Genomic DNA, 65,485 nt, shown 5'->3' with positions numbered 1-65,485 from the left:
ACATAAATGCCCTTGGAAGGTCCTTGAAATATGACAGAAAAGGAGGGGTATTTACGCACAAAAAGATAAAAGGAGAGTTAAAAATAGCGTGAATCTGAAGTAGAGAATCAACCAACGGCTGAGATTGAAGGAGGTGGTTGCGGGCCAGTTGTAGTGGGCTGAAGTTTGGGCTTAAAGCGGCAACGAAGTGAAGTTTGATGTGCAATAGAATCCAACGACAAAGTAACACAATGTTTAAAAGGGACCCACTTAATCTCCGTAATTATCGGTTCATTATACTGCGACGAGACCATGCAAAAAGAAAACCACTATTGGCTCATTTTATTTATTTATTTTTTTTATTTAATTTTTGTTTTTGGTAGACAGCTATTGGATTGGTTATTTCTTTTTATGTCTTTTACTAGTTTTCCCGCTCAATTTACTTGTCTCGAGCTACACACCCTTCTTTGACATGTAGTTTTACCTATCTACTAGTTTCCCGCTCAATAATCTTATTTGTTTGAAACTTTTATAACTAGTAAATGATTGCAAATTTGCAACAAAGATTATGATTATATACTACTTTGATAAAAACTACTACTTGTATTATTTTAGAGGTGTATTTCAACTATACTAAATGATAGCCGAATGACTTCTAAGATTAATGGAATAATGGTATACAATTTGAAACACATTGAATGCCTATATGAAGGATGATTTGAACATTATCTACGTCTAATTCCACCTCTTTGTTGTGGTGTTGTTTGAGGTCTATCGACAATTCGACATTATCTATGTGAATATGATGGTTGGTTACAAGCAAATGACTGCTACTAATTTATCATGTGACATCTAATTACCGATTACGTATTCATATAATGATATAATGAGGTTCCACCTCAAAACCATATGGCAATGAGGGGAGTAGCCCCTTAGCCTTATATTGTGGTGGTAACTATTGAATTCTTTTAATGTGGGATTTCATTACCACTACACTCCCCTTTTTAGTGTTTAGTGTTTTTTAGCGTGGGACAAGAGAATGCTCACATGTGGGTTGTTCATGGGCTCAACAAAATTCTTCTAACAACCCTAAGGTGATAGAAGCCCTTTCCAAACAAATTTAATATCGTGAAATTGCAATATGGTTTAAGAATAATACTAATTGGTGTAAATGTGGTATTTTGTATGTCACAAATGTTGTAAGTGATGTTTTTGAATATATATATTCCATTAACTTAAATAATATTGCCTAGAAAACTCGTCATCCCTTACAAAAACATTGATAAGACTTAACACAATCAAATTAAATGATAAGGTTGGCTTGAAGAAAATTCTCAATCAATCAACGCCATATATACCCTCCACTCTAAGATAGATAACTTTTAGAATACATGTAACTATGTAGCTAATTTAACCTAATAGGTAAATTTCAGGATATAGAGTAAATTACATGATCCAATAGGTAGCATTATATTACAATTTTACCATGCATCTTGTTTAAAAATTAATTATTAATCACAAATTATTTGAAAGATTTCACCATTATTAATTAGGTCATCCAATCTTTATTTTATTTTATTTTTCTTTCTTGTTAATTTTCAGGTTGTTGGGGGGTGGAAGGATTATGTTTGATTATATGCGTGCTTCATGCTTCAATCTATTGTCTGGTTGTTTTAGAATAATGGTTATAATGATATTGTTGGGAGTTACCTTTACTCTTTGCGTCTAAAAGAGATTATGCATGCAATTTGCTATCTCTAACCACAAAAGTTGCTAAATTAGTGGAAGTTTAATTATACAGTTATACTATAATGATCCATGATTTATGATGAGTACTTTTTGAACGAGATTATAATATTCACATCTCAAGTTACCTACTTAATTATACTATTCCGTACCTCTATATATTTTACTCTTTGTCCAAATACCTCAATAATTTTTACTAAGATCATGGATGATCATTGGCTCATTTAGGACTAACTAGTAATGACTTATGCATGCTTTTTTTTTTTTTTTTTTTTTTTTTTTTTTTTTTTTTTGTAAGTCCATGGTGGCATCTAACGTGTCACGTGTTTAGACTTTATTTGGACTTCGACTTTCTCCAGTTAAAGTGTAATAGGTGTGCTCGGTTATGGGTTATGGCTAGTATTTTATTTGTCAATCTTGCTCTTGATATCATGTTAGAGGGCCATTTCAACCAAAGGTTAAGCTGATAGTTGAGACCTATGAATATGTTTTATAATATATCAGAAATTACATATACATTCGAGATTGAGGGATAGAGGGAGTCTATGCATTGCAAAAATTCATCACATTGATATGACTTCTATTTATTAGAGCTCCTATAAATTTATGATTTCAGAAAAAAGTATTACTTTGATTTTTTTTTTTCCTAAAGTAGCTCATTTGACCTTTTTACTCATCTTTCATGAACTAAACTTATTTGAATATTTTAGAACTTATCTTAATTAGTACTTAGTTGTCAATTGAATTTAGGTATCTCTCATATTTTATACAAAACTTGTATTATTGTTATCTTATTTTACTGAATTTTTGAAAATAGATTAATAAATAATTCTCAATACACTCTTACACACCGACCTGATTTTATTTAATTAAGGTCACGTTTACCATTACAAAACCTTCTCCATTTGAGTATTTGTGAAGATTGTAGTTTCATTTTCAAGAGAGGGTTTAGAGAAGGAAACTCACTACAATTAGTAAAATCAAAAGTATCGGATATGGTGGATTTCAAGAGTGGTTGACGCAATGGTGGGGAGAGGGGAACTAACAACAACCACAAGTGGTGGCGATGTTGATAGTTAAACTTTAAAGACCATGTAACAAAGTCAAAACGTAAACAACAAAAGAAGTGTATGGACTATTGTCAATCAACTTATCAAAGAGCAAGAGATGGCTTAAGTGGTTAGAGCTTCCCTCCTGATATCTTTGGTAGATCAATTCATCCATATTGTTATTCAAGATATATCCGATTCGGATACGGTCATATCCATGTGGGTTATTCGGGTCGGGCAGAAGTACAAGTCCGAATGACAAAAGATTGGAAATGGGTGTGGAATTAGAATGGGCCGAGGTAGGGTAAAAAAGGTAAAGTAGTCCCATCCAAATTAAATTAATTGTAATTTTAGAAACCCCACCCATGTTTAAGTTATCCCTACCCATGTGATCTCCACCAGGTGAGTGGGTCCCACTGAACTTTGACCTAAACCAGTGGAATTCTTCCACGTGCACCCTCCATTCACGTCCTCACTCCAGCTTCCCATGTGCTCGCTTGCACCTAGTCCAAACCCTCCTTCCTTAATTCACATTTTCATCACTACTAAAATACTAACAAACTAAAATAACATCACTAAAATTAAAGTTTTCTAATTATTTCATGATGTTTCTTGTTTTAATTTTTGTGGTTTTACTTGTGTTGTGAAATTTGGAGATTAAATTCAAGAGTAAGAGAGGTATTGAACTAGCTATGGGTTAATCATTTTACTTGTGAAATTGCAAGTATAAACCATTTTATCAAAATCATAGGATAACATTTCATCAATCTTAAATCTATATAGCTTTAAGCAGAATGTTTGTTGTTACACTTTCTCCAACTTTATAGATACTTATTTTTTTTTTCTAAGACTGTCACAGTTCAAACAATAAAACATCTATAGAGGTTAAAGTTCTTAAATTATTTTAATTTTTTTTTAAATTTATCACAATGCATGAATAAATCAAAACTTACTTTAATTTTTTATTTTACAAGAAGGTACTCATATAAGAATTTCTAGATTAATGTAGTTGTGAGTTGAAATTTTTGAACTTGTTCTTGTTTCAACTTATTTACCACAAATTCACAATTCCATAACTACAAACATGTGAGTGCTAATTTTCTTTCCTTTAATAAATGCGAAAACTTAAAGTCAAGTTCAGTTTGTTACATAAAAACAAACTTTGTAATAGTTTAATCTAGTTCTATTGAATATAACTCCATTTGTTGCAAAATTTTAATTACGAGTACATATTCTCAAGGTTGGGGGAAGGCAGGCAGTACGAGTGCACCTGTGCACGAAAATGCATTGGTAAATGGTTTTAATTTGATAATTTTAAAGTCAAAGCTTTCTACTAAAATAACACCATGATTTCGTAAACAATAAAAAGTCAAAGTGAATTTTCTTGTAATAACCTAAATTTCTTACATTAAACTCAAAAACTTTGCTAATTGTATTTATCAAGAAAACTCATCAATTGCATTTCTTCTTCTATTTTCATAAATAAAGGGGAAAAAAAGATACGGAGTAGCACTTTAAATTAATTCAATTATTATACTAATATAGCGTTGTTATTAGCACTTTCCCCCAAATTGGATTTAAGTACTTGGCTCGCTAGTACAAATGGCCTGTTCTTATTGACGGAAGTCAGATGAAGTGAACTGAACTAAGGCCCTATTTGGTTTGATGTAAAAGGTTTTCATGAAAAATGAATTTTTCATTTTTTTCCCATTTTCCTTTGTTTGGTTTGTTAAGGAGTGGAAAACAATTTTTCAAGGGTGGAAAATTCCATCCTTAATGATAGAAAACATTTTCCTTCCAAAAACAAGGGAAGCCACATTTTCCTCTCTCCTCCTTATCTCTTTTTTTTACTTCCCTCTCAGTCATCCTTACATTTTCACTCTTATTTTTTATTTTTCTTGGACTTTTCTTGTATGCAACCAAACAAAGGAAAACTAATTTGCAATTGTGTTTTTCCTTGAAAATATGTTTTCCATGAAAACTAATTTTCCATTGAAAATGTTTTACATTAAACCAAACGGGGCCTAAACTGAATATTTTATAAGAGAAGGAAATAGGAGCTAAACTGAACTGAATATCCACGTATGAAAACAAGCCCTAAACCAAATAAATCATGATAGTTAATGACTAATCAAGGATCTTCTCCTTAACATTTTTGTTTTTTTTGTAAATAAATAAAAAAAAAAAAGATCTAATGAGCTCTTGTAGTCCGATCCTGTACTAGTAATTGATTGTCAACTCAAATAAGCATTACAAAAAATCGGAATGTCACATGTTAAATTTGGGCTAAAATTATAATAAATTAGGTCTTTTAAAGGTGTGATTATAGGCCAAATTAAAGGACCGATATTCATCCCCAAACATCGTTAGTGAGATTTTTTTTAAATAAAAAAAAGACGATATTATAGCAATTATGATAGTAATAGTTCATACATTACAGATTTATATAGGCATAGACATAAGTTTGAAGAAATGGAAAAGTATCACAACTTCCACATGAAGTTGCCTGGACTAATCCATATGCTTGCTCATGTGACTCCTCGACTCCAATGTTTCCAAATTTCACGTATTTTGTTACACTTTCATTTTCTTCAAAATTAATAATCTATGCTATTCATCTGTCTACATTTCGATCCATTTTCAAACAAAATTTATGTCACCATCTCTTTCTTACCCTTAGCTTCTCTTAGTGGCTTTGTCTCTATAATTTGTCTCTTTATTGCTCTCCTGTTACATCACTTTTTGTTTTTTTCCACTTGGAGAGAATTATTAGATTTAGAACCTTAGCAAAAAAAAAAAAAAGTTTCTCTTTTTTAGGTATTACCCTCATTTTATAATTTTATCAATACCTCTTTATGATAAAATTTGACACTATTTGTAATTGTTAAGTCTTCGATAATGTAGACATAAGGTACATACATTGGTACTACACTATCATAGGCCTTGAGGCGTTGACATTCCATCATTTACTATAGCCTTTTCCTATTGGTGCTTTTATAGTAAGTAATAATCAACGCTTAATGCAAATCACTATAACAATTTGATTAAATTATCTTCTAATATTTTAATGGTCGTTGAAAGAGTTAAGTGATCATATATTACAAATGTAGCATTTTTATTTTTTACGGTAGATAACATATCAAATTTTTACAATACTAAATCCTTAGGAGACGTTTGCATAGTTTCACAAGAATTGACTTTGTTATTAATAATGAATTTCAAATGCGCTATGGTTGAAAAACTTAATTGTTAATACAATATGTTAAGTTTTGTTTCGAAACATTTTTTGTATATGATACCCTAAAGCTAAGTTTGGTATAAGATATATCCATTTCTATTCATTCGGAATTCTAAGCTCTATATATACATTATGAGTTTGAATTAAGGTATGATTGAGTATTTGATGAGTTCGTATTATCGATTTTAAACACATACCTTATACTTTATTTGATATTATATGTTAATTAGGCTTGCAATCGCTGGTAAATCAGTAAATAGAGCACACACCTTATGCTAAATTTAATCTATTCAGGGGGTGCATACTCTGGTTTTTGGTTCGTTGCTGCAAGGTTAGGTTAATGAATGATGAATAAATAATTTGAAAAAAGAATAATACGGTACGTACAAAATTGTTAATTAAGATATACTGCAAGTCTGCCACAACTAACATTAAAGGAATGTCAAAGTCTAAGATACCATGTGCAAGTTGAGAAGAAAATTAAATACTCCTATTATATCACATCATTTATTCTCCTTTGACTCCAAGTAATACCAACGATTTGATAATAATATCTTTCATACCGAATGCAATTATATTTTGACTGATCTGTATTAATCATATATAGTATAAATGTTGAACATGTATAGATATCAATTATTTTAGTTGTTTAATTAGTTGATTAAAGTCTTATTTGATTAATAGTACTTGTAGATAATATCACATTATTACAGAGTAATTACTAATATTAGATATATGATTGTGTGATAATTTAATGTACATCGTGTTCTTGACTTCTTATAGTATTCAAAAACAATAACTTACGTATTATAATTTCAAACATTAGCTAGCACGCATAAAGGACGAACAAAGTACGATTTTGGGATAAAATTTAAGCTAGCTAGCATATAGTAATTCGATGGATTATTTGATTATTTAAAATTTGAGGTCAAGAGGAAATTAATACGATGTACTTTGTACATCCGTATATGATACTCCATATAATACAAGTGGTTGCTGTTGAGCTTTAAAAAAGGAGTTTTTTTTTTAATTAATTATTTTTATTTAAGGCGAATTAGGAGGCGAAGAAATTGCTGAAAACAAGTTAAATTACACGTAAATTTATATAAACCTCCGTATAATGGCCGTACCAAATCCAAATAATGGTACTACCATACGTAGATGTACATATCACTGCATGTGATTGAAAGACCTAGTTCACATGGAAAATTTGTTAATGTGGCATTAATTACGGAATATACATGAAATTATTATGAATTGTAGTTTTATTTTTATTTTTTTATGAGCTAGAAAGCATATTATAAATTGTTAAAAGATAATTAAGCATGTTGTTTACGTTATCAATGATGTCGCAGGTGATTAATTTTTTTAATAAAGCTAATCATAAGTTGATTCCTAATTAAGTCTAAAGTATTCTTATACAAGTTGACAATTCTTTTTAGTTTGACTTTAGACTCTAATTAAAGTAATTATATTCTTTAAGTGACGGCTAATCAATAATTTAAAGTATATTATACGTAGATAATGTAAGCTTTGTCAGATTAGTCTTGTTAACAATGTCCTTTAGGATGTACTTTGTAGATTATTAGTTGGATTGGAAAATTTGGTGCTTAATTATATGCTTGATTAGCGGCAATCTTGTAATTAGGTTTTAATTGATTCACCACTACTGTATTCTTGTTGAAAGCATGCATGCAAGTTGTACATAATGTGCAACGATGCTTTTGACAAATTTTACATGATGCACCAACATATCTTTATTACACGATCAACGTAAATTAAGTTATAGAGTTAGAGTTGTGCAACCTGACTAGTGTATGTATGGATTTACAAATTAGCAAGTAAGATATACCGTAATTGTTTGAAATTTCATCTCCGATGAAACATGTATTGCTTACTATGAACATATTAATTATTATATCCAATTTCGTGCAATGGAATTAACAATTTCATTCATTGAAAAATAGTTCCCGTTATTCTCCACTTCTTCGCAAACAACTTAGTTATGAGTTATTATTCTTAAGGCACACTCGTCGTACGTACTCTTGAATTCTTGATCACTAATTAAGCATATGTTCATATGACAGATGAAACATAATTATTCAATAATTTTAGAGCAATATAATTGATTCACGTATGTGAATGCGTCATTATCAACATAATAATAGTGGGAAAAACATTTGGTACGCTCTTAAGGTGAAAGGTCCCCCTTCACATGACCAACGTCTCATTAGTCACATACACTTAAACGGTTTAGATGGCGGAAGAGATAAAGACGTGCGTAAGAGTTTTATTTAGGAATATTAATAAATGGAACTTGGAATATTTTTTATTTTTTTATTATTATTTGAAGAAATTTCCAAAACTTTTAGAAAAGTGCTGACCTCAACTAGTAAAATCTTATCTCAACTCTTTGATCGATCTTCTCATAAAATACTTTGGTTGTTTTCTCGAATTTTTAATGACCTTTAACTAGTAATCTTATCTTTTGTTTCTCATCTCTTTTTCTAGATGTGCACATAAAATGGTAAAATTTTGTGACCATGAATTGTGGGAACAAATTCTGCTATAAGCTAGCCCATTACTTAATTGGACTAATCATCTCGGTATAATAATAATTAAAGTGAAATGCTGGTGAAATTTGAGAAATGATTTTGGTACATCAAAATTTATTTTGGCACACTCTTATATGAGAGTACTATTATCTATGCTAATCTTATATAGGGGTTTGTCTAAATCAATTTATGGTGTGCCAAAATTACTTTCCCGATATTCAGTGAAAGTTTTGGGATTAGGCACAGAAAGTGTCGCAGAATATATACTTTCTAAAATGGCAAAAGATAAGCCTAAACATCACAAACAAACAATTTTAAAACTCAAATATCGCCAATTTTTTTTTTTTTTTTTTTTTTTTTTATTATAAATGGTTATAGTGTGAAAAGTCAAAATATTCGTCGGTGGAGGAAGAAGCAAGGAAATAATTAGATGAATAGAAACATGAAGGCATTATATTGAATGTGTAAATCAGGAGTACAAATACTGTCAGAGGAGAAAATCAATTAAGTAGGTTGCCATAATATTGCTGAGTGTCTAACTAAAAAGAGGGAACCAAATATGACATGATCTTTTGAATAGTCTGCCTGGGCTGGCAACAAGGTTCTTAAAGGGGGGAAATTTCGGTTCAAATGACCTAATATGGGTTTTGGGCCCTCTTAATTATTGTGTTTGTGTTTCTCTTTCTCCAACTTCATATAAATAATAATTGTACAAGCATGAATTATTTTTCTTAAACTGAAGAGTAATTCTTGACAATTGAAAATCAATTAGTTTAATCATTTTGTTAGACAGTATGTTAAATGAGATGGTCTTATATTGTCAACCATATATTTCAACTTTAATATAGAGATGAATGACATACAAAAATAGTATAATAAATCTGGCTCAAAATATTGAATCTTGGAGACGGGTTCATGAGTTGAGGATAGACGTAATTTAATAAGCATACGCGAGATACTAAGCATTTGCTCGTTAGTCTCAATTAAGAGATGATCAAAATTATCACATATACAAGCATGAGTTTCTCGCTTTCTCTAAAGTTGATCCTTTAATTCTCAAAACAACCCACCTCCAAACTATGACTTGCAAAAAAGTATGAGAAGTTGAGAAATAAACACGATGACAAGATTTTGACCAATATGTATGCGATATTATGAAGCATCATCAAAGATTTCACAGTACCAATTGCTAAGTCATTGTCAAACGCATTCATTCACTTAGATAGATAATGTTAAGGTAAGGGGACCATTTCAACTTATAAAACATGCAAATTCTAATTCTTGCTTTGTCCATAAAACATAATTAAAATGAAAAGTAATTTTGCATGCTTACAAACGTACATTAAAGAAGAAAAAATAAATTATTGTGTCAACTTTACGCTACTTCATGAAAATAACTCTTCTACGAAGTAAATTTAGACACCCATTTTTTGTGTCTATATAGTTTTTTTTTTTTTTTAGCTCTTGCGTAAAGTGCAAAGGCAAAGTACTATAGTACTTTGGAGCCTTTTCTTATCCAAAGATTCCAACCTCAAAAATTTAACGAGGGACTAAAGTTAGCATAACCATAGCCCAACTGCCACAACTACCAATTTAACTACCCCAAATTTAAATAAAAAGTATTGATTCTAAAGGAGAGCCAAATTTTTTCTTTTTTCTTTTTAAGGACAAATTTGTGGAGAATCAAGAAGATGTAGCAATGACCTTATTGTTTTTGTCTATTATGATTACAAGGAAAAAAAAAAAAAAAAGTGTGGGAATTTTATTTAAGTGTGATAATGATTACGAAGCAGTTAATTAGATGGTAATGTTCAAAATATATTAGGTTAAGATCTTAATCAACTCAACTTTATTATAAAAAAATGTAATCATATCAAATCAACAAACAATTAACGATTGGAAGTAATGGACCTATCCATGCTGAAGAAGGGTTAGTTTCGAGTTTTCGACCTTGAGCAAATTCTTCCAATCCACACATAATTTGCATATATACATATAAATTTGTGAATGTATAAATGAGTTATATATTTTCAAAGAGTGATTGTATTGATTAATGGTCACACAAGAAGACCACCACATTCAGAAGAATTAAAGAGTGCATCCATGAATTATCACCATACACCTCACCCCTCTATTGAATGCTATCAAATTTGATGTCTTTAAGAACCAAATTCGTTAGTTTGGCGTCCAAAATATGAAATTCGAAAACCCGATATTAATATCCATATAAGGTGCAACAAATTAGGTTTTAGGGTGCGAGGAATTTATTGAAAGGACTTTGTAGAGGTCACCAGCATCTAACTAGTTAGGGAGGTGATTTGAGAGTGACAATCAAATCGCATTTTCGTGTATAAGATTTTGTTCTTGCATCATTTATGAGGTTGCTATGTTGCATGGCCACACATTTTAAAAATATATCTAGATTCTAAGATAATATAACAAACATAGGTAACAAATTGCATGGGCACTAAAGATTTATGTACCTAAATTATGTGGTTGTTGTGCCAAAATCGTCGGTTATATTCATCTAATAAATTATAGTTATATGAATGACTCGAAAAGTCGAAAGCTATAGGTTGTTTGACCAGGAAGTAGTTTTGGTTGAAGGAATGAACTTATCCATTTAGCAAAGTACTTCGTAGAATGTCAATCACTTTGTATTATTTTCATCGTTTTTTTTTAAGATTTTAATAATTCAGCTCATTCAAATTTAAGAAATAGATAGTGCAAAAGTCAAACCGTTGCAATTTCAAGAAACCAAAATTATGATCCACCCACTTATGTTAGATTCGAGTGCTAAGAAGTATTTAATCAATTAGACAATTATTTTCCTTTTTTTTCCATTTGTTCTTTCTTGAACATAACTTTGTGAGCTTAAAATCTAATTAGAATTTTGAGGAAAAAATTAAAAATAAATAACTATTACAAAATTGTTATGTGGGACAAGGATGTCATATACCTTCATACAAGTAATAGAACACATGTAAAGACTAAAGACCAAAACAAAGAATTCACCTGTTATAGTCTTATATACTTGCTTTTAGAACTTTGAAGACATAGCTAGCCATGAGAATGAAAATTCTTCCTCACGCACTTGTTGAGATATTTTTTTAGTCAGAATTTTAAATGCAATGAATATGATGCTTTGCTTTCTTCTTTGAATCCTTTGAATACTCCATACTTTTGGTCAAAACATACTAGTACAAAAGCAAAGGGAATTGCGCAAAACCAATTGAACCATTGTTAACGAGATTAGGGCCAAAACCAAGCCCACAACATTGCTCATTAACACAAATACCCATTTAGTTAATCCTGGTAAATGAGATCCAATATCCTATCAAAAGGCAACTGATTAATTCTTGAAAGCAAAGACATAATTTAATACTTGTACATAGAAGTTAAAAAAGCTTGAAAAACAACAAACAGTCGCCAAGTACAAATAAAATGGTGTCCATTTGAAGACGGTTAACTCATCTTTCAGTCTTTCCCCAAAGTTGTTCAGTACCTACGATACAAAGGTGGGGGAGGACGATGTTCAGCAGGTGTATAATACTCGGCAGGTAGTCTATCAGAAGTATAATCATAATGTTCTCTCCTTGTATCAGTGCTATATAGAGGCGCACTATAGACATGGGGTTCTCTATAAGATAGGTTGATGTCATGGTGACTGCGCCCAATTAGAAGCCTTGATTCCTGAGAGCTCGAAAGGCCTAGATCTCGATGGCCTAGGACTGATTCCCTCCTGTAAGAATCAGTTCCCAAGGTTCTATCAAAGGAATACATTCTAGAGCGCGGAGGGCTAAGCGCTGGTATAGGCTGATATGAAGTTGCTGGTGCCAAAGATGACAGATAGGTTTCCCTCTCATAAACAGGGTGTCTCTGATATCTGTCATCTAAAGCAACAGGAGCATGCCTTAATTCTTCCTGAGCCCTTCTCCCACTACGGTCATCTATGACTACAGGAGCATGCCTTACTTCTTCCCGAGCTCTTCTCCAGCTTCTGTCATCTATGACCACAGGAGCATGCCTTATTATTTCTTCATGAGCCCTTCGCCGGCTTCTGTCATCTATGACCACAGGAGCACGCCTTATTTCTTCCTGAACTCTTCGCCGGCTTCTGTTCCGCTCTACAGGAGCAGCTGCTCCTCTACGGCTATCCTCTACCCTTTTTCTCTTCTTGTCCCGCCTTGCAGATGAACTGGTGGCAACTGGTCTTCTGCTCGCACTAACTTTTTGGGATTCAGCTTTCTTCTTTGTCTCATGGAAAAGCTTACACAAGTCTTTCACCTGTTTTTTGAGGTAATGAGAGAGAAGAAATTTAGAATCAATCGCATAAGAGTGAGCAGCAATAGTCTTAATGACTGTTTAGAAATGCTTTTAGCATGAAAATGAAAAGACAATATTCAGAGACCTGTTTACTGTTCAGCTGGCAATTGAACTTGTTCTTCGTGTAGTAATTATCCTTGAGGACCTGTTTGAATCTCTCCTCTGCTAATGGCACACAATCTTCAAGGATGGAAAAACGAACCTACAAGAAGCAAAGTTCAGAAATCAGTCTCCCTTTTCTTCACCCCCCCCCCCTCCCCCTCCTTCCTCAGATCCAACAACAGGGCAAAGCCAAGTAAGGAAATATATCAGACTGCCAGCCAACACACAAATAATTTTCGTAGTGGATTTTTTTTGTCAGGAGAATGACAACCAAAGTTCCATATATACGCAAAAAGTATGGCTAGGGGACCATGATACTCAATCCATCACTGCACAATCCTTCAACCATACCATAACTATTGTTATCCAAATCTAACAAGATCAATATCCAGCAAATCTTAAATGGCGGTCAATTCATATATCCTGCTGATTAAGATTTTCAGCAGTTTAAACCATGTACCTAATGAGAAGACAGTGTGCTGGCCAGTATTACAGAAGCATGTGAAAAGGGGATTTCTAATGCATACAATAATAACCAGATAGCTCTTCCTCACACTATAATAATGATTTGAAATTTCCTAGTTCGCCTTTGTCACCAACTGGTATCTCAAATTTTGTACTGAGGCAAATTCAAAATTCAGTCATAAAAACAAACGGATACAAATCACTAATTGAAGTTGACCAGGTTCACACATATAACACAATTTAGGGCCTGTTCACATTTACTGATTGGAGCTGAACTGAATTGAGCTGAAATGAATATTTTATGAGAGAAGGAAATTAGGAGCTGAACTAAACAGAACTGAAATTAAATTGAAGTGAACAGGCCCTTAGAGGATAAATATAAGCCGCCAAAAATAACTACACGTGTAACAGATGAAGCATTCAGAAGTGATAATTATTCAATTTAGTTCAATACGGAAACATAGAATTGCTACCCAGAAACTCAAATAATACCACACTTCAAGATCTGCTTCTTTGCATGACACCTAAGCACCTAACACATCTCCAACTTCCAGTATACAAAAACTCCTTCAGGAATATTTTCCACAAAAAGTAAAGATGAAAGCAAAGTAAGAGAAGCTCGGAGTCAAACAAACCTGGGAAGGAAATTGGGACTTGAATGCCCTGGGTTCAATATTGTATCCCCCAGGATCCGCAGCCTTGTAGACTCCGTACATCATTCTAAGGTCAACATCAAACAGAAAAAGTCTCATGCCCTTGTAAATTTTCATAACCATATCTTTTTTGCCAGCAGGTAGCCCTAAAATTTTGTAGCGATAACAATCCTTTTTTGTTTCTGAACTGCACATGAATATCATCCCCATGCTATCCATTTTTTTTGATGATTTACCTTCCTTGGATGGTTTGGGCTTACTTGCATCATTGGAAACCCCATCCTGGAAGCCATTTTTAGCCACATTTTTCTTTTTACTCCTCTTTGATAGACTTACCCTATCCGCAGATTTTTCCATCTCGCCATTTTTCACATCTGGCTCATTAATTTCATTAGTCTTTTCGATCTTTTCTGACTGCAGTTTGTGAGCATCTTTCACAGTTGCTACACCTGAATTACCTAGTGGAGCCTTCTTCTTTCTAATATTGTTCCGTTTCCTATTGCTCTTCACAGCTGCTTTCACTTCAGTCTCCTCTGCATTGTTTACATGATCATTCGCGTCTGCTTTGCATGCTTCATCTGATGGGGCTTCAGTATTTACATGCTCTTTCATGTCTACTTTGCAAGCCTCACCAGAAGCATTGTTCTCATCCAAAGGTTGTGGCATTTCTTCATTTACAGCTGCAGCTTGCTTCAGCAACCTCTTCTTCTTAACCAACTTTTTCTTCACTACTTTCCTCTTTGGTCTATTGGCCTGGCCAGCGACTTCCTTGACATCATTAGTAATGCTTGCATTTTCTTCTATATTCTCTTCCTCTCCCTTATCTGAAAGAGTGCCTACAGGCTTCACTGCATCAGGTTTAATTGGTTCTTCAAGATTCTCTAGATTATCTATCATGGTTTCCTGTATTCCACGGTCAAAAGAAGACAGATCTTCAGTTTCAGTCGGCACACCTTCTGTTACCTCTAAACTCTTCCTTTCATCTCCAGTATCAGTATCATTACTGTCAGGTCCAATCTTCACTGGTGCTTCATCTTCCTCTGGCTTCTCATCATTTTTCTGTGCCTCATCTGTCACTGGCCTCCGCACCATAACCTTCCTTCTAACAACCTTTTTCTTCCCTACTTTCTTATTGGGTCTAATGACCATCCCAGTGACTTCCTTGACCTCATTAGCAATGCTTGTATTTTCTTCCACATGTTCTTCCTCCCCCTTATCTAAAAGAGTGCCTATTGGCTTCACTGTGTCAAGTTTATTTGGTTCTTCTAGATTATCTACCATGGATTCCTTTGTTCCATGGTCAAAAGAAGAAAGACCTTCAGCATCAGTAGGCAAACCTTCTCTGGTCACCTCCAAACTCTTACTTTCATCTTCCTCTGGCTTCTTATCACTATTCCCCGCTTCATCTTCTTCTGGATTTATTCTTTTCTCTTCATTGTCCTCAACATCATCAGCAGCTGCATCACTTCCATCAATCACCTCATCCACATCCTTTATTGTTCCTTCCTGTGTACAGACATCTTCAGTTCTGTTAACACTTATCTCAGTCGCAAAATTGACTTCAAGTACATTTTGATCCTTTTCTTCAAGCCAATCACTAAAAACAGATCCAGAGATCATCTCATCTATCTGTTGCTCCTCTAACGGCATTTCTATTAAAGTATCAATCTTTTCATCCTCTCCACCTAAAGGACCATCAAAAGTTTCATCAAGACTGATCTTCAAAGGCTCGGGCTCAACAGGTCCAGGTGCAAGACCCTTAGTTTTTGATCTTGATCCCTTTCCCCTGCTACCAACCATGTTAACCTGCATGGCATCAGCAAAAACCCTAGGATAAATTTTGAAACATTGATAAACCACAAAAGAAGGGACTTCTATATGGGTATTGTTCTCTTGTAGATAATCATTCCTAAAAAATGGGATACCCTCAACACAACTTCATAGAAAGCTTACAAAAATTGTGTCATTTTAACACAATAAAAGGGGTTAGGCAAAGAGCTTATAACCTATTTGGAGGGTAAGCTGTTTCACCAGAGCCCAAAATATTGTAAGAGATTATTGGGTTCGATAGTCACCTCTGCAATAAGCTTGAAAATGGAATATGTTGAAAGGGGTTTCTCGTAGCTAACTAAAAGGGCAATATTATATCATAGTGTTGCATCACCAAAAATTAATGAGCTATTACTTACCAGATAATTTTACAATCACCTAACAATCAATCAAAAATATAGTCAACCAGTTAGCCAATGTAACTAGCTGGACAAATAAGCTCTCACAAATAATCCCTTTGTCCTTGATAGATTTCCCCATGGTCCCCATATACTAAAAATGGACGTCCTTAGAAGATGGGTCCATACCTTAATCGGTAAACTTTCCTAAGGTCCCCATATACTAAAAATGGACGTCCTTAGAAGATTGCTACATACCTTAATCGGTAAACTTCCCTAATTGCAACCCAAAATGCTCTCTTTCTCTCTCTCTCTCTCTTGGATGTCCTTAGAAGATTGCTCCATACCTTAATTGGTAAACTTTCCTAATTGCAACCCAACTTGCTCTCTCTCTCTCTCTCTTGGACGTCCTTAGAAGATTGATCCATACCTTAATCGGTAAACTTTCCTAATTGCAACCCAACTTGCTCTCTCTCTCTCTCTCTCTTAAAAAGTGAAGTTGAGGTTTGGGGCAATCTTGGGGGGATACAAAAAAAAAAACAATCGTCAAATGAGATTGTTAGAGGCGGTCTCTCTCTCTCTCTCCCTCTCCCTCTCTCTTTCTCTCTTAATAAAGTGAAGTTGAGGTTTGGGGCAATCTTGGGGGGTAAAAAAAAAACAATCGTGCAAATGAGATTGTTTGAGGCGGAAAATAAAATAGTATCATATTAAGGAATGGCTCCACAAGGAACCAGGTTTGTATTAAAATATCGCATATTGAACTTTTAAAGGTTATCTAACAAATGAATTTCAACAAGATTTAACAAACCAAATTACTCGACTTTTCTAGTGTGTCAAAAAAAGTTTTGTAAATAGGACAAAGCTAATAAGCCACCTCTCACAATCTTTTTGATGTTCAACTTTCCCTAGTTTGGAATTTCAAATCCACAAATCAAGACCAAAAGGCTAAGGCAATAGTAGCTGGGATTAAACGGTTACACTCTCTAGCACAATAACATACACCGCCAATTAGCCAACCGTCTCTACTCTTAATATGGAGTAATGGTACCCGGACATTACAAAATCAAAACTTAATGCTTCCTTATTTCAAAAGGCAGTAACTGACTAAATGGTCAGATTTTAGAGAGTGCATGAATAATTATCAATGTACTAAATGGCATCCTCATCTTCAGTAATACATACGAAGACACAAAAAATTAAACTTTTTATCGCGATATTGATAAATTGAAGCATCAAGCATCCATAAACCCCACAACATCTAAGTAATTAATTCAACCACAATGGTAATTATACAGTAATATTCACAGAAGAATCAGCAATCAACTCAGATTTAACAATTAGAGCAAATTTCAGCACAAATCGAAAAGGAAGCAGATCATAGTTTCATACCTGAATGTAAAAACATCAAATTACACCCAAAAAAGTTATCAATTCAACAACAGAAATAATCCAACCCAAACCCAAAATTATTCTAAGAAAATCGTAAGGAAAACAAATAAACCCAATCAAAAGCCATAGATTCGTCCAATTGACAGCTCAAATTAACCATGATTATGCAAATCAAAATCGAGAAAAACTAAAATCGAGAAACGAAAGTACTAAAAAAAAAATTAAATTGGGGAAATTGAAGATAGTAGAAAGCAAAATCGAAGAAAATAGGGATAAAAAATTGGGGAAATTGAAGAAAATAGAAAGCAAAATCGAAGAAAAAAGGGATAAAAATTGTAGAAAGATCTGAAGGAATGAGACGTGAGCGTACCTGTAAAAATCGAGCGATTTAGAGTGGGGAGAAGTTGTTAGGAGAGAGATTGGAAAACCTAATATAACCTCAGGATTGGGTTTCTGTTGTTAGTGTTACTCCGTACTTATTATTATTATTTTTTTTTTTGGAGGTTCTTAATTTTAATTTAAAGTAGATTGTACCCATATAAGAAAAAATATATTTAAAATATAAAAAGTTGATTTTAATGTTGTAATTTAGATTTGAGTTGTAATAGACGACATTAAACATCTAACATGTTAAATAAGTAGTGCAGTATTTTATAAGAAGTTTTAAATGGTGGAATTGCATAAGAAAATTCCTTGGAGGAGGAGTTTTTAATGTTTTTTTTTTAAAAAAAATTATATGTAGTTGTACATATAAAATTGGGCCTCACATGGTTTAATACGCTTAATATGAGGGTGAGAGATCGTTACGAGTATAATTTAATACTCCATAGTACGTAGGTTATATAAGCAAGAGTATTAATAAAACATTCAAGTTTTTTTTTTTTTTTTTTTCAATCATAGTGTGTTGCAAGTCTTGCAACTTGCAAATAGAGTGATATTTCCATTCTAGAAAGTATCAAATCTTAGTTATATATAAACCTTATCTCATTGCCTATCGACTAGTAGTTGCCATAACATGATGTACACTAATTTTATTGTAAACTAGATGTACGCAAAAGATTTTGAAAGTTTAAACCAATCGAGAAGCCATTTGCGAGATAAAAAGTTAAGTCACTTGGACTCAGCTACCCATGTCTGACACAAGTGTCTAAGCGTTCGACTCGGCTATTTTGTGAAAAAATTCCATGATTTTGATTTTAAACTAAAAGTGAAGTGTGTGAATGTCATATCCATGTTCGAATGTCGAGGGTCCGACAAGGATAATGAAGAGTCCAAGTAACATAAGTTATAAGACCAATGGAGAGACATGATAGCATGATTTCCTATATTAAAGATTTGATAACAATGTACAAAGGCCTTCTCTTGCCAAGGCAGCTATAAGTACAACCAAGTCCTTAGAATAAGAGCCTAAAGAAGGGTCAACTGCAAAGCTGAGAGCAAAGTCGTTGAACCCGGGAAGACTTATCATCTACCAATGGATATACGTGGCTTCGTCCATTGCTGAGGCACGTCACGTTCACTTTATCTCCGAGCTCCATCGACTGCAATCAATGAAATGCACACAAGCAGCAAGTGTTAATTGCAACATCCAGTAAAGAGCAGCCTAACCTAAATTAGCACTTAGGCTATGTTCCTTTTACTTTGACAAGGTTTCCCAAGTTCAATTCACCAACTACAATAACACTTCTCAGATAAGGGCCAATAAGGGTTTACAAGTTCATATGCCAATAATTAAGGTGAAAAAAAACTAAGCCTAGAGTTGTATGAATTCATAGATTATAAGAGAATAGCCTACATATATTGTTGAAATTAACCCCAAAACATTTTATAGTTCTTTTGCATGAAATTGAGACAAAATGTAGGTCATGTGAATTACCTCACAAAGCAGTTGTTGCGAATTGCAGCTCCATTTAGAAGAAGGAATACAGCTCAAATAATGGCACCATGAACAATAGTCGTTTCCATTTGCTCCTCTAAAAAGCATCACAAGTCCACCCGTAAATCTGAAAAATCATTCCTGGTGGTTAGCCGTAACAATTACAGGGAACAAAAGTGTGAATAACAGCAGTATTGTTGCCCTCTCACGATGCAATAAAATCAGTAAGAAAATCACAAGGCCAAAATTGTCAGTTGGCAATAGTTACAAATGAAAGTTAGGACAGTATAAAAGTTGGAGCGCACAACCAAGATTCAAGCTCACCCGCCAATCAAGACTACAGTAGCGACGATCCAAAGTACGTACTGATATGGCTTGTGCTTAGATTTACGAGGTCCAGCAGAAGAGCCTACATAAGTATGCTTTTGGCTCACCCATCCAAATTGCGGGCGAATCAAAAGCATAAATCCAAGAAGAAACCCTGTGATAAATCCACCAATATGAGCAAAATTGTCCACATGAGGGAGAACTCCAACAGCCAGATTCAAAATGATGATCAATATTAGGGTCAACAAAGCTGCCAACTGGTTGTCAAAAACATAGTGTCATATGAGATATGACAAACAAGCAAAGTAAAGAACAGCAATGAGCGATACAAAACTTCAAGTACCTTGTTTGCATAAATTGTCCAATTTGTAAGCAGCTCAGAGAGCATAGCCCCTAGAAGACCAAATAATGCACCAGAAGCACCAACAGAGATTGCAGATTGGAGAAACAAAGATGACAATATGTTTGCACCGAAACCAGAGATTACATACAACAAACCTATCTTTACTGTAGAAAAGATGAGGCTAGAGTTAGAATAGTGTAAGAAAACGAACTAATGAAAAATGTAGTATAAACTTGTCTACTGCCAATAATTTCAACAGGAAAGACGAACACAATGACTATCCAAGCAACATGAAAAGTGGAGCACAACAAAACCAAACTCTAATACAAATTCATAATTCAAAAAATGAAATGCTGACATTTTTAATAACCACATTACCACAGTGCAGAAGAACTCAACATGCAAAGACATTCTAAAACATATAGTGTATTAAAAAAGCAATAAGACTGCTATTTGTGCAAAAACATAACAGAAACTTAAAAGGCCAAATGTAGAAAGAACTAAGGAAGCATACCAAAACCAAACTCTTGCTCAAGTCGTATGCCAATAAATACAAGGCTCAACATATTTGCAAGGATATGTACTACCCCAGCATGAAGCCATATGCTGGTAATCAACCGCCAAGCTTGATGTTGTATCACAATCTTATTCACCTCCAAAGCTCCCATCTTCTCCAACCTGAACATACAAGTTCATAACTGTAGTTTAGATATCTCTTATGAACCATGTTAAGAATGACCCCACAATAAGTGTGAAGATTGCATTCTTACAAGTTACAAACAGCTCTTTTCTGAAAGTTTAGTCCAAATCGTCTTAAGTCATCAAACCATCAAACTGTGTGAACCACCTAATGAACCTAGAATGTCTCAGCATCTCTGGCTCAAGAAGAGCCTATCTAATCTTAAATCAACAGCAAACTATGGAGTAAATCGAATCGCCACATAGTTGCACTACCATGATTCCACACATTAGAAATTAGCACTAACATGCTTTCACCTTTCAGGCAGACTAAAATCCCTACATCCCAAGTACCATCTCAAATGAATCACACTCTAATAAATAGAAAATACTACTGTATATTCAAACAATCAAATCATAACTTCAAACTTATTAAAAGAAAAACCCCATAAAAATGCACTTCTTCTCATCCTCATTTCACAATCATACAACACCAACAAGTTCAACAGAACACTAGTTCGCAGCCCAAAAAACTAATTTTAGCTACTTCTACAATAATTTTCAGAAACCCACCAAAAATACATGATCAAACATACATAATAAAAAATATTTAAATCAAGAGAATACAAAAAAAGTAACTTACGCAGCAGAAGAAGGACCAAGAAGAGGATTTTCCTTGAGAGGTTGGAAAGAGAACCTTCCCAAAAACCTAGCAAAGCAAGAGAAAGAATACTTGGGGCAATCATTCACATACATTGTTATAAAAAACAACACCACATTCACCACCACAAACGACGGCACCACCCATGAAACCCACCTATTAAACGGCCGGAATTCCATTTCCGGCGGATGGGCCATTCTAGAATCTTCTTCACCAAAAACCCAGAAATTTTTTCCCGTCAATTTGCATGAAGATGAAGAGAATCATGGGTTTGTGATGATTGATTATAATGTGGTGAATGAATTATGAATGCAACCGTTTTGAAAAGGGAAAAGAACGGTTCACCAATTTAAATAAGGAATAATGAATAAAGAAAGAAAGATTAAAAAACGGGCAGTTTCCTGGATTTTTGGGTCTCTAAAGTAGTCGTGATTCGGATTCCTTGGCTTTGCCGGCTAACAGTTCACCCAAAATGATGTTGATTGTAATTTGTACCCTCTAATAGTGATTTCATGATAAAGAATATGGGCCCTCTTGATAATTGTCCGTTGCTGCTTTGGGTTGTGTTGGCCCATTCTTTGTATTCCGTTTCGAGGTTGTCCTCCATCATTATCGATGATCGCTTAGGCCTCGTGTTTTTCACCTTATTATGGTTGTTGCCTTGTGAAATGTTGCTTAATTCGTCTTAATAAATATAGTCAATAGATGATCATATAAGGAACCACGGTAGTGGTTGTCTTATTGGTGCAATTGTAATTGAGGTTGTACTTGTTAGGGTGGGCTGTGAGTTCGATCCTTTGTAATACCAATTGAGTGGAGATTGGAATATGACCACTCAAAATCGAGCCTTGAATTCGAATTATTCTAAAAGGTTAATCAGGTGAGAACACCTAAAAAAAACAAAAAAAAGAACTATGGTGGTTTTGAGTAAATAATAGGAGACATGTTTATAATAACAAAATTGATAATGGAGGGTTTCAACGACGCAAATGGTCTTTCGTGAACTTGTGGGATTCATGAAATACTTTTTTTCTTTATCTTATCCAAGCATGAAATAGATGAAAATTCTCCAAAAGCAAAGACTATAATGTATATTTTTGGACCAATTTTGATTTTCGTAAAAAATTTGAAAGTAGATGTAGGAGGCATCACTTGTTGGGGATTTTGTGTTTAACAAGGGTCACATAGAAAGCAAATAAAATAAACTGGTAAAATTTTCAAGGCTTGAACGGGATCACTTTCCCAAAAGTATAATTCCGACTCTATACTACAACCGGGTTTTACGGAAATTTACTTAGGAGATACAACGAAGAACAATTGCAATCACAAGTAGGATGATTACAATTCAATGTATAAAAGCTTTTGTATTTATAACGATGATAAATATAGAGTTTGCAAAATATTTCAAAGAAAATAACGTGCATATTTTCTTCAAGTTCTTTTCATCATGTCTTAAAGACATATATATAGTAGTAATAATTGTCCACCCAATAGTCACGGAGTAACTGACTAAATTCTCAAAGAAGTTTGAAATAAACTGATACTTATCCTTGAATCACTTTTATCATATGTTTTTATAAACATATATAATAACAGCCAATGTTCACCAAAAGCCACGAAGAGAAAACTGCCAAAACCGGCAAATAACTGACTGAATCCGCCAGCTTCAAAATTGAACACCCCGCGCCCGATCGGGCTAGCCACAGGGCGGTTATGGATGTCAATTTCTGTCACCTCTCGCGCCCGGTCGGGCGAGCCCCACCCTGACCGGGCGGCAGACCGGGCCATAGAGAGGTTGTTCGCTTCATTCTCTTTACCGTGCTTTCTCCCTTTAAATCAAGGTTTTCTACTTTAATGTCTTATTTAATTAAATACAACACCTTATCCTAAGTATATAATTAAATAATCATGAAATTAGTCTACATTCTCTAAATTATTCAACATCACTTAGGATCAATAGCTATTTGGAAGTATAACATATTAAACATGCATACCTTCCAACAAACAACATGGATTCTTGAATTTTGTGATATAGGTAATCAAGAGGTAAATGGGTTATATTGGATGGTAGTTTCAATTATAACTAGGCATTTCACGGTCCTATCAAAATGTCAAGCACCATTTGACACAAGATACATAAAGGCATAAGGCCTAACTATGTGGGCTATACATCACATACTTATGTTGACATTAATTTTGAATAAGAGTTATGAGTGATAAACAATAATTAGTGATACCATTTTTGTTAAATTATCATAAATCACATCCCTAACAAAATTTATTGAAACAAAACCTTCCATGATCCAATAATTCGGAGTAAAATTTAACATTTGAGTGAATCATGTTAGCACTAAATAAAAAAGTGTAACCATTTTTGTTATTTGAATGAAGTATCATAACACATTAGGTCGACATAAGCTAAGTTATGTGATCTGTGCCATCTGGTATGAGACTAGTTTGTCATGGACCTCGTGGGTTGATACTGTGATACAATGAGCAAGCGGACTAACCATGAACACAAGCTACATCAGAAGAAAGCCAATGGTCAATGTTTTTTTTGAAGAGATCAATAGTCAATTTTGTGGAAGTACCATTTAATATTACAATTTACAAGTCAAGACTTACAAACAAACTTACTCAAATAACTTCTATTTATGTGGCCCGAAAATTTTAGGTACTACTATATTGTTAATTATTACTCCATATAGTATTATACAAATACAACAGAATAATAAAAATATATGCAAAAACTTAACATGTATGGAATTTTTTAAAAAGTTAAATCTTCAACTACAATCAAGTATAGAGCAAATTAAGGATTTAATTGATTCTTAGCTAAGCAAAAATATATATTTAATGATATTTTTTCCCTTTCAACGAAATTATACTTAAGTAATTTAGGGAAATGATGTAAATCAAACATAGTTGATTAGTTTGATAAATCAAACTATCAATCAAGACCAGTAAACAAATAAAAATAAAAAATCAATTGTGTCATAATTTATTTGTTTGATTAGTCGACATTTCTCTATTACTTGTATATTGTATAGGACTAATCTGAGTTCAATACCCTGAACACGAAAATTTGATACGTATTTTACATTGGATCTTTTTTAGTTTAGAGAGTCATAAGGATGGAGAGGGGGTGAGAATTGATCCCATGATTACTTAAAACCGTGAGGAAAGTTCTAGTCACTTGAGCTATCCCTCCCTCTCTTTTACATTGGATATCTAATAGAATCACCAACACATTTTGATAACTAATTATACTATTGTAATGCTACTATACTAGTATATGATTTATGATTAAATTTCTAACACAATATTACAAAATCAATATAAAAGCTAAGTTATTGAAAATTTCATCAAATAAGAAAAGCTTTATAGTTTATAAAACTAAATGACTAATACAAGTACTCTATAGAAGCAGAACCATGTGATGAACGGGTGATTATGTCTCGCCAAAGGAATTCTTTAAAATGCTAAAATTTGATAAACACGAGCTAAATACAAGAAAATATATTCGCATAACCTTTGCTAATTAACGATGATCATCAAATTAAGTCAAGAAATTATTTCTTTATCACATCATACTGTTTGATTAACGTGCAATTAATTATAAAAAAACGTTAATTATGGCTTTCTTACTCTCTATAAGAGACTAAAACCCTTATTCCACGCTATTCTTACATTAGAACTCAAGGGATTCTTCCTCACTTGCAACACCGACTTCCCACATTCTCATTTCTTGCTCTACACTTTCGCAACGATTCCCTTTTATGCACAAAACTATACTATATCGAAAATTCGATCAAATTAGGAAGCCAAATATGTCCTCAAACAAAGCATTTTACTCCCAACTAAAACACAAAGAAACAACACTTGGTAGTAGTAAAACCACTAGCATCGTTACTTGGTTTGTTCTCTTTACTTGTCTAATTCTTACTTTTTTATTAGCCCATTTCAATTCTTCGCCGTTTCTTAATGGCACAAATCTCTCCTACTTGGCCAATATTAGTACCGTGTTTTCTATTAATAGCAGTACTTTCGGTATTGATTATGTGAAAGATCAAGGAAGACTTGTAGAAAAATCCGATGAATGTGAAGGAAGATACATTTATATACAAGATCTTCCTAGGAAGTTTAACGAAGATTTGCTCGAAAATTGCAGTACTCTTAACAAATGGGTTAACATGTGTGAGTACCTTACAGACTTCGGTCTTGGACCGGGGTTAAACTATTCTAGTACTCGTAATTGGTTTATTACAAACCAATTTTCTTTAGAGGTCATATTTCATAATAGAATGAAGCAATATCGATGCTTGACTAATATTTCTTCCAAGGCATCCGCGGTGTATGTGCCATTTTATGCAGGGCTAGATGTAGGGAGGTACTTATGGGATGATTACGAGACTAAGGTTAGAGATAACGCGTCTATGGAAGTAGTTGAGTACCTCAAGGGAAAACCCGAGTGGAAGAAAATGTGGGGACGCGACCATTTTTTAGTAGCCGGAAGGGTGTCATGGGATTTTAGAAGAGCAAGAGATAACAAGTTGGATTGGGGGAATAGTTTGTTCAACCTACCTGAGGTTAAGAACATGACTAATTTAGTGATCGAATCAAGCCCTTGGAGCAACACTGACTTCGCGATACCTTATCCTACGTATTTTCACCCTTCAAGTGATGATGAGGTATATCATTGGCAAGAAAAAATGATGCAAAAGCAAAGGCCTTATTTGTTTTCCTTTGCTGGTGCTCCTAGGCCAGAGCTTAAGGATTCTATAAGGAACGAAATTATCAACCAATGTTTAGGCTCGAAAGGTAAACATTGCAAGTTTGTAAGATGTGACGCGAACACTAAGAATTGTGATAAGCCAGAGACTGTTATGAGATTGTTTCAAAGCTCAATCTTTTGTTTACAACCTCCAGGGGACTCATACACTCGAAGATCAGCATTTGACTCGATTTTAGCAGGGTGCATTCCTGTTTTTTTCCACCCGGCTTCAGCTTACGTGCAATACTTGTGGCATTTTCCGAAGAATTATACAAGTTATTCAGTGTTTATACCAATGGAAGATATAACTAAAGGGGAGTTTGTCATTGAGAAAAGGTTACTAGAAATACCAAAAGAAAAGGCGGTAGCTATGAGAGAAGAGGTCATTAAGTTGATTCCAAATGTGATATATGCAAATCCTAATTCAAGATTAGAGAAATTTGAAGATGCATTTGATATTGCAGTGAAGGGAGTTTTGAGCCGAATTACAACAGAGAATAATTCTGTTTTATCTGATGATTTTCCTGAAGATCTTTCTTGGAAGTACAATTTTTTTGGAGGGGTAGAAAATCATGAGTGGGATCATTATTTTTCAAGGGGATAGTAAAATTAGTAAGAAAAAAAAAATTAATAAAAGGGAAATTATAGGAGTAATTTATTTATATTTTGACATTTCTATTGTATGATATCAAATCATATATTTTGTGGCATTTTACATCTGTGATCTATCTAATTAATGGGAGATTCTTTTTAGTACATTCTTTCCTTTGCTACACATGCCAAATATTCTATTGTTTGCATTTGACCACAAATAATGTACAAGTACTCGTAACTATTCTTGATTTCTTGGTGATCATGGTCTTCATGGATATATTTGTTTTAACCTCTTGATTCTTTCTCATATCATTCTTGATTTGTTTTCCTTGAAACCCATATAATTATAGTATTTGACCATGGTTAGTAGGTTTTTTTTTTTTTTGGAAATAACTGTGGTGAGTAGTTTAAATGAACGAAAAACGTAATAATTCTTGATTTCTTAGTTTAAATTACGTATATTTGTCCATTTCTCCCTTTGGGATATATTGGCTATTTATCATTCCTAGACAGTTGTTTTTGAGAAAAAATTAGATATGTTCCCTGCATATATATAATTGTTCTAGTTGTTTAAGAGCTACTTCATAAATTTCATCCTAAAAAAAGTCAAAATGCTTACAACCATGCATTATATAACCCGTACACTACACAATTAAACCCATACTCGATCCTAGAATGGTGTTAGAATGAGAAAAGCAACTATAATTTCTGAAAATTATAACTTATGTGACAAGTGATAGCCTACAAAATAGGTTAATCCAGTCCAAATTCTTTAAAAACATTGAAAGTTTCAGCTTCCTCCTCTTTTGTTCCTCATTTTCAGCCAAAAAAAAAAATCACTCTCTTTACCATCATTGTATTAATGAAAATCTCAATATTATGAATCAAACTTTTTTTTAATGTGATTTAATCTTAAGGTTATTTCATGTTACAACTATTCTCATTGAATCCTATGTCCTCCATATTTGTCTTGATTCATCTTAAAGAGATTGATGATACACCGGAGAGCGAGAGCTCATCGCGGAAAGGTGCATAAAACAACCATGGCAATATGTAAGAATAGATTATGGTTGCTTATTATATCCTTATTCACAATATGGTCACTTTTGATTTGCCTAAATTATTCGTCTTTGATCGATAGTGTAGCTTCTTTAGCAAAATTTTACGTATATTCTGTAAATTACCAACATGAGATTCCAATTATTCCTAACCGTAGATATACCGAAAGTATTAGTTCCACCTTAGATGAAAGTAATGCCAACAACAATACTAGCATTAGGGAAGAAACAGAGCAAACAGAAGAAAAAACAGGGGAAATACAAGAAGAAACAGAGGAAAAAACAGGGGAAATACAAGAAGAAACAGAGGCAAAAACAGAGGAAACAGGGGATGATGAGATTGATAAGCTTTTAGATGTGAATATAAAGGATATTGTTGAAGACAGTGATCATAAGTCATCTATTAAAGTTATCGAGAAGAGCGAACAAGATGAAATCATCAAGGAAACGGCAGTAGCTAAGGAAACAATGATGGAGAAACAACAACAATTTCCAACTCTTAAGAAGAAGAGAAGGAAAGGGAGACCTAAAAGGCGGAAAACTCCTAAGAATTTGTCTAATATACAAGTAGTGAATACAAATTACAATCAAGAATCATCATGGAACAACAATGTAGGTGAAGAGAAATCCGATGTCTCGCCTCCTCCTCCTCCACCACCATCACCATCACCACCACCACCATCTCCACCGCCTCCATCCCCACCTCCACCACCACCCCGGGTATGCAAAACGGCACAAAATTCTAACCCAAAATCCTGCTTGGGGCGCTACATTTATGTACACACACTCCCTAGAAGATTCAATGTAGACTTACTAAGGGATTGCAAGTCTCTTGACTTATGGATGGATATGTGCCAATATGTAAGGAACTCGGGTCTAGGCCCTGAGCTTCCAAACTCGGACCGTGTTTTCTCCGAACATGGATGGTTTGCAACTAACCAATTCTTACTAGAAGTGATCTTCCATAATAGAATGAAGCAATATGATTGCTTAACAAATGACTCTTCTATTGCATCAGCCATCTTTGTACCATTCTACACAGGACTCGACGTAGCACGACACTTGTGGAACACAGACTCCGATATAAGAGACTCGGGTGGGTTCGAGTTAGTAAGACTACTAAAGAGGAAGCCAGAGTGGAAGAGATGGTGGGGAAGAGATCATTTCTTTGCTGCAGGAAGAATAACATGGGATTTTAGGAGGTCAGAAAATAAGAATGATCCAGATTGGGGAACTAAATTCCTTTACTTACCTGAAGCTAGAAACATGACGGGTTTAGTGATCGAATCGTCGCCTTGGAATAGCAATGATTTTGGGATACCATATCCTACTTATTTTCACCCTTCAAATGATGCAGATGTTTTTCAATGGCAATATAGAATGAGTAAACAAAAGAGAAGAAATTTATTTTGTTTTGCCGGGGCTCCAAGACCCGATAGACCTGATTCGATCCGTAACCAATTGATCAACCAATGTGAGAGTTCCAAGAAATGTATGATGATTCACTGCAATAATTGGAAGAATAAGTGTCATAAACCAGCTGAATTAATGAAGATGTTTCAAAGCTCTCATTTCTGCTTGCAGCCTCCAGGAGACTCTTATACAAGAAGATCCACTTTCGATTCGATACTTGCGGGTTGTATACCCGTTTTCTTCCACCCGGGTTCGGCTTATATTCAATACTTGTGGCATCTCCCTAGGGAGTTTACTAAGTACTCAGTTTTCATCCCTATGTATGAGGTGAGAGATGGTAAAGTTAGCATACAAAAGGTGTTGGAGAAAATTTCTGCTCAAAGAGTTGAAAAAATGAGAGAAGAGATTATAAACCTTATTCCTAAGATAATATATGCTGATCCAAGGTGTAAGTTAGAGAGTTTGGAAGATGCATTCGACGTCACGGTGAAGGGGGTGTTGGAGAGAGTTAGAAGGATTAAGGAAGACATGAGAAATGGGAGGGATGATAGTTTTGGTTATGATGAAAGGCAAGCATGGAAATATAGGTGGCTAGGGAAGTTGGAGGAACATGAATGGGATCCTTATTTTTCTGGTTCTTTTGATTCTAGGAACTTCACAAATTTTTAGTTTAATCAGATTTTGTTTAGTAGATGAGTTTTTTCTTGCAATTTTTTGTAGGAAAAATTTAAGGGGATTGATTTATTATTCTTAATGAATACAAGTACAATTCTTTGTTTCCTGCTCTTGTGTTGCTAATGTAGCATGATCAGCTTGTAAACTTATTACAGATCAAAACTCTTGCTATTTATCATAAGTGCAATGAGAAAAGAAATCAATGGATCTTATGTTAAGCACTCATGTAAAATGCAAAATCTAATGTATGCTCCAGTAGAATAATCAATGAACATTATGCTAAGCACTCATGTAAAATGCAAAATCAACTTGTTACAAATCAAATCGATGGCATGGTTTATGTTCAAGCATGGGATGCCAACTTTTTACATGAGTGACACCTCTTCCATTCAACTTATTTTTGAAAAATTTTCTCTTAGCATAATGTTCATTGATTATTTGATTTGTAATGCCAACTTATATGACCCCGAGGGACACCTCTTCCATTCAACTTATTTTTAGAAAATTTTCTCGAAATTGGTCTAACAGAGTGGATTACAGCCTTTGATTTTGGACAATTTTCGACTTTTTCAAATCCGGAAAGGAAACAGGTCACTACTTCCTATAAACATTTAATCCTACGATATCCCGAGATTCCATTGAGGTGGTTGAAATCATCTAATTTTACTTTATATGGTTCAGCCTAAATCCATAATAGTCAACATTACAATTTTGGACCTTAATGTAATAACATCAACAGCGTTTGTAGTCCAACGGTTAGGATAATTGCCTTCCAAGCAATAGACCCGGGTTCGACTCCCGGCAAACGCAGTTTTTAACCCCATTTTTTCACATTGACCCACTCAATCATATGTGGGCCATCACTCAGATATTAGAGCAGCCCATTTAAACATCCATCCAATCCTGACCACAAAAGGGCATTTTCGTCTACCACCTCAAAAAAAATTAAAAGAAAAATCAATCATAAATTCCGTTCTCTTACTCGAACGACGCCGTAAAGGTCGCGTGTAAACCTCACATTATCCACACAAACAAACCTCTCATTTTCTCTCTCTTTTTTTCTCTCTCTAACCATCAATGGCCGGAGCACCTCGTACTTCTCTCTCACCAACTCGGTTAATCATACCTCCTAACTCCGTCACCGGTAAATTTTTCCGGCTGAAATTCTCTTCCTCCGGCGTCTTCAGCCTCCGCTGCTATGTCGCCGGCGGCGGATTGTCTACTTGCGCCGCCTTCCAAACTCCGGTGATTTCCGAAGGTCCTTCATGTATTTTCGTCGGTCCTGTTGAAACAGCTAGTCAAGAAACTCTAGAAGCTCTTTATCGCCAGGTATTATCAGTTCTTCATGATTGAATCAGTGTAATTCATGGTTTTATTGATTTTAGTCTTGATTTTTTTTTTTTAAATGGATAGGCGAAGGATTCGTATTACAGTGGGAAACCGTTGATAATGGATGACATGTTTGATAGAGTTGAGGTGAATTTATTGAAATGATTTCTATTTTTTGTTAAATTCGGAATAAATTTGATGGAATTGATTTGATGAATCACTGATGAATTTGTGGTGGTTTGATGGTGGAACAGTTGAAATTGAGGTGGTATGGATCGAAATACGTGATGAAGTATCCAAGGTGTAGTTTACGCCGGCAATCTACTTATGCTGATGCTCAGGTGAACTACTTTCTTTCAATTTGTTGTTATTTCTACTACAATTATCTGTTTAAGCGACTCGTGGAAAGTTGAATTATGCTGATTAAATGTGTTTCTGCTATTTAATTTACAAGAGCATAACTGGAATTTGATAGACTTGTCAAAAATTGACCCGGCCTTGGATTGACACGAACTTGCTCGAAAGAATTGAAGTATTGAATTAGGATTGTTAAATCCGAAAGTGTAAAGGGAAAAGGGCGAAAATGCTACTAAAAAGAGGTCTTGACCAATCTAATTCTGATATATTATCCTTCAAAATATTATTGTCAAGTGTCTGCAATTATTTTACGAGGTAATGATGATGATGTAGGCATGTAGCTAAGCTATATCAGTGTGATGGTGTAGACATTCTGTCTGAATTGAGTTTTTACTTTAAGAAAACTAATGCAATATGACTTGTGGCATTTCGTGCTTTTCTGGCTTAGAGAGGAGTTCGACAACTTCTACCTATTTTGATGTATCAAAGCCCTATGTGTAAGCAAGTCACTTTAGTATCTGCTTATGGTTACTAAGATGTACCAAATCATTGTTCTGTGTGACCTGAAAAAATAATTGAAATTGAGCATTTGACCTCGTTAGACTGAATGTGTTATGATTTTATTCCTCTGCCTTGGTTACCTTTCGAAACAAGGTTAAGGTTAATGATCTATGTTTTCATTATTGACCTGCAGTTTAGGCAATTTTAAGGATGTAATGCAAATTATATGTTATATACTGTTGTGATGCCCATCATGATAATCTGTATAAACATTTTTGGGATGGGAGGGGGGAGAAGACGAAAAGGCTAGGCAAATTATTGAGTTTTGAAAGATGTGGCGTGTAAGTTTGTTTGGGGGCTAGTAAAACATTAGAGAAAAGGACAGAAAGGCAAAGGAGGAAATTGGTAATTTGTAACTAAAGCTTCTGACTACCTCCTCCTTTGTTAATGCCAATTTGTTCCTAGTTTTGAAATTTTGTAACTTTTTTTAATAGTAAGTGTAACTGTATTATTCACTATAGTTTTTGTCATTGAAAAGAAATTTGTTAGTGCTTTCCAGTTTCCGTGTTAAATAGAAAGATATTTGTATATTAGTTGAAGATGTAATGACATCTATGTAGGGCAGGAAGACCCTTCGCAGGTGTTTGCTTTGGCGAGCGTGTGGTTTTTGATACTTGCATTCGGTGGTGCGGTATGCCTTGTGCCTATGTTATACACCATCAACTTAGCTTATCAGGATGCTTTGACTTCAGAATCAGTCTACAGCAGCCATCCAGCTGTAGTTGAGTTTCTTGGCATGTTGAACACTCTGCTGTTCATTCTTCTGGGTTCCATTATTGGCTGCCCAATTGCTTCAGCTTCTGGTAATTTTGCATCCAGCCTTTTCATTACCACTGATTTACTCTTTTAGTCTGTTGAATTAATTAAACTGGTATAATAGCAGGGTGCCCTTAGACCTTCAACCTCGTAGTATATAGCTGCCATATGTATTAAATCTTATACAGTTAATAGTTAATACAGGAATAGATTGTCATGTCATTCTTGATTACTACAGGGTTTTTTACTTGTGAAACCAAGTGGAAATTAGTTATTTGAGCTGTGAAATATTAAGTATATTGGGTTGAATGTCATAAAAAAATTTTAAAAAAAAAAGGAGAAAAAAAATAGATGACCATCATTATCCTAGTTTGGTTGATGAATAAGTTTAAGGATGAAAGGGGAAGATTTGGTTCTTCAATATTGCTTTCTTTGGTCAATCATGGTTTAAGTGACACCATTAATCATCTGTCGTCTAATGCCCATCTTCACTGTTCAGCTAGAGCACTACAAGGCCTGTGGCGGAATGATCTAGTGGCGCTGAAAGGAGCTTGTCCAAATTGTGGAGAAGAGGTTAGCTTACTGAATTTGCACTTTTACGTCTAGAAATTATTTGTTAAGGCTGTCCTCATTGTAATAATTGGATCAGAGTGATTTGTACATAGTAGTATCTTTCTTACATATATTGCTGGCAAAAAATTTCAGGTCTTTGCATTTGTGAGGTCAGATCATAGCCATAGCTCTTCTCATAGATCAGATTGTCATGTATGTGAATGTCGGCTTGAATTCCGCACCAAAGCTGAGGTAAATTCTGTTTCCTTAAGCTTCACAATGTGGATTGGATGACAATTTTTGGTATGTTGTCACAAGTGGCTACAACTTCATTTTCTGACTGCATCAATATACAGCATAAGAACCAATGTAACCCAAGATCTTGAATTAAATAGAATCAGCAAAATTTTGTTCCATTTATACGTGGGCCTTCGTCTACCCATGTAACCACTCACTAACCATGACTGTTTAATGTTATAGATTGTTGGTTAACTTGATTTTGGCTTATGTAGTCTGGAGATTGTGTTGAAATTGCGTAACATATCTTATATCTATCATTTTGCAGCAATCCATTTCAAAACTTGGCAGACGATGGGTTCATGGTCGTGTATACCTGATATCTGACAGACGAAGTCGCCGGCGTTAAACATTCACATAATAACCAGGGCAAGAGAGAGTTAAATGTGATTTTGAGTTCATGTACAGTAGGATGATTCTTTTGAAGCTGAGCACAGGCTGGTAGTACAAAATTCAAAGTATACAGCAAAGCAAAATTTATACAGTTGGACATTAGTGTGAGCATATTACCATACTGTAGCCTCCTTCCTCCCTAGCTAAGTATAAATCTGCGATATCATGTATGAAATCTATAGTGCATAGTATTTCCCTATTTTTTTTTTCTTATTGTTTTCTTGGTCTGATTGGTTATTGAACATGCCAAGACACTCGGCTTTATGATAGCTATCTCAGTATTTCTTTCCATTGGCATGGAAATTGTATGATTGAGATGCTCAGGATTAATTTTACATTTATCTTGTGCCATTTATTGTTAATTTCTTCAAATTTAATGATAGCCATTTATAGGGTAATTACTCTATAAAGCATGTAATAACTATTAAATCATTAGAACAATTTCCCCTGTGAAACTATTTAACCTGCTTGAGAGATATTTTTAGAGTTCACTGTCAACTGAAAAAATGAGTTTTGGATAGCCTGTGAACACTATTGGAATGCATCACATTCAAAATTCAATAGGCATATCGGATCTTTATTTCAACAAGGCAAAGGGGTAGTCTTTTTTGGATCTCTTTAAGAAGGAACGCCAAAGTTATCAAAATTATTAATACTTCCATGAAATGACGAGTAAGAACTTTGCTATCAATTTAAATGCTAACGAGTTTGTGCTTCACATAAAACTAAGAAAGTACAAACTTTAAACAAATACTTCATACAACTGCAATAATGAAATCATCTAGCTGTTCCGGGCAAATCAGAAAATTTGGCGCCAGTTCCTCTCAATATCAATCAAGAATAATTCTTGTTACCTAGTCAATCAAAAGTGTCCCAAGCTGTATACTAGAATCCACGCAAGCTGTAAAAACAGGAGACAGAACTCAATTTCCAGCAATGGATCAAACAGAAAGAATTTAGAATGTTATGTTGAGATGGCAAAGGGGCTTACCAAAAAGAGAGTCATTGATGCAAAAAGCCCTTCCTGGAGGAGAGCACTATGACCACCATATTCTTCCTCGTCAACCTTCAGTATCAATGCATAATACCCATACACGATGGCAGTGGAAAGAGCCAAGAACCTGTAACCATACAGCAGAAAGCAATGAACAATGAATCATCAGGAAGAAAAGGGCCAGAGACAATCGAACAGAAACATGATGACATGACATGACATGAACAGAAACCTAATTCCTTAAATATAAAGATCATAATAACATGGCCTCAACTTTAGAATTTCAGTTATGTCCAGGCAAAAGAGCCTTGAAGATAATCTGGGCAGCTCTTCATTTATTACCCCACTGACATAGGAAACTCCCAAGTACAATCTAAAGAGCTAAAATTAGGATTTGAGATTATTTCCTTAAAGAAACCCAATCAGAACTTATTAGCACAATAGCTGCTATACGAGCTTATTTTTCCTTATTCAGGAATATTATGGTCTTATAGGCCCCTATCCAAAAATATTTTAGTTGCGCTTTGAACTTAGCCCTTACTTGAACTTATCTAAACTTCGCCTATTTTTCCTCAACCTATTCCAACTTAGTAGTCGTGATCTTAACTTTATATAACAAGGTAGTATTAAATTTATTAAAGCTTGGTGCTTCAAGTTGAAAAGAACAAAACCCACAAGATGTCTGATCATGTCATAGAGTTAAAGACAATGTCACTTCTGTATCTACAAGAACATAAGATTGATACGAAAAATACAGATGTACAAGGGTTCCAGGTATTGGCCTCTTCAGAAAAACAAAAAAAAACCCAAAAGACTCAAAGTTGCTCAACTAAGTAAGCTCACATTTGCACATAACCCATGAATTTTCCAATCAAATATAAAAAAAAAAAAAAGCAAATAATCATCCAACATATAAAAGGTATTCCTATATACAATCAGGAGAACAAATGCGCTGTACTCGTAATATTTTACAGGATACAGACACGCCACAATAATGAAATTTATAATACAAATGGCAATGACCACCTGTTATATTCTATAATGTTTACAGAAAGAGCAAATTGATTTACAAATATAAAACAGCTAACTCGGAAGATTCATGCCAAAATAATTCAAGGCAAATGTTGATGCAGAAATAATCAGTTATAGTAAAACCAAAATGCACTCTAAAACACTGTCTGTATAATAGGAGTATTTCTAAGAGCAACTTACAATATGAGCCATACACCTCCGACCAAAGGGATCGCACCCCAAATCAAACCACACACAAGGCCCACGATTTGTCGAGTCCAATGTAGAACATCCCCCAGTTGATCCTGAAGAAGAAATTAACAGCTCAACAATCAATAAAAGACATGCTCAAATAGACAAAAGGTAACCCCATACTCTGTTACCTATACATAAACACTCTAAAGAGTAACATTCGATTGATCAATACGGATAAACAAACAATCTAGCAATAGTAATTTCACCAGAGAATGGATTAACTAACTCATCAGTTCAATGTTATTTGGTACTAAAACCCAAAATCCCGTTTATTAAGATTAGATAAACCTTCATCAAGCCTACACATTGAGATTGACTATAACTTGGATCAACCATAATTTGACTGATTTGGTAAAGCTTCACAATCCTTATAATTAAGAATAACTAAATCAACCACACCAATTAGAATCAATTATACCTTACAAATAAATCTCATTAATTTGGAAAATTGGCGGAAACTCCAATAATCCCACTAAGATGGACTAACTCGGTAACTCCAATCTTGTACATAATCATTAATCAAACATATTGATCTCAAACTTAACTAACAAACACAGTTCTTAAACATCGAATTCATGCATTTATTATCTAAAAATTAAAGAATTTGAAAAAGAATAAATAATTTCATAGATAAAAAAGTAACCTTATCCCAGGAAACATCAGGATCAAACAATTTGCCCAATTTAAAAGGAGATGCGTGACCATTCTGATGCTGATGGGTCAATTTCGATGATTTCTTATCCTTCATCCTTGTAACTCAAATCGTAAAACCCAGAAATTAAAACAAAAATTAGGGTTTATGCGCAATAATCTGGGCAATTAAGGAAATAGTGAGGGTTTTGGGGAAATGGGTAAAATTTGATTGGTGAATATATGTAAGCTGACAACAATTGTAGGTGGGTTAAGCTTGGGATCTGAAAAAAGACATCGATGATGAAGATATGAATTATGTTGGTTGAATCGAAGTGTTTATATTTAATTAGGGTTTATCCTAGATGAGGAAAGCACGTGGTCAGATCAGAAATTTGTAGGTGTTTATGATCTGTAAATTCTGGATTCTGGGATTAATGTAAACTTAAACAAAGAGGAAGTTAGAGAGAGTAATAGAGTAGTGGTGTTGAGATGGGATTGATTGTTTTTTGGGTTTGAGGATGTTGGTGTAGATGATGGACTCACAATTTATCTTGGAAGAGTCCTACATATGTTAAACCATCAAGATTTGACAAACGATATCCTAACATACTCATTCAAGGAAAAGGAAGGGATCGAATACACATAATCAGGTTGGGATTTGCCTATCCGGCTATCTCCATATCTAAATGTTTAGTCCGTTACACCGAACTAGGTTAATCTGTGAGGTTTTTGTCTGTATAGGAATCTTTGTCTTACCTACTAAAAGGGGAAAATACATGGGTATATCTTGTGTTGGATCAATGACGCACATTGCAACAATTTTTAATTAAGAGAAAAAACCATCTACATAAACATTCCACAAAATTGTCATAAGAAAAGAAAGTTAACACAACATATTATCATCAAATGACTTTAAATTTCTGAGAGTCATATGAAAATAGGACCCTAATCGAACCTCAACTCTCACGGTTTTTTTGGTCCGATATTTGCGGGTTAGACACTTTGAGAGTGAGGGGGGAAGGGAGGAAGGGTAAGGGATTCCCCACCCTCAAAGTGTCACTAGTGGGGATTGAACCTCTAACCTCAAGGTTGGAAAGTATAATCCTTATCACTAGACCAAGCTTAGCTTGTAGTACAAAAATAGGAGAGGTGGAAATAATAATAATAATAATAATAATAATAATAATAATAAAAAAAAAATAATAATAATAATAACAATAATAATAATAATAATAATAATAACAATAATAATAATAAATAAATAAAATATATATTAAAAAAAAAAAAAGAGAAGTGGAAGTTATTTGGAGGTTATTGTATTAATAACTAAATAACTATGCACAAAATTATAGGATTGGAGTTTTGGGGTTATGTGCTCAGTATTTAGAAAAATAATTTGTGAAATTAATATATAGATGACAAATTGACAAACATCTAATTAATGAAAAGACTAAATAATTAATCCCCAATTATGTTTTGTAGACTTTTAGAATTTAGATTTTCTTGTACACTACTATTTGAGGAACAAAAAAGGAATTCTAAATACTAAGAAAAGGAACCATCTAATAATGAAAAAAGGAACCAAATCTAAATAAATAATCCCCAATTATGTTTTTAGAATTTCCTTGCACGGTACCGTTAGACTAAGAGTGGAGCAATTTCAATGGCAAGCTAATTGTCAAATAAGCTTGTCATGTCACATACATCTTTAAACTAATTATCTTTAATTTCTAGCTAGTTTGAGTCCCGAGTCCCAATAGCCAGCTATTAAAGCAACTCAAATAATAAGCTAAAGCAAATTAGTTTGTTTTGTCACATAAAATTTTAAGTTAATCTCTTTTATAATTAGTTTGTGCCCCAATAGTTAACTACTAGCATGTGATTAATATGAACCTTTATTATTTCTTAATTAGCATATCAAATTTAATTTTATCATATCAATATAATCCATCTTTCTCCTTAATTAAAACAAAGATATATATATATATATGTATATACTGGCAAGTTTTTTAGTCAATAATTAATTAGAAAAATCTTGCTAACAAACGAATTGAGGCGTTAAATTATTACTTAATATATTTTTAAAATAGTATTAAGTACTTAATATATGACAAAATCACGCATTGATAAGTATAATCAATGTTAATTTTATTTTAATATTTTCATATATAGTTTTCTTATCTAATACGAGTAAAAAAGACGGCAAATGAACATTGTATTATCTCTGGTACGGAGTACAATTTATCTTAATCATTGTCATACTATTAATTGGCTAATTTAATGAGCTTGAATTTGGCTGATTGAAGAACAATTGGAAGTCGAGTAATTGGATGGAATGAGTAGTACATCAATTTAAAAATTTGTAATTAAATATTGGGAATTTGGTTCAAGAACGGGCAATACAAGTTTATCTGGCAGATAAACAAATTTTTGTTAATATGGTGACATTTCTGTAAATATATTGAAAAAGCGTGGTTATTTATTCAGTACCTTTGTTGAACTGTCCAATTATTGTTTGCAACTTGCTTTTACTGTTTGGTAAGGAAATTACACATGTGCCCCTCAACTAGTACATGAAAAGACGCATGTACCCCTCTACTGTTTATATGGGGAATTAACTAGGTACAACTCTTCAAGAACAGGTCAAAAAGGTTAGAGCCTTTAGAGATACAAACTGTTTTTTCTTTTATTTTCCTATTTATTACCCCCATTTCTTATTGTTTGTAACAAATGGGTATTATAATATTTGTAAGACATAAAAAAAATTATTTATTACAAATAATAAAAAACGGAGATAGTATTTATTTATTTATTTATTTTTATTGGACTCCCTTCTAGTCTATAAAAATAAAACTTGTTAAGAGTTGTGTTACCTCTGTGTAAAGTGTAATCGGATAACTAAGGGCACTTTAGCTTCAATCAATTTAGTTTAGTTTAGTTCAATTCAGCTTCTAATTTTTTTCTCTCATAAAATATTCAGTTCAACTCTATTCAATTTAGTTAAGTAAATCTGAAAGTTGATCTAAAACAACCAATAAAAAAAGATGTGAGTTGAATATTGGTTGATAGATAAATTATTTTTTCTACTATTTACATTGTTAATTATCTTAATAGTTGCCATGAATCCCATGATATTAATTTGCAAATTTAAATGAATTTGAATGAATAAAGAAGGTTTTGTAACGGTATTATTCAAAAGCATTACACCGGTTGAAAAGATTGTTTTTAAAATTGGAAAGTTTGTAATAATGAGAACTGAGGAATAAGGAGATGTAGATGTTAGAAGTGAATCAATAATAATTTCTGCTTAATTGATTGACATGACAACTATCTAATTAATGAAAAAAGAATCAAAGCTAAACAAGTATGGAGTACCCCCAATTATTTTAATTTAGTTTGAATTTTGATTTTTTTTTAAAAAAATACTTATTTATTAATTTTTTATATGTATTTGGTATTAATGGAGCAACCAAGCAAAATTATCGGTAACCGATTAATTAAAATTGTTTCCTTCCCCTTTGACTCCGGTTAACAACAATCACTCCTTTGCAGTGGTGGAGGAAGGGAGGGGAAAAGGTTTCAATGGTGGTTGTGGGGTGCCCGATGGTGGTGAAGGAAATGCCTAGCTATGCGTGTATGTTTTTTTAATCAACCACATGTTGCCATTCCAATTAAGTAAGGGTCTATTCACATTTATTGAACTGAGCTGAACTAATTGGATTTGAACTGAACCGATTAGAGCTACACTGAACTGAATGGAGTTGAAATGAATATTTAATAAGAGAAGAAAATTAGAAGCTGAACTGAACTGATTGGAGTTGAACTGAACTGAATTGAACTGAAGTGAACATGTCTTAAGATGTTATAACAAGTTGGGACCAAAGAAAACGAATAACTCACAAGGATTATTTAAAAATAATACAATGTTGAGATTTTTTAAACTGAATGGGTAAAAATTGAATTTATTTTACCAATTTTTTTCCAAAAAAACAAATTGAGAAAATGAGGTTCATTTAAATTCAAAGTAATCATATAATTAATGAGTAACCATTGTGATGCAAATTAGCTACAAAGATAATGATGTTGTATGAATGAATGAGTGGCATAACTTAGCTTACCATTGGAGGTGCTTTATAAGTTTATTGTATTTTATTAATGAATATCTTTATTTAATACAGAGTACACCCGACAATCCTGACCTGACCTGTCACCTGTGACCCGAAAATTGACTCAAAATCATTGATCCGAACCCAACTCGAAATGGAGTTGACCCGAACGTGACCCGATGCCCTAACTTACCCGACTTGAAATTGACCAGAAACTCGAACTTGACCCGACCCGAAGTGACCCTACCTGATTTTAATCGGAATTTATTTACCCGAATCGACCCGACCAAAAGTAACTAGACTCTCGAAGTGAATAGGGTAAAACGATGAATTGCTCATTTTAGGGCTTCTTTCTTTGCTAAGTAATAGGTCCTCCCGTTAAAAAAAAATAAAAAATTATGGGTAATCACGATTATTTTTTTTAACAATTTTACTTTATTTTATTTCCATTTTTTTTAAAAAAATTGAATTTATTTTGGTGACTTGATCTAAAACTGACCAGATTTAAACTGACTCGACCAGAAAATTGGTCATAAAAATTAATCCGACTCGAACTTAATCCAAAATACCGATTCAAAACTTGAATTACCCGAACCAATTCTAATATTTGTTGACCCGAAGACCTAAACGAGCCGTTTGCCAAGCCACCAAGGTTGAATTATTACGGAGTCCTAGTACTCGTATAAGGTTTCTTAAAAAAGTAATAATAAGTCTAAACACACCCAAATATTTGCTGTTAATCACTACTATCCCATCCTCCTCCAGACTCATCTTCCATATGAATATACTTTTACAATAATTTTTCCCTCTCTATATATACTCATCATTCTTTCTCAGTCTTTCGATCCCAAAATTTTTTCTTTTTCTAATTGATCCTTTTTTTTTTTTTTAAATTAGGGTTTTCAATTTCAATCTTAATTTGATCACTTATTCCAATTCAATCAAACATGCCGAGCCCCAAGAAAAAGATGGGATTTTTCTCTTCGATGACTTCCAGCTTATCCATGTTCAGTAACGCCATGCATAGATCTGTCAATGGGTACTTTATTTAATTTTCTCTCTCCTCTTTTCGTCGCTTTTTTTGCCAATTTGTGTCTGTAATTCGACGCTTTTTTAAAGCAATTTTGTGAATTCTATGTGTTTTAATCGGTGTTGGAAGTTGGGGTTGATTACAATTTATGAATTAATCAAGTATCTTTGTTTATGATCATTGATTTATGCTCAATCTCTTAAGTACTGTATGAAATTTATGTGATCTATAGGTTTATAGGCTATGAAAATCTGGAAGTCGTAAACCCTGAGGGAGGTAAGGATGATGCTGAAGAAGAAGCACATAAAGGAAGATGGAAACAAGAGGTGTGTATCTTTTGCTAACTCATCCTATTGAGTTTTCCTAAATTTGACTTTTCGTATACATTCCATTATACTAAGCAGAATGGTGAAGCTTCAATTGGGCAAAAAATTAGCTTGGGTGCCTTAAGTTTGATTTTTCAAAATAAGGAAACTTCATAATAAAATCTTTCTAGTATATATTGCCAATTATATATGTCAGCTTTTGCATATAGTTTCCATGTAACAATGAATAGCTACTTCGAAGTCTTGGGCTCTAGTATGATTTTATTTGGTTTTTGGATTATTTTAATGTTGAACCCCATCACTAGAAAGTAGAAACCTTGGAGGGTAGAATTTCAAAGATCTTTGGATTCTGTGCACTAATACAAATCAGTATGTAGCTATTTTATGCTTACCTTAATTGCTGACTTTCTGCACTTGCAGGAGAGAGATAGCTACTGGAGAATGATGCAGAAGTACATTGGGTCTGACGTGACATCAATGGTAACTCTGCCTGTTATAATCTTCGAGCCTATGACTATGCTTCAGAAAATGGCAGAGGTTTGTGCTGTCTCTTATTTATCATTGATGTGTGTGGAGTAATGTTTGTTCTGAATTACATGTAGATGTAGTGATTGTTTTAATGCTGGAAATGGTGTATTGTGTTAACAGTTAATGGAGTACAGCCACCTGTTAAATCAGGCTGATGAATGTGAAGATCCTTATATGCAATTGGTTTATAGTGGTGAGCAAACTCTCTTATTTGAATCTGAGGCAAATTTTATGTGCAATCTGATATGAATTCTATTCATGTCTTGGTTTGTAGCATCCTGGGCAATATCTGTGTACTACGCTTTTCAGCGTACCTGGAAGCCTTTTAATCCCATTCTTGGTGAAACCTATGAAATGGTCAATCATAATGGGATGACCTTCATTTCAGAGCAGGTCTGTTTGTCTCTGAACTTCTTTTTAATCCAACACATGTCTGTAGCTTCTTTTGGAGCAGGGCTTTGACATACACCCAGAAAATTTCTCTTTCTAATTTATCTAGCAATTTTACTATGTTTTGCATTTTCTGTATATATTAGGTGAGTCATCATCCCCCTATGAGTGCTGGACATTGTGAGAATGAGCATTTTACATACGATGTGACATCAAAGCTGAAGACAAAATTTTTAGGCAACTCCGTAGATGTTTACCCCGTTGGAAGGTAAGGACTACTATTTTGTTTATGGTACCACCTAATTTCTTACAGTCTTGGTGAGTTGGTGATTAGATTTGCACTTAATATATGCAGTGTGAACTTTACCTAGCTTCTTTTCTTTTTTTTTTTTTTTTTTTTTGGGTGTTGCGTTACCTTTTCAAGATTGCACAAAAATAGGTTTTGGAAAAATACTGGTTGGGAATTGTGGTGGCCCCTTGTACTTGGTAGTAATCATCACCTATAAATGAAAATTGTATGAGATTCTTGCTCCTACCTACCTTCAATAATTTCATTGGTAGACTGCATTCGGAGGTCATGGAAATAGCTTCATTGAACTACCAGAGCAAAAGTATCATTTAGTCTTGCTATGCTTCTCATACTTCGTAGCTAGTTGTACCGCATCCTCAAAGATTGTTATTCCAAGTACCTGCCTTATCATAGGGTCAAACCCACCAATGTTTGTTTTGCGATCAAAATACTTTTCAAGTTGAATCTCAAGCATATTAAATAAACTAGACAACATCATATATATATTTATATTAGTATCATGATATCATAGTAATCGCCAATGATTTTTTATTCTTCCTCAATCATTTGAAGGATGCAAGAGGGTTCGAGCTACCTTCCAAATATAGAAATCTTGATATCCTGATCAACTTGGTTGAACTTCTATTGCCTCGGAATTTTTTTCAACCTAAGAAACCTTGCCATCTTCTTCAAATTGTTCTTTGGTTGTAGGTATACCACTTCATCCAATACAGTTTTCACACAAGACTTGTTGAATAGATTGGCTTCGGTCATATTTTCCTTTATAAGTTGGGTTTGGGTTGTAATGAGATGACTTTTCATCTTCTTTGGTTGAAAGTGAGGGATACATTTTGGATGTAGGGATTGACAATTAAGGTTTTTGAAAAACTTAAAGGAAGGAGTGGAGATCTACAGAATATGTTAAGATTGAAATTAAAATGAGAGGTATGATTTGGAGGAAGTGTAAAGAAGCAATGTGGTGAGGTAGGAAAAAGAGATGTAAAAAAGATTGGGAAGTTTAAAATGTTTAAACCTTCGCTAACTCGCTAAGATAATTGCTCAAAGTTTTCAACTGTATTGGATTCCTTATTTTTGACATGCATGCCTAAAGTAGATGCATATAGTCCCTTTGAAGAATTTCTGATGATATGTATCTAAATCAAATTAATTTATTCAATGAAAGTTTTTTCAGAGTTTTATGTTAGTTCTTTAACTTTTAACTGGAAAATATAGATATGAACTCACATTAGTGAACGTGAGGCAAGTGCAATAAGAAAAGGAAATTAAAACAACTCCAATAAACTAGCACCAAACTTGGATTAATGAAACAAGTCAGAAAACAATGTTTTTCATCCACAAAAGTAAAAACGGAGTTACTAAGTCACTATCATCAACAGACAGCAGTGCAACTCTCTTTTTGCATTTGAAACAGTAGAAGCTCATAAGGCTGGCATAACCTTATTAGCATCATGTTTGCGTCACTAGTTAGAGAGCACAAGATCATCAGGTAACTGAGAATGGTTGTGCTGGCTCAGTGTGGAAGTAGTGTTGCTTTCTTCTTGGCTAATTCTGGGGCTATTTTTTTGGCCTTTTAATGAACATAGAAAAGTTAGCTAGCTTGATAGTTGTGCAGCCCTCTGGTATGAGCAACAGGATATTAATTTTGGGATGTAGGAGTCATGCCTAGCATGATCAGTAAGCAATCAGAAACCAACATGTAACACTAGCTCCTTAGACCCAAGGCTCTCATTTTGTGTTTTTACCTCCATCCTAAGTGGGAGTTCTGCCATGGTCAGATATATCTCATGTTTGTATAATCTTGATTCTGGGCACACTTATTGTCATGTGAACTAGTGCTGTGGTGAAGTATCTAATCTGAATGTTAGTTTTAGCTTACTCATTTATTTTCCCCCTGATAGTTATATTGTTAAACTGTTTAATTGTGGTTTTCTCAAATGCAGGACACGTGTCACTCTAAAAAAAAGTGGTGTAGTGTTGGATCTGGTCCCACCTCCTACTAAAGTTCATAATCTAATATTCGGCCGGACCTGGGTGGATTCACCTGGCGAGATGATAATGACCAATTTAACCACCGGAGATAAAGCTGTGCTGTATTTTCAACCATGTGGTTGGTTTGGGTATGTAGTTTATTTTGTTTTTTTAATTGCAAATTTGTATTTCAGATAATGATGCCACTGCGTGTATTCACTGCTTGATTTTGTTTTCTATTTTGTCTCTCTTAGTTAGACATTCAAGACCATTACCCCCAATGTCTAATAATGCTTCCAAGTGTCTGAAAGATAATTGATTGGCCTGTTAGTTTCTCAGCAAATAGGTAGATGACTCTATCGTAAGGCATTTGGCTTAGTCCATTGCAGTCCGAAGTTTAATGCTTTTTGGCTCATTAACACCACTAGAAAATAGGAATATTCAGTGTTTGCTTGTATGCATCTCCAAAGTCTATGTTAGCCATAAGTCATTCCAGAGTACTCTTGTTACTTGTACTTCTCGTTTCTACTCTAATTCTAATCTGAAAGCTCTTTACTGTTCTTCCCTATTTCGGTTTAGAATAGTTTAGATGAGTATTTGACATGGCATGTCTATTTTTGCCAGTTTATTTGTGTCACAAATTTGGGAAGTGGCAACTCAGTATTCAAGTCCTTTAGGCTTGAAGACTTTTTTATTGCCTCTGAACTCCTTGTTCTCTTTGAGATTAATATCCCCCCCCCCTCCCCCTATTGTCTATCCCGGCTTATTTGAGCTTGTATTTCCTTGTAGGGCTGGTCGATATGAGGTGGATGGCTATGTATATGATGCTAATGAGGAGCCTAAAATATTGATGACCGGAAAATGGAATAAGTCAATGAGCTATCAACCATGTGATGTGGAAGGGGAACCACTACCTGGTACAGAAATGAAAGAGGTTCATATCTAAGATCCTTTGTTTTTCTCTGACATGTTATTATGGCTTGCTTCATTCAGTGAAATTCACTGAGCGTATTCTGCATGGAATTAGACATGTTAACTGGCTTATTCTTAAGCCTTTTTACTGTTCAAATGTGTCAGTTATGGTGTTACTTTCAACTTTCCTAGCTTAATTTTATGCATATGTGAGTGTAGTGGATTTATTATAGTCTCTGCAATGCAATAACAAAAGATGCAAAAGTTAATTTTCATCACTAAAAGGATTCTACTTGAGTCTCTGAACTAACTAACTAACTAAGGGTTCTATTCTACTTACTATGTCTGAACGTATTTTACCCGAGCTTATATTGTCTTAAACTTTTTCTATATGAGCTTATTTTGTCCAAACTTTTCTGAAATTATCCAAGCTTATTTTGTTTGAAAATAATTATAATAAGGTGAATAAACATGGCCTAGTAGACTATGTGCCTTTATGTGACCTTCAAGCTCTTCTAGATTTGGTTTCAGTTTTCACACCCTCCTCATGCCTGTTATATATGTATACCATTTTGTAGGCTTGGCATCTTGCAGATACTCCGAAAAACGACAAATATCAATATACCTACTTTGCCCACAAGATAAACAGTTTTGATACAGCCCCCAAGAAGTTATTGGCATCAGATTCACGTTTACGTCCTGATAGATATGCTCTTGAGATGGGTGATTTGTCCAAGTCTGGTGCTGAAAAGAGCAGGTTCTCTTCTGCCCCCCTATATTTTTAGGCTGTATGTCATTATTTTATTTTTAGGCTGTTGGTTGATGAGTATGTCATTATGTCACATATATGATTAGTGCCTGTTCATTCTACTTTCTCTGCTCCACAAGAAATTTGACAATTACTATTTTTAGATGCTCTAGACATAATCTACACACTTCCTTTCCAAGTAAAAAATATTGTTGCTTTGCCTATTCTCTCCGCTGCAATTATTTTTGTAACTTTCCGCAACACCTTCCTGTATTTGTGCCTCAACACAATGAGAGATCTACGTACCTGTTCCAAGGTAGAATAAATTTTGTGCTGTTAACTGTGTCCTTGTATGGTTGTACCTGACGGTGTTGATTTATTCCTGTTTCAGTTTGGAGGAGAGGCAGAGAGCAGAAAAGAGAAACCGAGAAACCAAGGGTGACAATTTCACTCCCAGATGGTTCGATTTGACTGAAGATGTTGCAACTACCCCCTGGGGTGATATGGAGATTTACAAGTACAATGGTAAATACACTGAGCATAGGGCAGCTATAGATAGCTCTGATATTGTTGAACTAGAAGATGTGAAAACCAAGGAGTTCAACCCTTGGCAGTATAACGATTTATCTGGTGAATGAGGTAAAGTTTTTCCCACTCCATTAAATGTCTAATGATAATTGCCCCTCTAAAGATTGCCGTCTAGTTTAGCCTGGCCCTTACCTTCTCATGCCAAAAGAACCTTATCCAAAATCAAGTGAGAATTATAACATTTATAAATCAGTCATACTTGAGGTAACACGTCACTTACTTTCGCCAAAATCAACTAAAGCCATGAAGTGTTGTCATACTTGATAAGTTTTCAAAACAGGGTAAAAGGGGCTTCATCTTGCTTGGCTACATTATAACCTGATCTTTTTTTTGCTCGCAGAAATTCTCTGTGTCATTGTCTCAACTGCAAATTATAGGAATGGCATATGAAGTAATCCAAAGGATGATACAATCTCTCCTACCAGGCAATCTCAATGGTACCAGCAGTGGATAGAAAAATGTATCCTGCATTAAATTGTATAAACTCATTATTGTGACGATGATTTCTTCAAACTGAATCAATAGTGCTCCCTGGTTAAGTTGGATGTATGTTTTTTACCTTTTTCATTTAAATACTACTTCGTAGTAGTTAGCTAGTGTTTTTTACCATCTCATTTGCATATTACTATCTACTAGTATTTGATTTCTGTATTCATAGTTGACAGATTTATCTGTTTATTGCAGAATTACATACGTCTTTGGCTTTATGAAGCAACTAGTCATATCTTCATTTACTGATCTTTACGTCATCGTTGGTTTTATTCATATCTAGTTTCAAATGCTTTATTAATTGATTAGTTATTTCACCACACTTAATATGCTTAACATGGAACAACTCATTTGAAGTCTTCTAGAGTTGGAGCTGTTTTGATAAAGTTTTTTCAAAGGGTATGCCTGTAAACGAAATCTAAGAAAGTACTCTTGGTCTCAAGAGCTTCTTCTACACGGTTTCATTTTCGTTTTGGACTGATGATAATATGGAGTACTCTGTATCTGTATGAAACATGTGATAGGTTGCCATAGTTTAAAGAGTCCAGGAACTTTTTTGGTACAATGTTATTACCTTAAACCACATTAATGTTATTGACCTAATGTATGACTATGATTTATAATAGTTTCACATGAAAGAAAATTCAACCATACTTATTGAACTCTATTAATTTCTATGGTACGAAGTATTGAAGAACGTCATAAAGGGTAATTGAGATATTTTTTTTTTGGTGTTTAGAGAGCCACAAGGGCGGGGAATGAGAATTGATCCCAAGATCTCTCGGAATCGGAAGGGGAGCTCTAACCACTTGAGCTATCTCTCACTCTTATGGAGATATTTATTAAAATAGGAAGTTTGGATAAGTTATTTTGAAATAAGATAATTACAGTTAGGAATTAGTTGAATTTCAGAGATTAGAAAAGGTGAAGCGGTTGCTCTAGTTATGGGTCAAGAAGCAATAGCCGACACGTAGAATCAGAAACTGAAAAAGTCAAACAAGATAAATTAGAAATCTGTTGTCTTGACTTTCAACAATGTCGCTTTGACGTCAAGTTATGTGTTCTTTACTGTTTCGTGTTCTTTACTGTTTCGTGTTCTTTACACTTTTCCCAACCTTCTGTTTCTGCCTATGTGCCCTTACAATCCTACCGTTCCATCATTTTTTGTACTGGTATCCTAGATTACTCCGTATTAATAGATTATTACTCCGTACTTCGTATAAGAGAATAGACATGAATATAGGAAAACACATTATAAATTAAGGATGTTTGTGTATTTAGAAAAATATGTTTAATTTCAAGTATCGTGTGATGTGTTACATATAAATACGTTAATGACCCTATTCAAAAGATTAACGTTATCAAATCAATAAAGTAATCATGTTCTATTTGGTTTGATACTTAACTCAATAAGCCTATTTTTGTGTATTGGATTATAAATCTATTCTATTATTTCTACTCCGTAATAATGTATACAGTATTTTCCGTTGCACCTTAACCAAGATTAGTTGTCCCTAAACCCTGACTCGTTGGCCGGTTAGCAAGACCCCGTGCTAGATCGCAAAATTGTCCCATAATCCAACAAAAGGTACGGAGTAGTATTTTCCTTTTCCAGCTTTCTTGGGCCTTCTCTTCCTCTCACCAGCTAGGAAATGGGTGGCTATGATCTAATTTCCCGTTGAAAAATACAGTAACATATATATATATATATATATAAATATCCATTATTTTTATACTAGTATTTGTTGCAGATCATGCTCAGCAATCATGTGATGGCATACTACTTGACAGAACATCTAGTTCGATATCCCCATTAATTTTTAATTTTATCTTAAAAGTGGTAATTAAAAAGACACGTTTTTAACTGAAACTTGTTTATGTTAATGTTCTGTCCTCATTGTCTCTTTGTGGGGAAACTAAGAGCCAACTCAGGTATTTTTTAATTTAATTTAAGGTGATACGAAATATGGAGTAATTTAATTAGGATGAAATCCTATTTCTGTTACATTCAAAGTTATTTCTGCTAATACTATTATTAAAATAATTATAATCAACTCTTAATATATGATAATATCGTTTCTCATTTTTTGTAAAATTGAATCTTCTTTTACATTAATAGTAACCCAACTCACACAATTCTCATACATAACCATGTATGTCTCGGTGGTTCACTACGTATTCCACGTGTCATATTTTTCTGTAAATATAAACATCAATATCTTTTTTATTTATCTTATTTGAATGAAACCAATAAAAGAATTTGTTATAATATGTCTTGAATCTATAAAGAGGTTCATAAATATCGAATAGTACGACATGAACCATCCGAACAACATTAGAGTTGAATCTAGCGCCGTGGTCCGATCAAATTCGAAAATCATCCACCGTCAAGAATAGTAAAGTACAGTACGTCTAAATGAAGCAGCCACTACCCACGTGATAATATGTAAATGTGTCCATGAAGCTAGGAAGAATAATTACGGAAGAGAGTGATGATATTATAAATTTATAAGTATGGATTTTATAATTATAAATTGTAGACTTTGACATATAATATGGTCCCGACATATTCAACTCCGATCATTAGATTATAGCTAAGCTTCGTGAATAATGTCAACTAATTAATTGCTGGCTATTTTGACAATTTTATGAAGCCTACTTTAGAGTTGAGAGTTTATTAATTGAAATGTTTGACATAATCTAATTATAGGCTGAAAAATACTCCGTAGTTAAGTTTTCTTTACTAAAATATGATAATGGTGGTAATAAATTTATACTACGTACATGTGATCAAATTAAAGTTGTTGCCAGCTTATCATAAGTGTTCAAGTAGTTTACCTCCTAATGCTACTTAATTTAAGTATAAATTCAAAAATTAAATGGTTAACCACTTTGATCTACCAATTAAGTGACAAGTTGCCAAGTTGGTCATACTTTAATCCGTGTGAGGTGTGACTATTTAGTAAATCTTTTTTATTTTTAGTAAACCATTTAACTTGCCTAATTGACCCTTATTAAAAGTATGACTTTATTTTTTAAAATAAATAAATAAATAAATAAAACAATTTGAAAAAACAAAAAAAAACAAAAAACCTTGAAGGTGGTGGAACAATTGAAACTCGCAGGGATAGATGTATAAATTGACTAGCTCGGATTAATGTTTAAATGATCTTTGTTGACCCTAATTAGTAATTATTGTATGATCTTTCTAGTTTCTACTTCGTTCCTACCTTCTATAATTTCTAATTCAGCTAATGTTCATTTGCTAGGTGGGATTTGTTGAGGATTTGATGTTCAACAATACTTCAATTCGTACTTCTATAATTTATTATATTGCATATCAAATTTTATAACAACACCGTTACATATCTCTATAATCGAGACTTATGACCTGTTATCTTCAGCTTAATTTCAATTCATTTCAATTCCTAATTTTCATCTCTCATAAACAATTCAGTTCAGCTCAGTAAATTAAAACAAACCCTTAGTAATTTTGAATAGTTGAAATGTCATTCCAGTGACCAATGACCCAATTGTAGTCCAATCGTTGGTTTATTGCTACTCCATGTTAGTAACAAATTAATAATTTGACAAATTGGATACTAGTTATTCTCTTGATTTGTTTGATCAATTGGTTTTATTTTATTGATAAAATTGCAGGGCTAGATTTAAATTAAGCTAAGGGTCTGTTCTGATTGACTGAACTGGCTTGAAATGAACTGAACTGAACTAAACTGAATATCTTATAAGAGAATGAAATTGGGGGATGAAGTGAACTGAACTGAAATGAACTTATTAGAGCAGAACTGAAGTGAAAATAATTGTATCAGAACAAACCCTTATTAAATCTTACTACAAGTAGTAATTAAAGTCAAATGCAAAGAGGTCAATGAATACATTAATATTTTAGTCTATATGGAGTACGTACCATATAAAATATTGTGGGCATATACACAAAGTAATTACTCACCATAATCTTTATGTGTATACTACTAAGATATCATGTAAATCCCAGTGGTCACTGGTCAGCGAAAGGTAGCTGAAATAAATTGATATTGACCCATTTTTAGTTTTTTACCAAACCTTGAAACCCATGTTCATCTACTCGCAATATGCAATACCATAATACATACAAGTAAAGCAATTTGTACTTCAACTTTGACAAAGAAAATAAGAAATAATAATAGTGGAGTATTATCTTATCCATAAATGGCTCATTACTTTCATTTATTTTATTTTTTCATTCCATTTGTTTTAGATCGGTTGCAACACTATGAGGTATTCCGTATTCAAATAAGCTTGTTTGTTGACACACGAATTTAACAAATTATAATCGATACCTTTTAAGTCTTTAACCAACTAAGAAGTATACAACTAAATATATTGCAATTATATGGTAAGTACAAAGCAATTCATACTTCATGATGAGATTGTACATAATTGCTCTGTACTTGCATGTATTATAGTATTGCAATCTACGGAGTATTACTCTAGTTGTTTTTTTTTCCTTCCAACATACGGAGTATGTGGTGATTTGCAATATAATTAAAAGAATATTACAAACAAATGGATAATGATGAAGAGATCCAATTCTTCTTCTTTTTTAAGAAGTACCAAATTTTTGGTATAGTTCAAACTAAAAATCATAAAAAAATACTACGTATAAAATCATGGACCAAAAAATGTAGTAGAAAAATCTCATGTAGAAACTATAATACGATACGTAAAATTGTGAAAGTAGCATGTGATGGATGTGGTGCATTGTCTAGTTATCCGTTACCCAACTAGCCACGTAAGAGAAAGAAATTAAAAATGCCAAATTTTATTTATTTATTTATTTATTTTTAATACTACCAATTACCAAATTAGCAAGGGTCTTCGTATCCAATACCACCCATAATTTAATCAATGTCATCTTCTATTGATTCCTGACACGTGTAGGTCTTTCTAATATGCACATACTTGGTAATATGTTTAGCAGTAATATTTTGAGGAGTTGGGGGTTGGTTTTAAAGATTAGAAAATTATAGATGAATAAAGAATATGGGGGAGATCCTATATATATTCCCTCTTATACCATTTCTCTTTTTTAAATCTTTTCATTCTTTGGCAGGACAAAATATTTTTGTACAAACACGTATTCATCATGTAAAACAAAATTATTTTTCCAATTAATTTGTTGTTTTTATAATACTTAATTTGGTTTAGTATTTCACAAAGTTGATCCCAATAAAAAGAGTTTACTTGTAAATTAAAAGAGTTTACTCGGCACATCGCACATAAGATTGCAACTACAAGTCTACAACCTCTTCTGGTCTTGGTCGTTCCTTTTCTACTTTGTAAATTAACTGTGTTTAGCTCATAAAAAAAAAAATGTTAAATTATATTAATACATGTTTGACTGCATGATTAAAATTAAGATCAACATAAATTATTATGAATTATGGTATAAGTTCATATAATTAAGTGTTGATAAATAAAAGTCAAGTTAATAGAATACACCGTGAATTTTTTTTCTTTATTTTTTATTTTCATTTACAAACTTGCATCATTTTAAATTGGAGTGTATTCGATTTGACTTTATAATGTACTATCTGAATACAAGGGTGCTTTTTTAGTTGATAGTCAATTTTTGCTCATTTACAAGTTACAACTCACAACTATCTAGATATAATATGGGAGGCCTTTCAAATGGAGGTTTGATAGGTACTTGTATATACATATCAAGGGGCATTTGAGACATTTTGCATGAAATTTACCCATCTCTCTCCTCCTTTTCTCTCACCCCGTGTGCTGGATTTAAGTGTACCACTGGGTGATTAATAGTATCACTAAATGATCAAATAGTATCATTGAACATTCAGTGGTACTATATATTCATTTAATGGTATTGTATATTCATTTAGTGGTACCAACTACGTATAGAAATAATATCACTACATAGTCAATGATATAATTATACGAAGTATAAGCTTTTAGTGATACATTTAAAAATTGGTTTCACTTGCCAATCTCTCTCCTCCTTTCTCTCACCCCCATGTGCTTACAATACTTTTTAATATTTTAAGGTTTGATATGTACTGCAAATACATATCAAACCTTCGTTAGTACTTCCTCATAATATGGTGTTTTAAGGTTTTATGGTCAATATATGGTGTGTTTTGTTCACCTTTTACAAAAAAAAAAAAAAAAAAAAAAAAAAAGTTTTATGGTCAATCTAAATTGGTTTCAATCAATTAGATGTACATACATAAACATGAAAATCTCTAATAGTAATAAGACAAGTTAGGATAAATTCATGTGTCTATAAAAATAAAGGATAAATTCATGTGAATATTGACTAGAAAACAATCTAAGGCTACTAAGGGTGGGTTTATAAATTTATTCACCCAAAGATTAGTAAGGACATGTTCTTTTCAACTTAATTTCAGTTCAGTCCAGTTTCTATTTTTTTTCTCTTATAAATTGTTCTGTTTAGCTCAACTCAGTTTAATTTCATTTCTATTTACCGTATTAAGGGTATGTTCTCATTGACTGAACTGACCTGAAATGAAGTGAACTAAACTGAACTGAATTTAACTGAACTGAGCTGAAATAAATATTTCATAAGAGAAGGATATTAGGAGTTGAATTGAACTGAAAATAAACGTATGAAAACAGGTCCTAAGTCTAGAATCATATCACAACACATAATAATAATAATGATAATAATAATATGGGATGATATTATTATCCGTCCGTATTTCATCTTGTCTACAAGAAGATTATGGGATAATATGGAGATTGAGAAAGACCAATGTGTGGCCAATGGTGATTACTTATTGGTACTTTTGCCATGTAAGGATGTCTACGTGGCAATCAATTTGAATTTGCATCCACAAAATAAAGTGCTTCGACTTCGTGACCAAAATGTCATCTCCTACTTCCATCATCATTATTATTATTGTTACTTCATTTTTTTATATATATATATATATATATATATATTTTATTTTATATTTATACTCGGAAGTATATTTTAGCATCACCAGCAAATATGCACATGGAAGTAGATGGGGAGAGGATAAAATAAATATAAAAATCCACAAAACAAAAGAGGATAAAAATCTTAGATCTGGCTTCATCATAAATTCCTTCACATATGATCAATTAATGAATGATATGATGATCCATTTCATCAAGACACACTTCTTTGTCAATCTTTGAGATTTAGAATGATTTCAATTTTGATTATTAAAATTAATTAAATTATTGTCTAATTATGTAATCAATATACTTGTACATCTTAACAAGGAAGTATCATTGCCTTAAATACCCTAATTTTTATTGATCCGTTGAGATTAAAGGTGTTACACATAATATAATAATTTCAAATATAAAGACAAATAATTTCATCACGGAGTAAGTAATTCACAATAAAATCCCTTTTTTTTTTTTAAAAAAAATGGAGCATGAATATGATTTTATTTTGAATGTTGGGATATGAAACTTAATAATTTAGAAACACATATAGTCCAGTATATCGGTAGATTAAAGTATTATTTATGTTTGCCAAAAATCTTGATTTTTGAAGTGTATTTATATTTTTGTTTGATTTAATTTTGAGAAAAATTAATAATCTCATCAACAATTGATGATATAACGCACAATGAACAATCGTTTAACATTCGGAGTAGTACATAATAACCTTATTTTAAGATAGAGATAATTGCATGAACTTGCAAGTCGCATTTGCAGGTGTTGCGAGAATATTTCTTTAAGACTTTAAGAGCCAAAGTCTATATGGAACAGTAAGAATAAGATCGATCACACGTTTTCCTCGTTTCCATGCTCAAATAATGCTATTGTACTTCATTTGTGCATGTTAGTATGTCACAAAATACTAGGATACATTTGATTTAAAAAAAAAAAAAAAAAAAAAAAGGATACATTTCATCATCATTTTTTCATCCTCTAAAATAAAAACTTTGTTTTTTAATATCATGTCCCTACAATGAACTAAAATGAAGGATGCCATTATGTACAAACTCAAATTATCATCTATAATCGATTTGTTTTGTTAATTATGTTTTACATTTCATACCCAATACACAAGATTACTAAATATTGTATCATTGTAATAATGACAACCATATTATGACCATTAACCTTTTTTTTTTATTGATAAACTTTTTTTTTTTTGCTTGAAGATCGACTAGCTTTTTTGTTCATCTAAATTTCACTTATTAATTAACTTAATTGAAATTATTACCCTTTATCGACTCTTATCTTATCTCAATATGATAACCATTAGATAAACAAATACTTTATCATCGTGTTCTCCTTTTTCTTTCATAGTTTAGTGTTACTTTTTTACTGTGCTTTTCTCTAATTTTTTCAAAATAAGTTCATGTATGTAGGTTTAAATAGGTGAATATAACACAAGTTAAGTGAAGCTGTTATACATAAATTACTAGTATCAAAATAAAGAACCAACTAATTTTGAACTAACAATAATGATGATGACCATAAATCTCAATTTTCTTTGTGACATTACGCTTAGCAACTCAATACCTAATTAAATTTCTCTTATTAACAATCAATTGTTACTTGTCCATTAATCAAGTTGCATTGCATTGCATTGTTGCTTTGCTTTATTAGGAAACCACTAATTAATTAGCTAAAAGTTTGTTAGTTGAAACAATCAATTCACACGAACCATAATTTATTCAAAACACAATTTAGATTTTTCATATTTTAATTTAGTAACTCCCAAAAATTCTAATGTCCTATAACACAATACTTGCAAATTCATCAATTTTTTTTTTCATAAAATGTAAAGCCACCCATCCAAATTAGAGGGATATATAATACGAATATACCTAAAATAGGAAAAAAAAAATATTTAAAAAATGCAAAATGCACCATCACCAAAAATAAAAAAGAATGAAATTCCTTCTCTTCGTGACCCAACGTTTTTCTCGAAGGTATGGGCCAATCATACCCACACGATTAAACCACAAATGACACGTGTCAAAATCATAAGAGGGTAAGAAAACAAATGGTGGGGTCAGCCAAAATTGGAATAACCATTCCTAAAGCTAGTTTAAAAGAGGTAACCGGGAATAACCGGTGAGTGGGTAACTTTTTACCGGACAAAGTGGTAAAGGGGGTCAATGGTATAAGATCAGGGGTTTAAGCAAAAAGGTTGGGTGGTTTTCAGAGGGTTTTGGCGATCAAGTATTCTTGATATATAGATAAAGGAGAGAGAAACCAACAATTTTTTTAGAGAGAGAATTTTACCATCAATTTTTTTTTTTAGAGAAAAAAAAAAAGCTAATCAGGGATAGAAATTGGAAAACGTGAAGGATTTTCTAGAATTTTCTTAGTTTTCTCCGAACAAATTCCAAATCTTACACCCACCTAAATTTTCTGGGTTTTACAGCAAACCAACAGAGAATTTGAAGTTTTAAAGGTGAGAGATTTGTAAATTTCTTTGTTACCCAAATCAAATGTTTGTACAATTGGTTGCTGGTTTTGTTTCTTTTTTTTTTTTGGTGATTTTTTTCTTCATATAATTCATTTGGTTTTCAGGGTTTAATTGGGGGTTTGGGGTTTGATTTAGGGAATTCTGGTTACAATCGGTTCGATCTGAAGCAATGCAGATTTTCTGGGTTTTGAATTTGATTTTATGTTGAAGATCTGGGTTTTCTTTGAAAGTTGTGATCTTTATACGGAGTAGTAATTTCCAAGGTTGAAAATTCCATTTTTTTTTTATTTTACAGAAAATTTGGTGGTAAAATCGTGGGTTTTAGGGGCTTTATAAAAAAAAATGGCTTGAATTTCGCTTTTCATCCTCCAAGGGTTTTAGATCATCAATTATATGTTTTTTACTTTCCTTTTTTTTTTCCAGTTAATTTTTTATGAAAAATAATTCATGGGTATGATCGAACAATTTGTCGTATAATAGTTTTTAGCATAATATGTTCATGTATATTACTTTCTTAGGATGTTGCTATAATTTAAGGTTTTGCTGATTTGGATGATGAAATATGTTGCTAACTACTTCCTGATTGATCATGAAAATTGCGTTTTGAATTGGGCTAACTTGATTATCATCATCAATCTATCAAGTTGGTGGGCCCTAATGAAATATGAATTTTGAATCTTTTTCTTTGATAGTTTGAATGATCATTTTTGTGATGTGTTTTGGATTTTTCTGTTTTACATTTTTGTGATGTGTACTCTTTTGTGCAACAGAATTCATAGAATTGGCCTTGGGTTTAGATTGATTTTCGACGCAATTCGGTTGGGTTGGTGCTGATAATAGCATTGAATTGAAGACTCCTCTGGTATGTTCTCCGCGATATGTTGCAGAAGAGGTTAGATTACGGATTCAGTGGATATCAGGTGCCTTTCATCCCTAGAGCTGCGAGGTCTTCTAGGGTAAATTCACTTCCTTTCAATTATCTGTTGTATTAATATGCTGCACCATTTGATCCCCTTCACGAACGCTGAGATTTTGTTATCTATATAAACTCGAATTTCAGAAGAGACGCCCGATTCGTGAGAAAGTTGTTGCTGTAGACAATCAATTGTGTGCGTTTGATTTATTGGCTACTGTAGCTGGAAAATTACTCGAGGGAGAGAGTTCTCAGAATTTGCCAATCGAAAAAGACCAGCTGGGCGATATTCAAGATGTCGTTATGCAGGAACAAGATGAGGGCACTCTGTGCCTGAAAGATGAGCATTGTACTAAAGGCGGCAATGAAGTTGCATCCCTTAATTTGGAGCTTGGATTACAGGTACATGACCAAGGTTGCGATGTGAAGGAAAATTCTGGTCCTCAGAATGATTCTTCTCCAGCCCCAGTCTCTGTGATCACTTCGTCTCATTGTACAGAGAAGGATGAATTTCTTGTTAAGATGGATACGAACGATGACAAGAGTGATTTCTGTAGCCTTTCCAGGAACACAGAGGGTTTCGCCCCTGGTCACACCGATTCTTGTGCTCCTAATGTGAATGAATCTGTTGAAGAACATGATGGCAAAGGAGAGGTATTGTCTGGCAATGGGCTTGATATGCACTGTTCTGAGGATCCTGAATTTTTCGATGGGATTTCTCCTGCAGTTGCCAGCTCAGATTGTAGTATTAAACTGTCTTTAGGCGTGGATCACTACCCTTGTGGTTCACTTTCCCCTCGTAGGGATAATAATGTAAAAGTAGTTACTAGAGATGATGACGAAAATTCTTCTGAGTGTACTCAACCTAGCACTATGAAAGCTGCTAGGTTGCCTGCTCGTATAGGTGACCGTAGAATAAGGAAGCTGTTGGCTTCCAAGCATTGGAGATTAGCTTCAAAAGTTAAGGATGGAGATCATTCCGATACTGGTATCTTAATTCTCCTTTAAAGTTATTTATTTGCTCTTGCATCATTTGATTGCTGGAAGGCTGATAGTATTTGTTAAATTTGCAGGATTACGCTGCATTTACCGCAGCAGGAGGACTGGTTATAAGCGTCCGAGATCTCAGAGGATCTATCCTTTTAAGAAGAGGAAGTTCTATCACTATAGCTCATTATTGAATTCTGATGTGGATGATGGATGTAAAGGTGTGTATGATGTTCTTGATAGGGCCATTGATCAAACTGTCTGTTCTTTCAGTGCAGTCAGGAATAGAGTTGTGGCCTCTGGTATTTGTGTTGTTTATTATGCATTTATGTGTCTCAAATTGCTGCTAATTATACATTGTCTTGTAGGTAATGGTTCTTCATCATGTGTTGCTGGCCAGAGCACCTCCTTTGCATCCAGGGAATCCCACGGTATGTCATCAATCGATGGAGCAATTCATATCGAATTGACTGAGCATTGCATTTAGAGAGTTTATTTATGTGAAATGCTGTTCATTTTCCTCAGTGAAGCTGAGGATCAAGTCCTTTAGAGTGCCGGAGCTTTTTATTGAGATGCCTGAGACAGCTACTGTTGGTTCTCTTAAGGTAAATTGATTTTGTATTGTGTTTATTTGTAACTAATATTGCCTTGAAATTATTTTGCCTGAGTTTGATCTTCCCTTTTGCATATGCAAGTGTTAGGGCTTGTTTGCCTTTAGATTATTGAGATGGAAAATACTTGTGGGATATCAGATGTTTTGATTTATGGGTCTTACCCTGTGTATTTCAACTTCTAAGCAAGCTCTTATTGATTCATGTAGTTGATGAATGTTAGAAAGTTGCACCTAACATTTTTTTTTCTCTGATTCCAGAGGACAGTAATGGAAGCTGTGACTGCCTTACTTGGCGGTGGACTACGTGTTGGGGTGCGCCTTCAAGGAAAAAAGATTAGAGATGATAATAGAACACTTGTGCAGTCTGGTATATGTCATGATGATAAAGTAGAATCTTTGGGTTTCACCCTGGAGCCAAACCCTTCACATATCAGCACACCTGTTTCTTCCGAGGATAATTCTCTACTGCTTTCTACTGATTTACCTCAGCCTGTATCAAGGTAAGCTGTTGGGTTTTTGTTGTCACAGGTTGCAGAATTATGTGGAGTAGCTTTTAGGTAGCTATCTATGGTTCTTAGGTTCTGGATATAGGTTTGACAAGCTTCTACGCCTTGTGTTCTTCTCTATTCAGGTGTCCTACGTTGAGTGCTAATAATCAAGGTGCTTCTCATCATCATCCTGTGACAAATTTGGGAAATTTTGTAGAAAGTGATCATGATTCAGCACCCTCACCTGCTGAAATCACAGCAGAGAAAGGGTCAGTTGATTCTCGGGCTCTAGTTGCCCTCCCCGAGGGTACTCCACAAGCATTGGCCGTTGTTCCATCACACCAAAAATCTAAGCGATCCGAGATGGCACAGCGTAGAATTCGTCGACCTTTCTCTGTAACCGAAGTTGAGTCATTAGTTCAAGCGGTGGAGAAGCTTGGCACTGGAAGGTATGTTTTTTCCTTTTACTTCCCAAAATTCCTTACCTCGAAATTCTTTAAAATTGCAATTATTAATTAATTTTGCGATTGGGATTGTAATTAGGTGGCGGGATGTTAAACTAAGAGCTTTCGATAACGTGAAGCATCGAACCTACGTTGATTTGAAGGTAATAAATTTCTTGGCAAGCTATAGAATCATCTCGCTGGTTATTTACCTTGTTTTGTTTAGTCTTGTTTGGTACTTCACTCTATCTATCTGGACCCACGTAGTTTATTGTTTATACTCTTCAACAGTCGGTAGAACAAATTGTTGCGTGTATTAACAATCAAATCATTGGGATGTCTAATATAATTATATACTAGTATAATCTTTTATTTGCCGCAAGGAATCTTTGGTGGTTTCCTCCACAAGACTTAATGCCTTTTCCCCCTAACAAACTAATGAGTAATGACATTGAAACAATTATGTGATCATATAATATGAAACAAGTGAGATCAATACATCATCTGTTGCTTTTGTTAAATGATAAAGATATGCTGTTTGTTTTTCATTAATTTATGCGCTTTTGTGGTGACTCACGTGACGAAAGGCTTATCGGTTTTTTTGGGTAAAAATCAGGATAAGTGGAAAACATTGGTGCACACGGCAAGAATATCCCCTCAACAAAGGAGGGGAGAGCCTGTTCCTCAGGAGCTGCTGGACAGGGTGTTAGCTGCCCATTCTTACTGGTCTCAACAGCAAGCTAAGCAACAGCTCAAACAACAACCATCCGACGCTTGCCTCCTCCTTTGAAACAGTCAATAACATGGGAGGTTACTGGTGGTGGATATTGTGGATTTTTATAAATATATAGAAATGAACAAACATATATTTCAGTTTAGATATGGTATGTCCAGATTTTAATTTTTCTCTTCTGACTTTATGTTTATGATGATGATGATGATGATAATGGGTTGTGATGTAAAAAGTAGTGACTGGGGGAGGAGTGAGATTGAAGCGGGAGGTGTTCCGTAGGAAATTCATGTAATTGATCTAAGGCTCATTTGCCACGACCTCCATCTCCGCGGTTAGAGAGGGGGGAATCGCTTGGCGCTTGTAAATGGTTGACGAAATAAGGGCTATGCTAACGGAATTCGTTTGCACTCCATTTCCTCTCACCTCTTTTCCGAATTTGGAGGTGTTTTTATTCAATTCTAGGGAAATAGGGATAGTTGGTTGTAGGAGTAGTTTTAGATGATTCACTTGTTTTTAATTGATCTTGGAATTCTATTGTAGCTGGTCTTACGTTGTTGCTATTGGCTGTAATATTATGCTTAAGGGTCACTTCACATGTAAGGTTGATGTAATTGAACATTCACTTCAAATGTAATTGATTTCATTTCTTATTTAGATGAAAGAATTCTCATTCACCATCACTTGAGTATATCTTACACACATCTTTTAACTTCTCTACTTCAATGTATCTAACACGCAAATATTGAAAATGTCGTACTCTTGGCAGCCATCAATTATCGAAAAGACTTTATGATCAATGTGGTTGTAAGCTCATACGGAGGAGTAGTAATTACGAAAACTCTGTAATTAGCATCTACATTAGTATACCATTTATGGTGTAAATTGCAGGAGAAACGAATATACCAGAAAATAAACAGACAAGAAGTGTTGAGATCCTTTAAGATGAAGAATTATTCAAGTAAGAAAACAACAAAGTAAAGTGCTTTAAAAGGCAGTGTACCTAAAATCATAGGACTTTCTGGCCTAACACTTAACAACAGTAGGTAACAAAGTTGGGCAACCTGGATTAGTTACTTAATACTCTTTATCTCTTAACAAATTTCACACGTGCTTCCACGTGCTACTCTGTTAAAGACCCACAATCTCATTACCTAAGCAATTATTATACCACAGCCTGATTATATTTTTAATTCATACAAGTATTATACAATTATACGTAGTTAGTGCAATAAATAATAATAATATAATATATGTCATAACAATAGATAATTTAATTTTATAATCTTTATCCATATTTGCTGGATATTTTGACAAATCTAATAAAGGGTTTGTGTCCAAATCAAGCGAGATCAAGGTGACAGAGTCTAAATTAATTGTAGTAAAAAAGGAAAAAAAAAAAATCTTACGCTTTGAATCGTACCATTAACTACGTAATTTAATACAATACGTTAATTTGTTGAATTACTCCGTATATTGTAGTGAAATAACTAAAAGACATCTTTTATCATCAATTATTTTCATAGAGATTTTGTACCAATTCAATATTATGGATCATATATTGAGTAGACTTATTTTTTATGATGTTAGAATAATAAATTAGTATAATATCTTAGATATTGGTCGGTCAAAATTAATTAGTTTTGAATATTGTATGACTTTTTGTGAGTTGGAAAAGAATATTCGGCAATAATTTATTAAATTGGATCTAGATGCTCGGTGTTTTAATTCGGATAATAAGAGAGATAGACCACTTATATCACATTCACCTAAAGCTTTTCTGTCACTTTCAATAGTTGTTACATCAAACGGGTGAATAAGTCACCATAATTAATCAAGTTTAAATAATTGTAGTTATGTCAAGGGACTCTTGTCTCTTACGGCCATATTGTAATGGCTAGTCTAGTACTACGTATAATTTTTACAATTTCTAAAACTTTTATGGTTTAGAATATTTAGTATAAAAAAAAAAAAGTTGTGGCTAAAAAAAAGGAAAAAAAAAAAAAGTGCCAAGAGATGTGAAAAATTTTAGCCTCTAATTTTATACAATTACAATTATGGTTCAAAAGCATTGGCAAGGTGGGTCATTGGTGGTTATGTCATAAGATAAGTTATCGGTTTCTTTATTTATGGCCACGATTTTACATTGATGGTGCCATTATTATGTCATCACCAACTTTCGTTTATATTGGTGTACATTATACAAGTTTATACAGAGTAGTGTTTTTTTTAGATAATGAAAAATACAATTACAACATCAATTTTCCAAGCAAAGCTTAGTGGAGTTGGTGACGAACTTACCTTGTTACTTTGAATTCACAAGTTAGAGCCCCACCAACTACAAAATGCTTGGGAGTAGGGGAATTCCTTTATTTTCCCAATATGATTCTATAAGTACTTGTACTTCCTCCGTTTTTATTTAGTTGACGCGTTTGATTTAGGTACATATATCAAAGAGAGGAGAAAGAGTGAGAGCGAATGGAAAAGCAAGTGGGGTAGCTTGTAAATGCCAGGTACCCCAAAAAGAAACATGTCAACTAAAAAAAACTTCCTAAAAAGGAATATATGTCAACTAAAAAGAAACGGAGGTAGTATATTATAATAGTCAGTGATTAGGGGATTTTGCTCCTACCAATCGGAATGCGCCACGTGGGCCAATCAGGACCTGCCAAGTGTCCCCTTGTTGGAACTGTCAGGGCTTGCCACGTGGCACGCGCTTATTCGTCCACCTTGGACCTATTATGTCACAACATGTGGCATACTCCATGCCTAATGGAGAAACCGGCCACCCAGGCCCAACTTCCGAGGGAAGCCCAATCGACCCTAGGTTTACCTAAACCTAGGATGGGCACGTTTCCCAAGGTTATAAATACCTCCCTTAATCCTCATTAAGGGAAGGAACAGAAACATTACGGAACACACTAATAACCGTCTGATCTCGCTAACAAAGCAGATTACCTACATTAAACACTCTCACCTAGAGAGACCTTATTACTTTAATTTCCGCATTAATTACTCCTTAATCAGGTACTAACTTGACCGTTGGAGGCGGAGCTCACAGGAGTCTCCGTTATTTTGCAGGTACAGGCGTCCGGTTCCAGTCTCGGAATTGTAACTCTCCCGCAGGACATCAGAAAACCCCGAGACATTTGGCGCCGTCTGTGGGGAGAGTACTTCAGAGATGGCATCCAAGTCTGTACCGACTCCTGAAGAGAGGCGTCCCGTAGACGACCCTCAAGT

General features: G+C 33.8%; 9 protein-coding genes and 1 non-coding gene across 13 annotated transcripts; 7 read left to right on the top strand and 3 right to left on the bottom strand.

Moving 5' to 3' along the window:
• Window positions 1-11,799: 11,799 nt before the first annotated feature.
• LOC110684048 lies at window positions 11,800-18,187 on the bottom strand. Of its 3 annotated transcripts, none has more exons than XM_021860440.1 (4): window positions 18,041-18,187; window positions 14,096-15,919; window positions 12,979-13,095; window positions 11,800-12,854 (listed from the first exon to the last, which is right to left on the bottom strand). In XM_021860440.1, the coding sequence occupies exons 2-4, from the start codon at window positions 15,911-15,913 to the stop codon at window positions 12,066-12,068; spliced, it is 2,724 nt and encodes a 907-aa protein (XP_021716132.1). In that variant the 5' UTR covers window positions 15,914-15,919; window positions 18,041-18,187; the 3' UTR covers window positions 11,800-12,065. The 3 variants fall into 3 exon arrangements, with proteins under 3 accessions (XP_021716132.1, XP_021716133.1, XP_021716131.1); XM_021860441.1 differs by lacking the exon at window positions 18,041-18,187 and adding an exon at window positions 17,671-17,940; XM_021860439.1 differs by lacking the exon at window positions 18,041-18,187 and having other exon boundaries at window positions 14,096-17,658.
• Window positions 18,188-18,971: 784 nt separating this feature from the next.
• LOC110684049 (RHOMBOID-like protein 1) lies at window positions 18,972-22,164 on the bottom strand. Of its 2 annotated transcripts, XM_021860442.1 has the most exons (6): window positions 21,538-22,157; window positions 20,731-20,894; window positions 20,217-20,380; window positions 19,871-20,130; window positions 19,547-19,673; window positions 18,972-19,211 (listed from the first exon to the last, which is right to left on the bottom strand). In XM_021860442.1, exons 1-6 carry the CDS (start codon window positions 21,750-21,752, stop codon window positions 19,089-19,091), a joined length of 1,053 nt encoding a protein of 350 aa, XP_021716134.1. In that variant the 5' UTR covers window positions 21,753-22,157; the 3' UTR covers window positions 18,972-19,088. The 2 variants fall into 2 exon arrangements, with proteins under 2 accessions (XP_021716134.1, XP_021716135.1); XM_021860443.1 differs by lacking the exons at window positions 18,972-19,211; window positions 19,547-19,673 and having other exon boundaries at window positions 19,875-20,027; window positions 21,538-22,164.
• A 3,082-nt stretch (window positions 22,165-25,246) lies between these two features.
• LOC110683948 (probable xyloglucan galactosyltransferase GT11) lies at window positions 25,247-27,187 on the top strand. The gene has a single exon (XM_021860344.1). The coding sequence runs from the start codon at window positions 25,335-25,337 to the stop codon at window positions 26,931-26,933; it is 1,599 nt and encodes a 532-aa protein (XP_021716036.1). The 5' UTR covers window positions 25,247-25,334; the 3' UTR covers window positions 26,934-27,187.
• Window positions 27,188-27,966: 779 nt separating this feature from the next.
• On the top strand, window positions 27,967-28,798 carry LOC110684453 (arp2/3 complex-activating protein rickA-like). The gene is made up of 2 exons (XM_021860911.1): window positions 27,967-28,701; window positions 28,790-28,798. Exons 1-2 carry the CDS (start codon window positions 27,967-27,969, stop codon window positions 28,796-28,798), a joined length of 744 nt encoding a protein of 247 aa, XP_021716603.1.
• Window positions 28,799-28,809: 11 nt separating this feature from the next.
• LOC110683947 (xyloglucan galactosyltransferase KATAMARI1 homolog) lies at window positions 28,810-30,263 on the top strand. Its single transcript, XM_021860343.1, has one exon. It carries the CDS (start codon window positions 28,825-28,827, stop codon window positions 30,061-30,063), a length of 1,239 nt encoding a protein of 412 aa, XP_021716035.1. The 5' UTR covers window positions 28,810-28,824; the 3' UTR covers window positions 30,064-30,263.
• A 508-nt stretch (window positions 30,264-30,771) lies between these two features.
• LOC110684046 (PGR5-like protein 1B, chloroplastic) lies at window positions 30,772-34,669 on the top strand. Its single transcript, XM_021860436.1, has 7 exons — window positions 30,772-31,398; window positions 31,483-31,545; window positions 31,653-31,739; window positions 32,882-33,119; window positions 33,572-33,645; window positions 33,778-33,876; window positions 34,190-34,669. The coding sequence occupies exons 1-7, from the start codon at window positions 31,147-31,149 to the stop codon at window positions 34,268-34,270; spliced, it is 894 nt and encodes a 297-aa protein (XP_021716128.1). The 5' UTR covers window positions 30,772-31,146; the 3' UTR covers window positions 34,271-34,669.
• On the top strand, window positions 30,808-30,879 carry TRNAG-UCC. Its single transcript has one exon. It is a non-coding gene; the product is annotated as a tRNA-Gly (tRNA).
• Window positions 34,670-34,870: 201 nt separating the features above from the next.
• Window positions 34,871-37,872, bottom strand: LOC110684047 (uncharacterized protein C20orf24 homolog). Its single transcript, XM_021860437.1, has 4 exons — window positions 37,218-37,872; window positions 36,521-36,624; window positions 35,306-35,435; window positions 34,871-35,215 (listed from the first exon to the last, which is right to left on the bottom strand). Exons 1-4 carry the CDS (start codon window positions 37,320-37,322, stop codon window positions 35,177-35,179), a joined length of 378 nt encoding a protein of 125 aa, XP_021716129.1. The 5' UTR covers window positions 37,323-37,872; the 3' UTR covers window positions 34,871-35,176.
• A 4,152-nt stretch (window positions 37,873-42,024) lies between these two features.
• On the top strand, window positions 42,025-48,837 carry LOC110684045 (oxysterol-binding protein-related protein 3C-like). Its single transcript, XM_021860435.1, has 11 exons — window positions 42,025-42,352; window positions 42,576-42,669; window positions 43,090-43,206; window positions 43,318-43,390; window positions 43,472-43,590; window positions 43,734-43,855; window positions 45,838-46,014; window positions 46,655-46,799; window positions 47,356-47,534; window positions 47,917-48,164; window positions 48,454-48,837. The coding sequence occupies exons 1-10, from the start codon at window positions 42,261-42,263 to the stop codon at window positions 48,161-48,163; spliced, it is 1,365 nt and encodes a 454-aa protein (XP_021716127.1). The 5' UTR covers window positions 42,025-42,260; the 3' UTR covers window position 48,164; window positions 48,454-48,837.
• An 8,944-nt stretch (window positions 48,838-57,781) lies between these two features.
• On the top strand, window positions 57,782-62,928 carry LOC110684043 (telomere repeat-binding protein 2-like). The gene is made up of 10 exons (XM_021860434.1): window positions 57,782-58,056; window positions 58,842-59,027; window positions 59,132-59,972; window positions 60,058-60,192; window positions 60,340-60,402; window positions 60,497-60,576; window positions 60,843-61,084; window positions 61,216-61,521; window positions 61,616-61,679; window positions 62,132-62,928. Exons 2-10 carry the CDS (start codon window positions 58,950-58,952, stop codon window positions 62,303-62,305), a joined length of 1,983 nt encoding a protein of 660 aa, XP_021716126.1. The 5' UTR covers window positions 57,782-58,056; window positions 58,842-58,949; the 3' UTR covers window positions 62,306-62,928.
• Window positions 62,929-65,485: the final 2,557 nt, after the last annotated feature.

This window comes from Chenopodium quinoa, unplaced genomic scaffold, assembly GCF_001683475.1.
Source record: "Chenopodium quinoa cultivar QQ74 unplaced genomic scaffold, ASM168347v1, whole genome shotgun sequence".
Taxonomy (NCBI): Eukaryota; Viridiplantae; Streptophyta; class Magnoliopsida; order Caryophyllales; family Amaranthaceae; genus Chenopodium; species Chenopodium quinoa.
Note: the sequence above shows the minus strand (reverse complement) of the source record. Positions and strands in the feature narration are given on the sequence as shown.

Bases quoted from the DNA above. Each gene is read 5' to 3' on its own strand.
- LOC110684048 (XM_021860439.1), bottom strand. From the start codon at position 15,925: ATGCAGGTTAACATGGTTGGTAGCAGGGGAAAGGGATCAAGATCAAAA. The intron at 13,096-14,095 runs GTTTGTTTGACT...TGCTTCTTGTAG, and splicing joins AGTCCCAATTTCCTTCCCAG to GTTCGTTTTTCCATCCTTGA. The intron at 12,855-12,978 runs GTCTCTGAATAT...CTCAAAAAACAG, and splicing joins GCCAGCTGAACAGTAAACAG to GTGAAAGACTTGTGTAAGCT.
- LOC110684049 (XM_021860442.1), bottom strand. From the start codon at position 21,752: ATGGCCCATCCGCCGGAAATGGAATTCCGGCCGTTTAATAGGTGGGTT. The intron at 19,674-19,870 runs GTGAGCTTGAAT...ATGATTTTTCAG, and splicing joins ACTGTAGTCTTGATTGGCGG to ATTTACGGGTGGACTTGTGA. The intron at 19,212-19,546 runs GTAATTCACATG...CATTGATTGCAG, and splicing joins CGCAACAACTGCTTTGTGAG to TCGATGGAGCTCGGAGATAA.
- LOC110683948 (XM_021860344.1), top strand. From the start codon at position 25,335: ATGCACAAAACTATACTATATCGAAAATTCGATCAAATTAGGAAGCCA.
- LOC110684453 (XM_021860911.1), top strand. From the start codon at position 27,967: ATGGCAATATGTAAGAATAGATTATGGTTGCTTATTATATCCTTATTC.
- LOC110683947 (XM_021860343.1), top strand. From the start codon at position 28,825: ATGGATATGTGCCAATATGTAAGGAACTCGGGTCTAGGCCCTGAGCTT.
- LOC110684046 (XM_021860436.1), top strand. From the start codon at position 31,147: ATGGCCGGAGCACCTCGTACTTCTCTCTCACCAACTCGGTTAATCATA. The intron at 33,120-33,571 runs GTAATTTTGCAT...TTCACTGTTCAG, and splicing joins CCCAATTGCTTCAGCTTCTG to CTAGAGCACTACAAGGCCTG. The intron at 33,646-33,777 runs GTTAGCTTACTG...AAAAAATTTCAG, and splicing joins GTCCAAATTGTGGAGAAGAG to GTCTTTGCATTTGTGAGGTC.
- LOC110684047 (XM_021860437.1), bottom strand. From the start codon at position 37,322: ATGAAGGATAAGAAATCATCGAAATTGACCCATCAGCATCAGAATGGT. The intron at 36,625-37,217 runs GTTACTTTTTTA...TTTCTTCTTCAG, and splicing joins CTGATGTTTCCTGGGATAAG to GATCAACTGGGGGATGTTCT. The intron at 35,436-36,520 runs GTAAGTTGCTCT...GTATGGTTACAG, and splicing joins GGAGGTGTATGGCTCATATT to GTTCTTGGCTCTTTCCACTG.
- LOC110684045 (XM_021860435.1), top strand. From the start codon at position 42,261: ATGCCGAGCCCCAAGAAAAAGATGGGATTTTTCTCTTCGATGACTTCC. The intron at 42,353-42,575 runs GTACTTTATTTA...TGTGATCTATAG, and splicing joins ATGCATAGATCTGTCAATGG to GTTTATAGGCTATGAAAATC. The intron at 42,670-43,089 runs GTGTGTATCTTT...CTGCACTTGCAG, and splicing joins AAGGAAGATGGAAACAAGAG to GAGAGAGATAGCTACTGGAG.
- LOC110684043 (XM_021860434.1), top strand. From the start codon at position 58,950: ATGTTGCAGAAGAGGTTAGATTACGGATTCAGTGGATATCAGGTGCCT. The intron at 61,085-61,215 runs GTAAGCTGTTGG...TTCTCTATTCAG, and splicing joins TTACCTCAGCCTGTATCAAG to GTGTCCTACGTTGAGTGCTA. The intron at 61,680-62,131 runs GTAATAAATTTC...GGTAAAAATCAG, and splicing joins GAACCTACGTTGATTTGAAG to GATAAGTGGAAAACATTGGT.